Below are 70,219 nucleotides of genomic sequence, written 5' to 3'. Positions count from 1 at the left end.
ATATTTATATTCCAATTTTTGTAAATTATTATAGTTACAATTAAAAACATCTTGAGAGCAGTGAGAGCGAATATTATTACAATAAAAAAGACGTAGTCTTAGCTGAATGTTTGGATTTATAGAATTCTATGATTTAAAAAATCTTATATTTAAATTTAGAAATATTTATCATTAAAATATGATTATCGTTATAATTATCACTATATAAGTAATATGGCTGTATATATTAGCTATTATCATAAGAAACGTTTTAGTCATCATTTATTTTAAATAGTTCATTTATATAAATAAGAAATAAAATGAGCCCTAAAAAAGTTGATAGTGGTACACCACATGTGTAATATTTACCGAACCACTAAGAACATCATTTAATATGACAACCTGTGTTTCATTATTTAAGTAAGATTTGAAAAACTTTAAAGTAGATGATCTCCTAATACCAGAATAATTCAGTTTTTTTTTAATAAAATATCATTATTAACATAATCAAAAGCTTTTTATTTATCTTGAAAGATGCACATCACCTTAATTTTACAATCAAGGTTTTCGTGAACAAATTTATTAAAAATCAATAAATGTTCATACTCCCAGGATTGATTTTCTAGGTAGAAAACCAAATTGGTTATCGTATAATTCTTATATTAACGATTACCTATCACTCTCATTTTGAAGTCTATAGAGTTAATTTGGCAGAAATTGTTCAGCTTATTAGCTAAGTCGTAGAGATTACAATTTAGGATACATTTTTGAATTCTGTTATGAATAAGGTCCTTGTGGGACCCTAGAAGTTTAAGTCACTGTCTCAGACTTGCAATTATACATTTTAGCATATGAAAACCTTATGGTCAAATATGATTTGAACCAGGATTTAAGAGAGAGAATCACCAAAGCCACAACAAAAATATTAGTTATGAATTCTCGACAAAAACAAAAATGATTGATAAATAATATTAATTTTAGTTATTTATTCATGAATAATAGGTATACACTGTACTAGTTATCTTAGAATTAATATAAAATAACTTATAAACTTGTTAATAATAAAATGAAGACATTTTAAACATTATATAATGTTAAAACTCAAATTATATATACTTATGTCAGAAATGATCGAAATCTTCAAAATCAAAGTGTACTTAATTTTCACTTCAACTATCACTATTAGTACTTTCATTATACATTAAGTTTAAAGGAATACCTTTGGTTTTTAATTTAAATCTGTTCATGGCTATAACAAAAAAATTGATAAACCTAAATGTTTCCTTTAATAACACATTTATTTAAATTTTGATTTTTGGGATTTTGAAGTATACTTAAGAACCATATCTCAAATACTTTAGAATTTTTAAAATATTTAAAGAGTATTTTATAGTAATACAAACTGATGTTTTCAAATGAAGATCAACCTTCATTGTCAATTATGAAGCAGATTATTTTTTTTTTTTTGAAATTGTTGACATATCTTATTTAAAATTCAGACGAATAGTATCGGAGTTATTAAAATATAATTGAGAATAATACCCACTAAAAATTATTTAAAAACATGAAATGTTGATAGATTAATATTAATTAGTTATGAGTTAATGACTATAATTTTCTAATGATTAGCTTTGTTATGGCCCAAATACGGATGGGACAGCATAAGAAACACTCGGATTGCCTGAGTACAATAATACCCCTTAAATATTGTAAGTATGCAATTAATGTCGATCGTTGTCCGTCAGCCTGGCACCTCAAAGTCAATCAAAATTTTGATCGCAAACCTATTTAGATAATTAGTAATAATACGTCAACTCGGCACCCCGAAATTCGAAAACGTTGATGTCGGGAGTAATTTTTGAGTTACAAATTGTTACAAAATAGGTACTAATTATCTAAAAAGGTTTGAGTTAAAAAATTTGAATTTGGGGTGCCAGGCTGACGGACCTTGTCAAACGTCTGATTTTTCGGTGGATAGGCAACTATAGTCATGCACGACGACGACACGGTGCACTGGATTCACGGAGTGACAGTAACATCAATGGACTTAAGTAAATGCGAAATCGGAATGAGCAAATCTACTGTAATGTAATAGTATAACTTTATTAGTGAAGTATGTATATGGAAACTTTCTCAAGGTGTTTTAAAAATAGGAGGTGCTGGTTGTATTGTTGAGATCAATGAGAATTTATTTGCCACATTTGCAATGTGTTACTTGTTACCACAATTAGGTAATAAGGGTTGAATACTGAAGCAATGGGTAATATATTATATATTCATATATACATATGAAATAAGAACAATGAGTACTCCGTTGTATATGTACCCAATCGGTTGGAAAATAAGTTATTGCTAATAATTTATGAACGTACACGAGTTGAATCGACTATTTTATTTGATTTCTGTTAAGCTTATAATATTTAACAACCCGACCCTTATAATAACTCAAAATTATACAGTTTTTTTATTGTACGAAATTTATGCAAATATGTATGTATGTATTTAATAATTTGTATGCAATATAAGTATTAATGAATTAACTAAAATTGGCTACATTTGATTTTATAGGTTTTATAATATATTGTACCTCTTATATATCAACATCTATAACAATAATCTTAGGTGATAAAATTTAACGAAGTATAATAACATACAATTTGTACTTATGATGAGTGTGTACTCTATAAATAATAATAGTTATTACTTTTGTTGAAGAAAAGTAACACAAATTTTATTCGTTAGTTAGAAACGTTTTCGAATGAAAATGTCATAATTCCATAAGATATTTCGTTATATAGAGAATTTTGTGAAATAGAGGTTCGACTGTATTAGAATTTTGATCACCTTTAATAGGCATAGGCGTGCGCAGACCTGAATTTCAGGAGTGCCTACAATTTTTTCGGTCCCTTTTCTTAATTCAGGTCCTCTCTTAACAAGACATGTACTTATTTTAATAAATTATAATGCATAAATAAACATTACTTACATTATATCACATAGTATTAATACTATTATAGTACCAAGTTATATAATATTTCATTAGATAGTTGGATCTAAAATCTATTTTAAAAATAATTTCAATATATTTAATTTATTATTTTTACTTTTGTAGTCAATAAAGTCTATCTGTTATAGTCATAATAAATTTTACCGCGCAAATTTAAAATATTTTAAGTTGTATTGTTTTTTTTTTATCCCAAAACATAATTTTTTACAGCATATTTTAGAAAAAATATAATTTTTATTCTAGTAACAATAGTTAAAATACGGACCCATATATATGCTATAGGACTTAAATTTTAGGGCTCCAATTTATATGTCGGGGGGTGCCCAGGCACACCCGGAACCCTCTGTGCGCACGTCTATGATAATAGGTGAACTATTTATGATAGAATACATATTTTTTAAGTATAGGTATAATCTAAAAATATAGTAAGTATGATAAATGCTTTAAATAGTTTTCATGTCATTTTTTTTTATAAATTTTAAAATACTACAGATGTAAGTAACAGACGTCATTTAAACCTGAGTAGTTGAGGAATACTTTCTTGGTGAGGGTCAACTAGACCAGTATCCTTAATTGTTTATATATACAATATGTATAATTATTTAGGCGCATTTTAAATTTTTAAAACCTTTGCATGTTTCTGTAAAATAGGATCCACTTCTCCTTAACCAAAAACTTACATGGCTTCTGCTACTTTTGGCAACTGCAACATGTCATTAATATAATATTGTTACTTAAACATATATAAGTACTTCGGTCTTTGTTTTATAAACAAAACAAAAAATAAAAATTTAGTTTTGGTAAAGCAATTTAAGTGTGATTGGTAAATCGATTTAGAAATGGATGGGATGACATATTGATGTCCATGCATTTTAACTTTTGAAATATTATAAATCATTAATCATTATGATAACTTACATATATTATATATTCGATTTAAGCTATACTTTACTTTAGTATGTACTACTTATGTATTGCTTAATATATATATATATAAATTAAATTTAAAAACAATATAGTTTAAAGGACTCACTTTAAGAACATTACTAAAATTGTGTAGAAAACTAATCTTGTTATTGAAAATATGTGTTTATCAGTGGTAAGATCATAATGTATTAGAATTAAAAAATCAGTATTAACAACATAAAAATCAATAAACATATCGTATGGAATATGGAAATGTTTGAGGATTTTTGTTTATCTTCTGCCTAACTACCTTCTATGTCTTTTAAAAACTATTGAAAAAAAAAAATGATTATAAATATAATTTCAACGAGAAATAACAATTAAGTTAATTTTATAGTTACTAAGTATGGGAATTTTGATAGAAATATAATTTTCACGGTTTCAGAAGTTTTGGTGGAACAATATATTACTATCAAGTAAGAATTTCCTATTTTTCCTATAGGTAGCTACTGTAACTACATATATAATAATTTATTATATTACTATAAATTTAAATATACTTATTATTATATTGGTTAATTACTACCTACAGCTATATATAATGTATTATTACCAATGTATATCAATAATAGTATATGTACTTCTAAATTTCTAATGCTGTTAGATACTATGACTATGTATCGCATTTCTACCATTATACCTAATACGCCATTGTTTAAGTTTTTGTGTTTAACGTGTTAATGCAATTATTAATCTTAATAATTTCATACTATTAGTATTATTTTCCTATTATTATCATATTTTAGATTATGAACGAAGTGATGAATGTATTGATTTTACAAATTTACAATGATGTGTGTTTTTTTAAATTTTTATGTCTGTCATCACGTTTTGGAATGGTAATAGTGCTTTGATTTTTGACTTCAGTCCCTCTCTGAAAAGGAAATTGAATCTAGTTGGTACTTGGGGGGGACGGTCAAAAGTAAAAAATATCCAGTAGTTTCAAAAGCATCAGGAAAACCTTGAAAAAGTAACGGAAAAATTTTGCTGTAACTCAAAAACGAATCACTGTAAATACTTAAAATTTTCAAAAAATGTTTATTTTAGCATTGTCTATTTACGATTAAATTTTCAAAATATTTAGAATTTTCTTAAGCTATTTATAGAAAATTAAAATTTTCGATTTTTCTAAATTTTTTTCTTTTAATGCTGATAAAAAAATTTGATTTTTCAAATATCTTTAAAATTTAATACAAGTTTATTTTAAGTTGCATTTATTGTAGTAAAAAAAAAACAAAAATCGTTAATCACAATTTTTGTTTATAAGCATTTAAAGTTCAAATGTTTACGAGATATGTCAAAATCGCAAAAATTTGTAAGGAGTTTTTAAGTTGAAAGTTCATATAATTTTTGTGATTTACATCTAAGGTTAAAAAATCCAATATAAGATTCTCCATAATTTTTTCTCCAAATAACTGTAAAAAAACTCCAGCGTCAACATAGAAAACAATTTATGAGCGTATGAAATTTAATTATTTACAAAATCGCGTAAAATATAACGATATATCCTAAAACGATTTAAAATATTTGTCGTTATTCAAAAAGTATTAGTCGTAGAAACTTGAAACTTTCACCAATAACTGAGAAAAATAAATTACAATTTAAATGTAGGTACTTAATAATATAATATATATATATCCTAGACTGACAAATCATCTCCGTTCAGTATCACTTTTCGTGTATAATGATACAATGATATAATGATCAGTGCCGGCCCAAGATACTGGCGAACCGGGTGGTTGCCCGGGGGCGCTACTTTTATAGGGGCGCTTTTAATATACGAATATTTTATAAATTTTAATGTAATATTTATTCAAATTAACAATAATATGTCTAAATGACTAAATTATCCATAACAGAATATTCTGTTATTTATTTTTATTTTTTTTTTTTTGTATAGATCTACGTCACTCCAGTTTCTTTTATTATATTACAAAAACTCGAATAATTAAAAAATAATATACAATAATATATAATCAATAACTCGGGAAAACCGAAAAAATATGTGTTACAGCCGATACATTTAAGATATAGGATAGTCGCCATTGGACTGTGTTAGTTGTTATTATAGTTATTAATCGCCAATTAAAGTTAATAAAAACGTACTTGAGATAAACAATGACAGAAGAACGTCTTAACAATTTGGCATTAATTAGTATCGAAAATGATATAGTTTCTAAATTAGATGATAATAGTTTTGGTTGACCTAAATATCACAAAGTATGCCACTGATATTACAAAAAATAATATGTTTTACTGATTTGAGTTAGGTAATTGTTTCTTGCGTATATTATACACTTTAGATACTCTGTACATAAATATATCAATGATCCACAAACAAATAAAAACTCCGCTGATGTTGCATAAAAACTGGGTGAAAAAATGCCCTAATAACCTAAATTAAAGAAGACAAATAATTAATATATTATTAAATTATAATAAAAAGTCAACAAATCAAATAAACTAAATTTAGTATGTGTATACATGTAACATGTATACACATTTTAAAACATACCTGGGTTTTTCAGTCAACTTGATCATAATTAGTGAAAATTCATAACTAAAAAATATTCCAGGGGCACCTGATAGACTTTTATCGAATGCCATGACCATTATACAATTAATAATATATAATCTAAAATAATCAGTTGATCATTTTATTCTCGTAAATCAAAATAACTTTAGTAAAAACCTAAATACATTTTATTTTCTATAATATTCATACAATGGGATAGTAATAATATAATAATAATATTGTATAATATTTATATTATTTATAATATTTTTATAATTTGTTAATATAATAATATATGTTATATTTGTATTTCAAGAACAAATCAAATAGTACATATTATGTTTACTTAAATAAAATTTTTTAAGCAAATTCAATTTTTAAAAATATTAGATTATTTTTTTTTCTTTTAATGCATCAAAAAAAAAAAAAAATGTATTTATACTAAAAAGTAAAAACTACTAGTATACCTTATTAAAAACAATAAAAGTCATAAATTGGATAAATAACTATTTTAAAGCTTAAAAAACAAATGTTAGGTTAGTGGGTACTGCTCTGGCCTCTGATGTACATTAGGTGTCAATTAGGACACTATATAGACGTGTTAAACTTGAATTCAATAATATAACATTGTATACGAATAACGCTACTAGGCAAAGACCTATAGATCTATATCGCCAAGTGATGCGTATTTTTGGTATAGCTATTTAAGTCATTTATTTTACATTTAGTATTATACATAGAAGATTGATATAATTTTTTCCGAAAACATTGAATTTATTACATTATTGGTATTTAATTATAATAGTAATAAATATTTATATCATATTACATCAACTTATATAACTCAAAATGTAATTACATCTTTCTGTAAATACCGTAAAAAAGTAAAAATAGGACCATAGTACTTATTAAAAGATAATATTTTAAAATAAATAAAAATTAATATATTGTTAATTAATATAGTTAATTTATAGTTAAATTCATTAAAATTCTAACGTCAAATGCATATAAAAAAAAATATGACTATTTTTATACGTATACATAAAACAAAAATGGGAATCGGACATTTCGGTACGAGTGTTTCGGCGCGGCGTTTTTTTATTTTTAAATTATCTATTACTATTATGAAAAATAATCGTAACAAAATCTTCAATAGTGCAATTCTACCAAATATAGCTGTTATTGTGTAACGTAAAAACCGATTATATAGGTAAGATAAAGGTGTAGGGTTATTAACCTACATAAATTTTAAAAATACAAAATAAATAATATTATATCATTATTTGAATATTACAATATATTTTAAAAATACAAATATATGTTTTATATGTTTAATAATACATGATTATATGGTTAATATATATATTATGATACCTAATGATTTTATAATTATTTTTAAAAAATGAATTAATAATACTTTAAAAATGTTAATAATATACAATTGAAATTTATTTTAAAGAAATATTATGAGCGATTCCCTTTAAATAGTCCATAAAATGTCTTATATTATATTCACTAACTATTTTATATAATCGACGATTTAGGTCGGTATATTTTTTAAATTTTTTAGGGGGACTCCCTTCAGCAGTTAGTTGCGCCATAAAAACATCGTGGCCTGTTTGAACCCTTCTTAGACCATTTATAAATGTCCAAATTGTTGGGCCACACACTCCCATTTCAATATTCAACCTCTTATTTGCTGCCTCAGCATGATTATTTGTCCTATTTTCGGAATTTAAAACTATCAAATAAATTCCAAATTTCTGGAGGAAAACGCGAATTTCTTCTTCCCCGGCCATTACGGTTAGTTTGACCTATATAATTATCTTCTAAAGATTATCTGAAAATAAAGATTCTGGATTACACTTCTTGCTTTATACTTGAAACACTATATACGTATACATATTCATCACTTAGTAATAGTAATAGTTAATTTAAAAAAAAAAAAACGCCGCGCCGAAATTTCCAGCGCCGATATATTTTTGCGCCGAAACAACCGTACCGAAATGTTCTAGACTCAAAACAAAAATATAATTTCTCAGTTGTTAAACATAATTTTGATATTTGTCAAAAAAATGTTATCCTCTCAACAAAAACTTTCACCTTTCCACTATATCTATTTGATATTATAATTTAATTATATTGCAATAATAAAAAAAATAGGGAATCAACTATGTTAAGCCATACACCTAACTATCCCAATGTATGTCACTGATATTACAAAAAATAATACGTTTTACTTATTAGAATTAGGTAGTTGCGTACATTGTACACCTTAGATACTTAGTACATAAATATGCTAATGATCCAAAAACACCATGTCATCAATATTTATAAAATTAGGTAATATCAACTAAAGTAAACTAAATAATGTTGAATGCAAATAGTTATAAAAAAAATTATATTATTATTTACTATATATAATTAAATTTTACAAAAAAAATTTTTTTGCGTTAGTCTTCACTTTATGGAACAGTGATCTTGCTTCGATTTTCAACTTTGATGGTGGTTTCTGGAAGAAAATTTTATTTTGATATAATTATTGTTGCTTTAAATAAGCAAGAATTTTGTTATGATTCATTATATTCACGAGGACTAAAAATTTTTACATATAACATATTCAATGAAATTTAAAAAAAAAAAGTAGATTGATTTATATGTATAATAGATAAGTACCATTTATAAATTGTATATAACTAATAATTACTTGTTAAACCTATTCTATACGAAATAATTTTAATACATATTCGTTATAAATAATAATAATAAATTGTATCCAAATAAGTTTTGCAATTCTTTACCTATCCATAAATATAAGAATTTTAAACAAAATGTGTAGGTAATTATAAAAAGTATTATATGTATTATAGAGAATTTGTTTAAGAGCACCTTTCAAAAAATTGTCCGGGGCATCAAAATACCTTGGGCCGACCCTAACAATGATACCTATCAGTCATTGCAATATTGCATTCAAATTGAACACATCCATTATAGTGGCATACTCTCCAACTGTACTATACAGCAGAGCGATACCCACTTGCCCACCCTTATTTAAATTAATTGTATCAAAAAGTTATTTCTAACACCTACTTATTAACAACAGTAGCTAGGAAAACAAGTATTAGGTACAACAAATAGTTAGGCGGTATAAAGAACAACAAAATGTTAATACAATAATAATACTAAAAGTACTACTACTAATAATAGAGATAATGATAAACTTATAAGCTTAAAGTTAAAGAGCCTATTTTTTTTTGTTTTAACATAAAGGTAATGGAACTAATGTTAAAATTAACAAATTTCTGCTAGATAATGAAATGTTTGTTGGCCATGCCTTTACAAGTAAAGAATATATGTTTATTAAACCATTAAAATCACCCGAACTTGATATTATATTCATTGTGAATAATCTTTTAGCAAATTCAAGTCAATTGAGAATATCGGATGTTATAGTTATGTAAATATTATTTTTAGTATTCAAATAAAATTATTTAGGATTAGTAATAGCTTTGAATGTTACTAATTTAACAATAAATAAAACCTAATTTTCATAATATTTACACGTTGTACAATTATGTAGCTATGTACCTATAATTTAAATGTTTAGTAATTAACAATTGTACATACTTATTATAACAATATAATATTTATATTAAGATAGATCGCTATCTAGTGTACCTATATAATTTAAATAAGTTCTATATTAATATTATGTAGGTATTATTTGTTTATTTATAATATTTTATTGTGATATCACAGACATTCAGAACGACAGAACCTGAATATTATTAATTAACGTTTGGATTAATATAATACACTTTAATATGTTTATAACATAATCAAACACTAATTTTTTTTTAATTTTATAGAATGTGTATTGTTGTATTGTTTAAAGACGATAGCAAATTAGGTGCGGACCTGCGGTACCAGAATTTTGGTCTATAAATGGCTCCTGTGCCTATAGGGCTAAAGCCCTCTGTATAAAAATGTACTATTTTATACGTCCATGTATGAGAACTGGAAAGTTTTTGAGCCTATTATTTATTTTTATTTTTATATCCAAAGAATATTTTATTTGATAATTCAAATTTTAAATGATTCAGTTATCACATCGACATTATTATTAATAATAATAATAATAATAATAATAATAATAATAATAATAATAATAATATTTTGTTATAATAATATAATCATCAATCGACTATTATGTTATCGCCATCGTCTGTCTATGGTTCTGGAAAAATAACTTATAATGTTTACTGTTAAGGATAAAAATAGTCCAATAATAGTGGCAGCTATACAGCGTTAACGAGACGCGATTAATGAGTATGATTCGTTAGTTCTGCTTGTGAATCGGTCGGCCTTACACCAAACGGTTTTACTACGCTATTCTAATATTATATTATATCTACAATTTTTAACGGATAACGGTGTTTAGTATTTTAAGTATATTGTTAATAATGCAAAGAAAAAGACACATAATTAACTAGCCTGTTAAAAATCCAGTTTTCCAGTGATCTAAACATGTCGATGAAGAGTTTCGAAGACAAACCAAATTGTATTAACATTGACAGCGCAGAGGTAGAATCTAGTCCAGAAAAACTAATCGTATTCACTCATGTTGAGTTTAGTGATGTAAAATCGTTAGAATTAAATCCAGAAATATTAGAATATGGGCCAAACCAACAAATTTTAAGAGTAAATATTATAATATTTATTAATGATTAGATAATACAAGATATTTTACTTTTTAACTGTGTTACATATCTATCTAAAATGTTAAATTAATTTTCTGAAAAATATTTCATTAATTTGTAGGAAATAGTATTTAGTAACACATTTAAAATATTAATTAGTGAATTAATACTAAATTGAATCACATAAATGTGATAACTATTAGGTAAATAAATATAAATTAATTAATAAAACTACTAAGTTTTTACAATTACTTTTTTCTTCATACTCTGTGTGGAATGCAGTAATTTTTGTCTGACGCCTGTATAGTTTGTTATTATTTTGTTACTGCCTATTTTACATTTAACTATTTGTTTTATAAAATATTGGGAGTTTATTACCTATAGTATCAAGTTTAAATTTTTACTTTTTTTGACAAATATATTAAGATCATCTTCACCATTAATAATATTAGCGAAGTCTCACTCAAAATGGAGTAACGATATATTTGAAATACTATCTTTAGTCATAGAATTACTAAACCATGTTTGTATTTGCCAAATTACTGAAAATGATTTTTCACACGAAGTTGAACTTACTAAAATAGTAAGTGCTACTTGTAATAGCTTATATAAATTTGGAAAAACTTTTTTGTTAATTTGTGATAAAATAGATGCTTAACCAAAATTATCTTTACCAATACGATTCTTCACAATAAGCATTTCAGCTTTAAGTTGGGTCTTATCAATCCATAAATCATTCTAAAAACAAAAACTTATATTAACATAAATATAATATAATGAGTGCCGCTTAATGTGATCACATTAGTTCAGATCATTTTGATTTTATTAACCGGTTGATTCCGTAAAATGCCTTTTTTTATTGATGAGTTTATATTTATATGTATGTTTAAAATTAGATTAAAATAAAATAAAGTTATGAAACCATCTATTTTTTATTGTACTTGAGAATTTACTAATTTCATTTTTGTATTAGCCTGAAATTAAAATTCATGTTCAGTTAATATAATAATTACATGATTTAGTTATTTAAAAATAAATAAATAAAAATAATATGTACATATTGTACCTAGAATTTTTGGAATAACTGAAAAGTATCATTTTTGACATATTTTTGAATAGCTCCTTTTAACTTTTTCAAAACAACTCTTGTTTCTTTTTAGTTAAAGTTTAAAATACCATTAAAACGATAAGAATGTTCTTAAAAATGATTCAATTATCTGGTACTTAGTGATTCTAATAAAAGGTTAATTTAACATTAGTAACATAAGAACTGGTTTGGGATTTTTAATTTTGATTCCAATAAATGGTTGATTCTATAAACCAGTGATCACATCAAGCGGAACTCATTGTATATATTTGTATATTTTACTAATCTCGTAATGTTTAACCTAAGGTTAGGTTAACTAAAATATACAATAACAATTTATAATTTTTATAATATACTGTAAAAGTACCAATATATTTAAATTGTTTACAACAAATATATTGTTAACAATTAATACAATGATATTTTTATGTTAATAAAAAAAAATAAAGGTTAATTATTAGGCAGACAAATAATAACAAATTTGTAGAATGAGACGAAAGGTTAGGTCCATAATATATATTTATTTTTAAAAGTTAAGTTTTAAGCTTTTTATTTACTTTACCACTTCCTATTAAAATATTACTATCTTGAGAAGTATTTGTGAAAATTGTAATTTTATTTATATTTAATTCTACTGTTATTGTTATTAATTAATGGTCCATTTTTATGAGTTATCACACACAGGCACAGATCCAGTAAATTTTAATAAGGGGTGTTTGAAAATGATTCATGAGTTATTTTAGGGCACTTGTTTTTAGAATATGGAAAACATACCCTATTTTGAAAATATTCTTCTTCAATTGTACATTGACTACACGATGAAAAGCCTGAGTGTCCTTCAGTTTTCAATTTGGAGTATCACTACAAACAAAACCTTTAATAGTTACTTTTAAAGTATACCTATTCCATTAGTTAATAAATTTTTGGCTTCAAAAATAGAATCTGATAAAAATACTTCACTTATCCATGGGTTTAGAAAAACCATGATACACACCTACTGGTAATTGGTTTAATAGGTACCAACAATATAAGCCTATATAGACCAAAATTAACTAATAATATTTTTTGTTAAAGGCAAACCATCCACACTAATAAAAACTTGTATCTCACTTAATTTAGATGATGCAAATCTTAGTATACCATTAAATAATCCAAAATGATAATACTCTCCTGGGGCAACACATCTAAGTTTTGTACCAATTGATTGCGGAGTAGCTAAAAGTGTATGACAGTCTCTTAGTAAGTAAATATATGTTTATTATTTATAAATTTTAACTTAAAAAATATATTTAATTTGCTATTTACAATAAAAATTCAACATAAAAATCTAAATTTTTATAATAATATATAAATAATAAATAAAAACAAAACCTAATATTTTTTTCAGTCTTTAGTTTTAGGCCTTACTCATAAAGTATAACTAAAAAAATATGTTATACAATAATAAATTATAATTATAAGTAAAAAATCAATGTTTTTCAGTGATGTATATAAAAAAACTTAGTTGGATTAACTAGAAGCAAAAGATAAATTATATCCATTTGAGCTTATACTTAAGTAATAATTCACATAATACAATTGAGTAAATTAATAACTGAAATTGCTTCACCAAATATATTTTTTTTTGCATGAATTTGGTATTATTTGAGATTACCATTCTTCCTCCTCTTGGACATACTCAGATGTTACTGGAACATTTTAGAATACAAAATATACATTAATTTAATTTTCATATAATTTATAAACATTTTTTTAATATAATTTATTTAGTTTTGTTCAATAAAGTATAGCATAAAAATTAATAAAACATGCTATTATGAAATTAAAATTATATTTCATTTCAGATTATTATATAGAATATTGAATTTACTTTGTATTTTGAAACTAGTTATTCACTTCTATAAACGTTTGTGTAACATCTTTACAGGCACCTCCAACCACTCCAACAGCTACTGATATATAATCTGGTTTTAAATAAGACTTTGCTATATGTTGAACGTCCATGGGCAGGGTTGCTGAAAACATAACTGTTGATCTCTCTGCCTAAAATGTAATACATTTTCTTTTTTTAATATATTTAACATATAAATATGAATACATAAATAGTAGTTATACAAACTATAAGCAAGATTATTATTAGGGGGATACTTAAAATAAAATTTAAACTATTTACCGATGACACCATAGTGTTATCATTTAATATACGTTCAATATCAAGTGAAAAACCCATGTCTAACATCCGGTCGGCTTCATCAAGTACAAAGAATCGCAAAGATGAAAAGGTAATTAAACCTCGATTGACAAAATCAATTAAACGCCCTGGAGTAGCTACAATTATATGAACACCACCTCTCTGAAACAACAAATTATATTAATTATATATTATCAATGGATAAATTACTATTCATTTTACCAAAATTCTTTCTTTTTGGTGATAAGTGGCTGTTCCGCCATAAAGAAGTTCACATTTTATTGAAGTGTTTCTGCTCAATCTAGTTGTAACTTCACATATTTGTATAGCAAGTTCTCTAGTGGGTGACAGGATTAAAGCTTGTGGCTCACAATGATTGTAATCAACAATTAATTCAGCTGGTTCACTGATTAAATTGTTTAAAATTGGTAAAACAAAAGCTGCCTGAAAATCAATAATTACAATTTCACATATAATAATAAAATGATTAAAATAACTATTTTTACTAACAGTTTTTCCAGAACCAGTTTGAGCACTAGCTATCATATCTTTTCCATTCATAATGATTGGTATAGCATACTTCTGTATTGGAGTTGGAATAGTATAATGACATTTGGTTAAATTGCTTATTAATACTTGATGCAAACCAGAATCTTGAAATGATGTTATGTTTTTGGGTACTTCCATCCCACTTACTGTTACTTCAATTTTATCGTATTTTTCAAAATTCAATCCTGCTTCTAGTGTTAGGTCATCATTTTCTTCAAATTCTGGAGGAATATAAGTTGATTTTTGTATGATGGGCTTTTCAAATTTACCATTTCTTTTATCATTATTAGATTTTTTGGGAAACCGTGTGCTTTGCTGGTGACTGCGAACATTTTCATGGTAACCGTTTTTTTCATATTTTTGATAGTTATTGGTTTCGATATCATTACTCCAAGAATTCTCAGGATGATAATCATTATAATTGTTTTTCTTGGTACTACCATTTAATTCTGAATTATTTCCAATGTCATTATTATATCGATCACTAGAAATTGGATTTCCCCAAGAATCATTTAAAGAATTTGAATCAGTACATTCAATATTGATTTGTTCATTATTTTCATAATAACTATCAATATCTGCTTGATGTTCAACTACATCAAATGTTGTTGTATCAGCTTGATGTTCAACATCAGATGTTGTCTGATTCGAGTCGTCATGATCCGCATTTGTATCATTAGAAGATTCAATAATTGTAGTTTTATTTTAAAAAAATTCTTCAATTAGTTTGTCATCATCGGTATGACCATTGTTATTTATAGGATCCCAATCTGTATAATTTGTACATGGTATATATCTACGATTGAAATTTTGGGCTAAATTAATCCAATCATTTTCATCTGTTTGACCATCAGTTGCATTTAAGTCTAATTGTCCATATTCTTGATTTATTCCTGGTATATTATCCCAATTTTCTGCCATATTGATGATTTCTAAAACAATGTAATTGATTTTATTGAAGTTTGTAAATATAAAGTGTCAGAGATAGGTAGTAAATGCCAAGAAAATTATATATTTTACTTAATAAGTATTCATATTTATAGTGTGGTTTTCATGTTTTAATAAAATATTATTTTGATTACTTTATCATATTTAATATTAAATAACATAATTATTAATTAGTTTGTTACTTTTGTTTTATACACTTTACAATTTTTATAACAATTATTTAGTAATTGGAAATTATTACTACTTACCTAATAATTAGTTGTTTAGATCTCAGATTAAATATTACTACAAGAGTTCTTTTTTTATTTACTACTATATTGTAATAATATTATTTTATTTATTTATTTATTTATTTTGTTCAATTAGTCAATAGTTTAATACTCAAATAAAATAATAATAATTTTTACTTGACATCACAATTCATAAACATTTTAATAACAAGAATGTGCACATTATCTTGTATGTGTATGTGTATAACCTCAAAAGTAACTGCATACTAACAAAGATACAGTATGTACAACATATACATATATTTCCCTTTCACATTTTAAAAGTACATAAAAAATATACATACAATGCTTTGAAACAAATGTTTTGCACATGAATAAAATAATCAGTACAGTTGATTTATAATAATAAAATAATAAAATACATTTGAATATGTACATTTTAAAAATTAAAAAAAAAAAAGTTATTCTATAATATTATCACATTTCAATATCATTAGGTGTCATGTTATCATGAAAATCTTAATACTTGGTTAGGCCCATATCTGATAGAAATTTGATCACATTTTAAAAATTATTACATAATTATCACATTTCAATATCATCGACTATAGCGGTTATAGTAGCCCCCTTTGCCCTCCTGCCACCATTCCATGGCAAAGCAGAGAAGCCATTTCTAAACCAAGGTTCTGGTACCGCAGTTAATTCTTTTTTATTGAAACAGTTCATTTTATATTCTTATGGATCATTTAAGAACACTAAAAAAATGTATGATCATATTCTTTTAATTGTATGGCCGCATAGATACTTAACTTACCATCCAATACATTACAGCATTCGAGTTTAGAAATTTTTTTATTTTTTTTGTATCCTAGCAAGGAGTACAAACTAAGCACTTCATCAGAGAACATTTTTATCATTAATTGCCAAACACTATCTCCAACATCAATTATACCAACTAACAATGAAAATTTAAGTACTTGACAACAAGGAAATGGACTATAGATATTATGGAATTACTAAATATTTAAAATTTTAATGTTCACAATATTAATATTATACACTATCACATACACATACCAAATTAGTTTTTAAATTATTTTCACCAAGAATTCTACTCTTTACAGTCGCTTTACAGTCTTCCTCGGTTTTAATAAGAAACAAATTGTAATAATCAGAAGTACGAATTGTTTCGTTGTTTAGCTGGTTTTGAACAATGGAATTTCCAGAATCGGTTAAAAAAGAATTTAAAAGAATATATGTAGCATTTGTTTTTGAATTAATGTCAGATATGTCATATTTCATTTTTGTTAGTGAATTTATCACAAATGTTTGAAAAATCTACAACAATTAATAAGAATAAATTAACTTTAATAAAAATAATAATACCTATAAAAAATGTATAAATAAAAATATCACAATTTGTCTGTATTGTTTTTCACAGAAGATAACATATTATTTGGTGTATTGTTTTATTATTTGATTGGGACATTAAATGAAGATTAGAAATGTTCTGGTCATTATTTTCAACAGTTATTTTTCCAATAAGAGAATCAATACAGATTGTCTTTTATTTGTGGAGTGTCTAATAGATCTAATAGAAGACACTACACTTTCTAAAAATATGAATATTTTACATTATTAAATCATTAAATAGAGGTTCACACAATAAAATTATTATAATTTCTGCTTACTACAATAACTAATAACTATAATAATTTGCTGCTTGTTATATCTTGCTATCATCGGTTTAAAATAAGGCTTTTTCTAAAAAAGAAAGCATAAATATATTGTTTTTATTATTTGATTGAGACATTTAATTTAAAGGAGAAAAGTTATGGTCATTGTCTTCCATAACTATTTATATAGTAAATCATAAATCACGATGTCCTTATGTCTATTACTACCTATAGACACCTAAAAATTTATCCTCCATAATAGGTTCATCAATTTTGAATAGAATACATACGAATACCCTAATTACAATAAAGCTTAATACACATTTTTTCTTATTTACTATTTCATCTACTTTTAATTGTAATGTTAATATTGTTTTTATAATATACATTATACAATTACATCATGTATGGCATTAGAGCTAAGTAAATGTAACAATAAAATAATAATACAAAACAGATTTTATTTAGTTTTCAACTTAATACGGAACATTATATATAGTAAAAATTATTGGCTAATTTTAAAGCTGTATTTTCTGTTACTTCTAGCAAATGTATCTAATATTATTTCATTGTCTACTGCAATATCTTTTCCAATATTTAGTATTGCTAAAATAATTAAATTGTTCCTAAGCCATGTTGGCTCTAATATACTATGTGGTAATTTTATTAGATGAAAAAGACCTTTTGCATAACCGTAGGTTTGGTTGAGCTTACACATAAATATGTGATTCCCACTTGCATAATTTTAAAATTGACTTCTTTAAACATGTTTATCATGATATTTATTTTGTATTTTAAATTAGAACAATTTATGTCAATAATATCTTACTTATAAACACAAAATACCTATGTAGTTAGAAAATAGTATTTTTCAAATGAAATTCGAAAATTCGCAATTTATAAATAATACCTATGTAGGTACTTTATAAAAATCGATCAGAAAAGTAAACTGTTTAAAATTTAATTTAAATAATTCATCAACTGTTGTTGTAATTTGTAGATACTTATCTGGAAATCTTGTACACAAAATATAATAGAATCTAATATTGGATAGTAATAACATGATGTATAATTAATACTGTTACTATGCCTATGTATATATTGTTGAAGTTTTCGTGTTTAATGTTTTAATGAAATTATTAAGATAAATAATTTCATACTATTAGTATTATTTTCCTACTATTATAATATTTTTATATTTTACTTTTTTAAATTTTATCAAAATGTTATTTATAGTACCTACTTATTAACAACAGTAGCTAGGAAAACAAGTATTACAACAAGTGGTTAGACGGTATAAAGAACAACAGAATGTTAATATAATACTACAGTTATGAGTTATAAATTATGTCTGGTACCTACTTTATCATAAAAAAAGAAAGTTTTTTTTTGATTAAATATTTTTGCTCAAATTTAAGTTTTTTAAATGCTTATTTGAGTGCTTATAATGATTATTTTAAGCGCTTATTTTAAAAATTTTAAATGCTATAAGTCCTGAGCCCTGATTATAATATACATGTCCCTTATATATCTATCAATATTATGTTAACATGGAATTGTACCAGGAGGTATTATATAAAACATACTTAAGCTATTAATTAGACAGCAAAATAAAGCTAATTATAAATGTGTAATAAAAATAAATAAATTTGGATCTATCAAAGACAAATTAAGATGAACGTAATTTACTACCTGTGAGTCTTTTTTACAGAAAAACTATTATTCAGTAATATTATTATAATATATTTTTATATTATTACAACATTCTTTTATTTAAAATAAGTGTTAAGTAATGATAAATTTAATATATTAATAAGCGTGAAATCATAGCATATTGTATAAAAATAAATTATTTAAAAAAAAAGTACAATTAAAATTGAATTGATAATTTAGGGTTTACATTGTTCAATAATCTTAAATTTAAATGTGAAAAAATACCACTTAAGAATTAATGTTAATAGATATTAAAGTTATTCATTATTAAACCTAATGTTTTACTTTTTTCTTCTTTTTGCTGGTGTTATTTTATAATTTATTATATTCATTTATAAAATATCACCGGTTACAGTTTACTACGGACCGGGGACATTTTCCACATCCCCGAGTTGTCGTAGCCAATGAAATCCTGGGCCTCAAGTGTGAAATCTTCACAGGGCAGCTTGTTCGGTGACGAGTTTGTTGTGCTGGCCTGTGAGTTGAATGACGAGCTCACTGTTGACCGCATTGTCGTCTCAGTCAACGGGTTGTCCATTGTCTCACTTATTATACTTACCGCGTTGTCTTTGAACTGTGTAAAAGAAAAAAAACACACAATCTTTAGAATAAACTTAACTCTTATATACACGTAGATGATAGTGGCGTATTTTCTAACTTAATTTTTTTGAGGGAAAGGGAGCCTTATAAAAAATCTATATAACAAATTTCTATATAACTTAGTAATGTATTGAATGATTATTTAAAAACATGCTAGAAGTCTCTATAGTTCTAAGCATAAGTTATAATAATGATAAATATTGGTATATTGTATTTTTACCTTTAAAGAAACCATTTTATTTTTGAAACCCGATTTTTTGCGCCCGTTCTCAACGTTTAATGTCTCCCTCTTGCGGTTCCATAAAATCATCCAAGCGATAAAAATTAAAATGAACGCAATGACTATCAGTACTGTTAAACACGTCATCCAAAATTTCAGGAATTCCAAATCTTGAAGTGAATCTGAATTTGTCATGAAATCATATTTTATGAGTTAGGTATTAAAAGATCGATAAATCTATTAAATACTGTAGTTTAAATTTATAACTGTAGGCATTTGCTCACCTTGTATTTCGTCAGCTTTAACATAACGTTGAATGTAATCATGAATGTAATCTGGGAAAAAAAATTAAAAACGATAAATTAATGCTAATCAGTTGTTAATCAATTAATTAATAAATTAAATTTGTGGTCTTTTTAACCTGTTACCTAAAAAAAAATACACTAAATTATGTACCTGAAAAAGTATGTGTACGAAAAGTTGGTTTAGAAAAATTAATAATAACCTATAAATGGAATAAAATTCATAATAAATAATAGACTTGGTTAGGCTGGTGAAATGTCTTTTCGCTTTTGGTTTTTTTACCCAAAAATAAAGTCTACGATGCCTTTTTTATTCTTATGGTTTAATATAAATCTATATAAATCTTTATTTAAATTAAGTACTTGTATATTTATATTAGGTAATAATAAAAATGAAACAATTTTTACCACCTTTATTTCGTACATGAACTGTGTTTTGGCTCTTCAAAGTGTTGTATTTGTGTTTAATTAGAAAAAGACAATCCATAGGTATACTATTTGTAATTGTTGTTTTTTGGCCGATAAAAAGGTAAAAAGTATGCAATTGTATTAAACCTGCTTTAAAACGTCATCAAAAGTTACAAAAATTTCAACATATAACGATTTCAATTTTTGATTTTATGTGTTTCTATTATTATAGTAATAGTATTATTTAATAAATTATATTAAACTAAGTGTTTAACTTTATAATTAATCTTATTTGTCGTCATAGGTATTTATAATATTAAAAATGTCATTTTACTTAGTTTCTATATTAAATCATGTTTTTTTTAAAGGTTTAATCATTACCTACTAAATGTAATGTCACAGACATTTTTTTTAACTTAGTTTTTTTTACATATAGTTGTAACGAAGTGTTTTTGATGCGATTTTATTTGTCTGTTAAACGTGAAGACGAATTTTCAAATTGCAATCATTTTTATTTATTAGTATATATATAGTACCTAATAATAGTTATTACAATGGTGATACGGCAAACGCCGTGGGTCCGACGTCATCGTCACGTCGCACGTCGCCGTAGCAATGAGATTAGTAAGATTGATAAGTGGCGGATGGGGGGCATATTAAATATATTTTTTTAATTAGTTTAATTAATTACAAGAATTATTTATTTATATTTAATTTTAAAATAAGTAATGTTAGGTTTTACATGCAGTTTATCTTTAAATATAATTTCATTGCACACATTTATTATATATGAACTAACTTAACAAAAATTCTATTAGAATGCCTGAAATATAAAAATGTTTTAAATGTTGAAATAACGTAACACGTTTTTGTAATCTGAACGCGCGTCTCTTAAATGCATAAGATTATAAGACTTAACAATTATGTACAGCTACGGGTACTATAAATTATTCTTTTTTTTTGTACACACGTACAAGCAACAAATAACAATACTTATGTAGGACATTCCTTTTGGGATTATCCTTCAAATCGTATACTAAGGCAGTAAGAAAAAATAACAAAGTAAGACCACCAACCATTATTACCTCGTTACTATTTATTAAGGGTGGGTGGCCAACCTGCGACCCGTAAGTTGCACGTAGCCTTTGACCCTTGTCATAGTCAGATACTCGGATGCGGCTCACGTAGTATTTATAAAATTAAAATTTACTTATTGTTACTATGAATTTTAATTTATTTAGTAGACATTTATAAAAAATTTTCAAATTATATAAAATGCATATTAGTATAATCTTATGAGGAAAAGATAAAACACTAAAACTTTATACATTTATAACGATGTATAATGTTCTACTATTGTTTGTATAGGTATCTATAGTAATTCGAGGTGCTTATGATTACTAGAGTTTACGGACTAGGAGAGATTTTTTCGGGTAACAAACTTCGTTGTAATCGAAAGGACATGAATACAATATTGTGTAGGGAGTGGGTATTAGCAGATGGTTGCAGAACTGTGAGACGCAGTGTTTCTCAACCTTAGTTTTATGATGACACACTATTAAAATATTTCATTCTTCGCGATACACATTAAACAAATCAGTATAATGAGTAGTATTTAATTTTAATTTAATTTTTAATTGGTTATTTAAAATATGACGATAACAGATAATTTATGTTAATGATTATAGAAATTATATCAAATAACTATTAATTTTCGTAAATCGTATTGGAAAATGTTTAAATATTTTGTGTCATTTAATATAGGTACTTCGTGACACATTTGGATTTATTCAGCGATACACTCGTTGAGAAACACTGTTATAATAAATAATCTTCGAGTCATGTTACAAGTTATGTGGGTATAGTAAAATCGTACATGTAAAATTACGTAGGTAATTAAGATTGGCAAACAGACTGTCTGTATTGTCTGTCATCTACCTTAATATAAAATAAGGTTCTTAGTGCGCGCGCGCTATCGTCGAATCGTCACAATTTAATTAAATACTTTTTTTCACCAAAAACGACGACATGGTTGATCTCGCATAAACGACTGCTGTGTAGACGAGGAAATTATTATTATAATAAGTAAAAGTAATAACACTATATCGCGGCTATGTATAAGGTAGCTCAGTGGCAGTTTTTTGAATTTTTCTGGAGGGGGTCCATTAACATTATCTTATAGTATATACCTAATGACAAAAAAAGTTAAACCCATTAGTAATTGCTGAATAAAATTTAATTATTATTTAATTATTGAACTATACGATTAGATGTAGAGATAAGTATAGTCGTCGGGAGTCTTTTGCTAATCGCTAACTAATATTTATTTATAGATTTTAACACGAAACCAATGAATGTGGTAAAAAATCGTAGAACGTTAATATTTTTTAACATCGCAATCGATACACAATGTTATATTATGCATTAAATACCTACTAGCACGGTTATAGATAGCTGTAAAGTGTAAATATTAGTAAATTTTTGTTCATGAAAAAATAATAAATAACACAATAAAGATGATAATTTAAAATCAGTAAAATACAATTTTAGACTTTTGTAGAGACTTTCATAAACGATTGAAATTAAAATAATTTTTAAATTTTCTTAATATTTGCCTAATCTAACCTGGCTACACCACTTATATAATAGGTACCTATTCAATTTTTATTATAAAATATAAATATTTAAATTTTTACGAATCTGAATTATAAATACTTTTTAATTTGATTTAAATTGAATGGTAATCTTATATTAAAAGAGTATTTGTGAATAAACTCGTAAATAATAACTAATTCGTATAAATAACAAGATTAAAAATTTACAATTTAGACTTTCGACGATGATAAATGATTCGACAGTTTATCGCTGTGGCTGTAACTGTTGTTCAAACGGCCAAACGCTATTATTATCACAAATAATAGATAATATCGTAAACGTTATAATTTCAGGGCAAATATAAATATCTATATAGCTGTAGCAAACAATTAAAATATACGACATAATAATGATGAAATCACTAAAATTATGTATACGCGTTGTAACCGCGTATAAAAGTCTTAATAGCTAGTCAAAACCCGAGCTCCCAGAACCCATAATGTATCACAATCTAAACTCGGGATCTAGGGGGGGTCCAGACCCTCTGGACCCCCCCCCCCCGTAAAACCGCCACAGAGGTATAATTTAATAATATAACGCGTGAACAGATGTGACGATCCTAATTATTATTATTGTTATTGGTATACTTTGCTGATTTATAAGAATTTAAAAATATTGAAATTTATCTACTAGGTTAAAGGATATCAATCAAATAAATGTATAGTAAATTATTATATACTCCATACATCATTTACGTGTAACCAGCAACTGTGTATGGAGCATAATGTATACTCGTGTGATCTAAGATCTACACGGCTATAAGCATCAATTGTAGCCGAGAATTGTTAGAAAAAGAGTAGATAGTTATATACACTATGTTATACGTGTTTAATTTAAAAATCGTAAAAACAAAAACATATAGGTATATGAATATATTTCTGGGCTCTATAGCGGTGGTTATACCTATAATATAAACGTACCTTGGCACCGTTGCTCGCATATATTGGCGTCGAAGTTGTTAGATGTCTCGTTGCAGTAAGATGGACATGGGTAGCACTGGAGATCGTGGAGCTGGCACAAGTGATATTTGGGACATTCAAGTTCACCGCATAGTTTTCTCATCGTCAATCCCGCAGACCGATGCATTATAGTGGAGACTGCAATAATGTTCGTTACGATAAAAAAAAAAAAAAAAAAACAATAGTTTATTAGATATCTGTGCTATATGACAGTATATTTATCACGGTAATATTAATAATATCGTCGTCGCCGTTACTTACCTAGCGAACGAATGTTAATAAAGATATTGGAAGAGGTTACTTGTCCTTGGTGGAAACCCGCTAATGTACTGCTGAATGACTATGTTCAACTAGTGTGTGATACGAGTAGTGGCTGTGGCAATAATGGCGCAGCAGTTGAAAAGGAATGTTTTCGTGAGCGCATATATACCATATACAGTATATTCGGTAGTCACTACCCCCCCACTGGACAACAGGCGAATCACGAATAAAGAAATTCCGATTGCACCAATATGGCCTATAACGTATTGATACGAGCGGAGTCATGGCGCGACGTTGTCATTCTTTCATTGTGTACCCTGCCCCAACCATCCCGTTCACTTCTGTTTCACCACCGTTATCGGCAGATATCTACCCGACGGGATTTTCACGATGAGCAACACACCTGTAAGAACCGATGACCGGTTTCGGATGGGTGGTGTACGGGCCGTTCACGATGTTGCCGAGCGGTTCTGTGTCTTGTTATTTTTTTCGATAAATCGCGGATCAAAGGATCGTAGGTAATATTTTCCAATGGAAAATGAAGTCACCAAACATCCATCATTTATATTATTTTTCCAGTTATAGTTTATAGTCGTTATGACAGAAATGTTTTACATTTGAATTTAAATTTTAAGTATAATCTAAAGCATATTTCATAAATACAGAATTTTATCTTTATATTTCTATAAATAATTATTATTAAAAAGGCATTTTGTTATAAAAAAAAATTACGATTAGTAATCATATTTTACTAGATATTAAAAAAATATATTATCCATTTACATAATTTTACTTCTAAAAATATCAATAATATACTAATTTATTAGTGTAAATAAATATTTAAAAAAGGGGGTATATCTCCTAATTGCGCTCATCCTCCACTTTGAGTACACCTGGATTAAATTTCTCTTTTATCCTCTTCTTTCTAGATTGGTTCTTATTTTTATGATCACTGACGTGAAGGCAACACTGTCTTCTATTGCGGTTGCGGGCTGGGTACAGTTATCCCAAACGTGATAGGAATATCTTTTATTACCAACGTTAAATATTGAAAAAATTCCTAATGGGAATTTAAGTGGGCTGATGGTGAGATACTATATAAAACGTAGTTTAAATCACGAACTACTACATATACCTATTTATAAATAATATTTATAATCATGAAAAAATCTATTTTTTTTTAGTGACATCTGATTATTGCATTATTTTCTTAGGACTTCCATTGTTATTAGTTTATTACCAATTACCATACACTAAACTACTATAGACTCTATAGTATAAAGTAATTACTCTTACTCTATGCTCTATGGTTAGTACTCAAAAGACCAAAATAACCAAATATATATTTTTCAAGTTGCGATAACGATGTATTTAAATGGTTTTAATTTAAACCTTCTAACACATAGGTACACAAGTCACAAATTAATTTAGTCTTTACAGAGTTTACAATAATACAATATAAAATATCAATAACCAATAGTTCATACTTATACTGGTCTCCATAGCTAATAGGTATTCAGTCACGAATATTATGATTTATGTCCATACAAGTACTGTTGGAACTTGGCAGAACGCACGGAGGATATAAACCAGGTATTTTATTTATAAAATAATATAATGTTAATAATTAAATTACGATAAATTAAGTGTTAGAATTAATGTTTTGATTTTAAATAAAATATATCTATAAAATAGTGATAATTAATAATTTAAACTCTTTGTTTTTCATGTCGAGATTTTAAATAAAAACTTATAATAGATAAATATTATGAAATATAAATCACGCTTTTATACACAAATCATTGTAAAATCAAAACATTCATCGTTCTGCTTAGAATCTAAATTTTTAAATCAATAGGTAATACTTATCCAAATAATACATAAATACATAATATAACACCTAATTATTAATTACAAATAAACATATATATATATAAAAGTAGCAATTATTACATCTTGTTATTAAATCTAATGAATACTATATAATATGAAACATTTATTTGTTCAAACCAACTCATTTGAGCAGTTAAATGGTTAATTTAAATTAAAATGTTGTTATCCTGTAAAAATATTAATAGAAAAAATTTGTTATTTAAGTACGAACTTTTTTATACTTTGTCAATTACTATCAAAATTACATTTTATATATTATATAAACTTACAGGGAATGGACCTATCTGTCCTTGAGCGTATCCATCATATTGATGGCCTGCCCTCCTGAGGAACATTAATTTATCCCCGTCAATATTCAATGATTGTATATGTTGACGAAATATTTGAGTTGTGATAAATCTTTCCTATCTCGAAGTAGCATCTCTAATCTGGCAACCTTATTAAATTATAACTGATGTTACATTATCCGTTTATGAAATGCTAAATTTAAAAATACCGTATAATTTTGTCGTGCTTGATGTAACTCAACAAAATACTGATTTTCAATCAGTGTCAATTTGTCTATAGTGATCAAAATGTACAAATGATTAAAAAAAATTATTGGTATTGATTGTATAGAAGAAGAACTTATATACCTACCTTTATAATATAATTACGCAATATTAGAGTTTTAAAAAAATAATATTTATAGGAAAGTCTTATGGATAAAATCCCATATATTTAGATGTTTTGACATTTGTGTCAGCAAAGTGGAGTGAAAGGGCTCTAAATAATTATTGGTCCTATATTCACACCCAAAAACACTAATAATTCTATGTTCAACTTTAGTCAGCCAATATCTATGAATATATCCAACTAGGAAAGCTCTCAATTGTTCTTCAATGTCTGGAAATTGTTGTACGTAATTAATGATAGCCCTGAAACCCTCAGTGATATCGTGTTGAGGACAATCTGGGTGGCTTTTTTCCGCAGGAAAATGTGGTAAAGCTAATACCTAAACAAGGAAACTATTGTTATTCAAAAAGCTCAGTTAATCAATAATACTTATACAACCATTCTCAAAACTCTTGTTGCAACAGGAAAACTTTGAAAAAGATTAAATACACTGTTCAATTTCCGCCTACTGTATCGTATAACTGCCTGTGAAATGAAATGTATATTGTGTAGAAAATTCCATTTAAAGTTTGTATTTTTTTTTTACTTATTTATATTTACCTGACAGTAATGAAACCAACAACCCATCAATTTACTCTTAGGCATCACAGTTTTGACAGAATTCATCTATGACATTTCAAAATCTGTTATTATACATAACTGATCGTAATTTAATGGCAGCAAGTTGCGTATAACACTCAAAAGTGCTTAGTAACTTTCTTGAGTCATTGAAATAAAGAATGTATATATCATTGGAAATGACTGCAAAGTACAACGTATCAATTTATTTGGTAAGTTATAATATTAACAATAAACATTGCCGCATTGGTATTGTTTATAATACAATACAATTAATATTATCATTATTTATAGTTGATTCTACTCACTACACTTTTGTACACTATCTGAAATTTGACAAAAGCACCTTTTTTTTAGTTCTGGTGGACTTGTAGGAATGTTTTTTTAAATATTCCATCAATCCTAACTACCACAACAGTGCCCAATTCTGCTTGATATCTCTGTATTGCTTCAATATTAGTAAATACAATACCTATATGATTTCCATCGACTATTAATGGACATTCTCTTCTGAAAAATCTGAGTTTTATAAAATATATTACGATTGAATTTTTGCTATTACAATTAAATTATTATTATCTTTTTTTTTTTTACCTAGTTTAATATTTGTATTAAATGATTTAGAGAATTTGGAAGAGGAGGTCGCCTGCATCGTTGCTGCCTTTTAACCCAATATTGTGTTTGGAAACACGTATAATTTTCTGCTGCTTCGGAGTGACTAATAATTTCAACTTTTAAGAACTATGAAATGCATTATTGTTTCTTGTTTATATTTACTTGACAATTTCCTGATTATACACTTGTCTAACAGAAGAGGATAAATTTCAAGATGAAAGAACTCTTAGAAACTGCTTCTCTAAAAAATGCTAATGGCTTATTAATGATTTCCAGGCCATGGTTATAGATCCGGTTTAATGACAAGTACCCCTGGTTGTTTAAATTAATACTAGCCGTGGCAGGGCAAAATGGCAAATCATGATTTTTTCTGTGGCAAACTAAATATCTTTGATAACGAAAAATTAAGGTGATTATTTCATTTGTAATTTTAGTATTAGTTATTAATCTTAATTTTCTATAATTTTTATCATGTATGTAGATTTACAAACGGGTACAGTACTTTTTTTTGTAATACTTAAAATTTAAGTTGTCCACATAAACTTGAGACCTGGCTTGAACTCCAGGAATTATGGTGTAAGTCTCAGGATTTTGATCTACTGGAACTGTGACATAATAATTATGTGTTTATTATTTATTATAACTTAAATAAAAAAATTTTAAAAAAAAATAATGAAAAACATTCTTTCGAACTGGTGCAATTAAGTTTGAAATGTAGTCAAAGTTATAACTAAAGAGTGGATTATTATTATTATGTACTCCTGGTATGATTCTATATGTACGATTAAGTTGTAAGTTTTCTAAAATGAAGAAAATTAATAAAAACTAAATGTCAATGGCTATATAACAATTATTTTTATAAAATTAAATACAAATTACCGTTCTCATAATCAATTATAGGTTCATCATTTTCATTGTTTTCTTCAACTACTAAAATATATTATATTTATTTTAAGTATATTGTAGTAAGGAAAATTAAATTTGCTACTTACCTTCGCCCAACTCTGAATCTGAACTATCTTCAACTAAAAAAAATTGAATTTAAGTAAAACTAACCTAACTATTATCATATTAAGCGTTATAAAAGTGTATATTATCTACCTAATACAAATAAATGATTATTTTTAAAAAGTAATACATTTTTATGTTAAAGCAATAAATTCACTCATTCTATACAAACATACTAATAAATAATAATGATTTACAATATTAACTGTAAAAGCACTGATTTTTTATTAATATACTTAAATGTTGTGTAATATAAGCATATTAATTAATCAAATTTATTTTTTAGTATTTGGAAATAAAAATTTAAATTGGTTTACTTGGTATATAATAATTGTGATCAACCAAGTGATTGTCTACTGTTATTTGACCAATATTTACATATGTGTGATCATTCAGCACATCGTCATTGCAACACTCCATTGTTTTTTTTAATACAATATGAAAATATAAATTTGATGTATAAGTATGAACTAGTATACTACTGCACTGTCTATACTGGTATGTGATCAACATTAGAGATACTTTAAAGAATCATATTATCTTGTGTTCTATTTATTATGTAGCCTATCAATTGCAATATAAAATAAAAAAGATTTTTAATCGTTACTATAACAATGAAAACTCACTAGTGATTGGGATAGTGTTATTTTAATGGTGTTATTCACCCTATACATATAATAGGTTCCAGAAATTCCTATCAAGATCAAGTTTTACAATTTTAGGTATCTCATTTTTTCAATACCTATAAAAATAAATACACATGGAAATATCTTTATGGCTAAACAAATATAGGTAAAAAATGTACCACATCGTGTCGGTATCTTGCATAAAAACTAATTCATAATTGTTAATTTAATACATAATTTCTATTATAAATTGATACTTAAACCCTTTAACTGTGAATGAATTAGTGGGGGTCCTCTTTTTAAAATTCTTCTAATTCGTATAATGTGCATAATTTGCTTACCCACTAATGTTAGGGTAATTAGCTTTTATGAAAAAACGCGCTTGAAACTGAGAACTCTCGTCTGCGTAGTGAAGTCGATGCTTTCAAAGAAAAATTATCCTGCCTGGAATCTAACAATAAACTAATGTTATGCGTCCATTAAAAGTAATTTTCGACTCAAAAGATAAGACAAATCGCCTGCTTTCTGAATTCCATAAGGCCAAACGGTTGGGTACTGTTTTCCCTGAAGGATTTAGTATTGTCAGTGACAAGACTCCTCTCCAACGTCAGATGCTACAATCGTGCCATGAAGAACTTGAAAAAACTACAAAACGGTGAAACCGGGTTGAGGATCATTTATGTAAATGGTATTCCCAAAGTTGGTACTGCTGTTCCAAATAACGCAGGCGCTCATCATCAGCATCTAAAACCTCATCATTAACTTCTTCTACCAATAGTGTTACAGTACGTTGGTTTTACCAAGACTTCTGCGGCCTTAGGTCTAAACTACGCAATTTTAATTGTAATGTATCTCAATTTAACTTCACTTATATAATTTTAACTGAAACTTGGCTAACAAAAAATTTTTATGATAACAAACTTGGTCTGATTAATTATAATATTTATAGATATGAGAGTTGTTCTAATTTTAGTCATTGTAATTATGGTGGCGGTGTCCTAATTGGCATTCGTATTTCTTCTCATTTAATTTTAATATCTGAGACCAATGTTGAACAGATTTTTGTTAAATTTGCTATTGATACCACTTGTTATGTAGTCGGTGGTGTTTATATTCCTCCACATTCCAACCCTGATATTTATAAATCTCTCGTAAAAACTATTAAATATATAACCTGCCAGTTCAAAGAACATACTTATATTTTCTGCGGTGACTATAACTTACCTGAAATATTATGGGATAATGATGACTGTGATTTATGTTACTCTTATTCATCGTCTCCCAAAGCGCCGTGTGTAACTGAAGCATTCGCAACCTATACGTTCTTTCAGTTAAATATTCTTTACAATTGTCATGGTTCGATTTTAGATCTCGTTTTTTGTAACTGCAAGCACATGTCTGTCGAAAAATCCTTTGAGCCTGCTGTCCCAATTGATCCTTACCACCCTGCTCTTTATATTTTATTATCTTGTTCTCCACTGGACCTTAATAGAAAATGTGACCAATAATTTTTTAATTTCCCTAAAGCAGATTATCATTCTATTAGTGTATACTTAGAAATATTTGACCGGTCATCTACTTTCAAGCCCCTTGATATTGATTCTACTGTTAATGTATTTTATGATGCCTTACATAAAGTGGTAATTGATATATATTTTCTTCCTATCCTCCATGGTTCACTAAAGGGCTTACACACTTAGTAATATTAAAGAAACAAGCACATGCTAAGTTTAAATCTTCATCTAGTGCTTACGACTATAAACAATTCTCCTTTTTAGGGACAAAATTTAAATATTTATTCAAAAAAAGATTCCGTACCTATTCATCTAATGTTGACTCGTCTTTTATTAGTAATCCTATGAGTTTTTGGAAATTTGTTTAAAAAAATAGATCAAATAGTAATATTTCTAGTTCTATAAATTTCAATGAGCACATCACTTCGTGTGATAGTGATTTTGCTGAATTATTTTCAACGTATTTTTCTTCTGCGTACTCTTCTCAAAAAGTAGTTTTAATGATGTGTTTTATAAATTAGCTAATCTGCGTGGCGTTAGGTCTATTGGGCCTGATGGTCTTTCTGGTGATTTTTTATTTCATCTACGCTCTATTATCAGTTATCAACTCTGGTTATTATTCAGGCATTCTCTTGATGAAGGAATTTTTCTGTCTATACTAAAATTTAGCTCTGTAACACAAATTCTCAAGTCAGGTGATTCATTTTCTGTCTTGAACTATAGGCCTATCTCCATTCAATCTCGCATCTCTAAAATTCTGGAATCCCTAGTATTAAATGATATTAGTCTGTTTATCAACCCTATTAGAATTAAAGAGTAACATGGTTTTCGCTCGGGTCGGTCGACTGTTACATGTAATTTAGTTTTTAATAACTTTATTTATAATTCTTTTTATTTACACAGTCTTCCACAAAGCATTTGATTCCGTTAATTAATCATGTTGTTCTAGTTCAGATCCTTAAAGCATCTGGATTCGGTGAGCCCCTACTGTCGTGGCTTAAATTCTTTTTAGTTGATAGATACCAATGGGTCTCACTTTTCAATTTTAAATCGAACGTATACTTAGCATATTCTGGAATACCACTAGGGGGCACTTGTTACCTTTACTCTTCAATATTTCTATCAACATCATAGGTAGCGCTCTTCATCATTGTCGTTTTTATTTTTTGCTAATGATGTTAAACTCTATTCAAATAAATTCGAATGAAGACTGTTTAAAACTACAAAGTGATATTAATCGATTTGAGGAGCTTTTCAACAAACTTATCTACCTCTAAATATATCCAAATGTAAGGTCATGAGTTTCACCAGATCTCGTACTTCTCTCCTTTTCCCTTACCATACTGTAATTTCACGTTGTAATGATTTTATTATGGATCATGGCTTTAAATTAACTAGAAATCTAAAATATATACAAATATGAAATAATCAATAATAATAATTTATAATATATTAATGTTATTAAGTTTTTCTTTTATTTCTTTTTTCTCTCATCGTCGAGAAATAAGATCATAAAATATTTAATAGTTGATACTTGAATACTTGATAGTTTGATACTGAATAGTAAATAGAAATAAAAAAAAAATAACAAAAAAGATAAAATAAAAAAATGAATACCTATTCTGGATATTCTTGACTAAAATAAAATGTAACATCTGATGAACATAAACATATTAAATTATTAAATATTAAAAAATGACAAATTTTAGTTAGTAATATTTAAAATTGAACAGTTAATAATAATCAAAACAAATTAACTAAAAAGATAAAAATAAAAAAAATGAATACCTATTCTGGGTATTCTTGATTAAAACAAAAACAACATGTAATATTTAATAAACATAAAATATTAAGTTATTAAATATTAAAAATATAACAAGTTTTTATACGGTAAATGGTAACTAATAATTTAAAACTTCAATGTTTCATCATAGAAAATTTTAAAAATAAATCATCATCATCATCATCATCATCTGTTTCAAGAGATATTTCAATGCTATCATTAAGTATACTTGTTGTGTTGATTTAATTTTGACTAGTAAACGAGTTCAACGGTGTATCAGTATCATAGTCTGTCAAAGATAGTATTTTTATAGTTATTTTGTATCATTACAAAATGCTGTCCATCAATGTAATGCCTCCGTTTCTTCTGCAGCTATCCAAAGATATTCTTTAATTTTTGAAAATGGTCCAAATTTGTTTTTAAAGTTGGCAAAATCAGAAATTACCTTTCTTACATTAATCTCTATATTATCCAAGTGCTTGGATAACTGATAAATAAATTTTACTGCTTCGGTGATTATCTGAATTAAAAGATTTATCAAAGTATTTTGGGTCAAGTATATTTGCAGCTTTGTGAATTTTAGATTGATAAAATTCTTTTCTTAGATCAAGAGCTTCCATAATATTATGTTTTCTTCACTATTTAAAATTGTATTATTTTGTAATGTCTCTTCAAAAAATTTTTTCAATTCTATAAAAATTACAGGTACAATACTTAATTGTGATGTATCACTTTCAATTTTTGTGATCCATTTTGTTACTGGATTCATAAGACAATAGAAATGTTCAACTTTTTTCCGAAAATTTAAATTGTTTATAGTTTTCTTTACATTTGGCTTTAGATCTTTTTCAACAATTTCATCAACATTAATTGAACGGATTATTTGTTTATTAACTAATAGTGATTTAAAAGAACCACTACTGATCCCCATTTAGTGACAACTGGTAACTAAAGCGCCATAGAAGTAGAACTATTTGCATTTCTTTTATCCTAAAATGCTGCACTAGTTATGTGCCCCCCTTTTTATATTATTAACTATATCTTTTCCATCATTAATAATATCTTTTAATGAATTCATTTTAATTATATCATTTATCAGTAAATCTAGGCCATGTGCAACGCATCCATATGAAGTGACATGAGGATACTTTTCAGTTATAAGAATCCAAGCCTTTTTCATATTTTTAGCGTTGTCTGGAACAACACCAAAAACTTTACGTGGGCCAACATCTTTAATCACAGAAATAATATGCTCAGTTATATTCTCACCTGTATGGCAATCAACTCCAATTGCTAATGACTTATAAAAAATTGGCTTAGGAGTTGTAATTATAAAATTTATGATACTTTCATTCCAGATGTTAGTCCAGCCAACACACATAAGACCAAGTGCGTTCGAATCAGCAATACAAATTGTGGTATGATCTTTAACTTTTGAGTATTCATCGTCTAGAAGTTTATTTGAAATTGAATGACTAATAGGTGGTTTATATGCTGGGCGAAGTGTTTTAAATAATTCTAACCAGTAAGAGTTATCCACTAAACTCATTGGAGCAGCTCTAGCATAAACTGCACGAGCCAAAAGAACATCAATATATTTTTTTTCCTCAAGATTCATTTTATCACAATATTTAAGAATACTATTAGTTTTACTAGAATTACCACAAGATATATTTGTAAGTGTACTAGATACAGAACTTTGGCTTTGGTTAAAACTAAATGATGTAGTTGGTGGCGAACTGCATATAATACCATTATGTTCTTTTGATTCATAGTAGTTGGTGTAGATATAAAAGAGGAATCCATTGTTGATTCTAAGTTTATTTTTAAAGTATCATCAATACCAATATCATTTATATTTTCTTCAATAAAGTAATTACCTAAAATTAAAATATAATTTAATATTATATTTCATATATATATATTATTATTTAACAGATAGATTTAGGTAATTAGTAATTTAATATTTAATAAACAAATATTGAAAAGGTACCTATTATTATTTATTAAAAAGAAAATAATAATAATAAAATTCCACATGTATAAATGAACCATAACCAATAATTAAAAAATATTTAGGTACCTATTTGAAATGAAGCTTTATCTAACTTATAACTACCCAAATAGATAATTTTTATATAAGTAGTACTCATGTATGTACTTTTTTAATTTTAGCTAAAAGTGGAAAATTCTGATTTTAAAGCATGTTATAATGTAAAAGTTCTCACAAAATACCTAGTTAAAATATAAATGCATTCATAAATAAATGATATGGAGGGTTCTTAAATTTTCAGGAATTTTCTTTGTTAAAAAGTGTGAAAAAAATGCATTTAAGTATCTCAAATGGTAATTCTTATTGTAACATTATCTAACTTTAAAAGATTTTTAATCAAATGAAAAAACTGACTATCTAGTTATAAGTTTATTATTGTTATGGCTTTATGAGTGTTATGATTTTATGTCTATAGTCTATGAATTACATAGATTATTAAATTTATAAATTTACTTACTTATAGTAGAATTTTCAACAAATTTGTGATGGTGTCTAAGATATTTTTAACGTCAGACGGACAGCTAGTGCAACTTAAAATATGTTTTTGTTGTCGTGTAGCATTTGGAAAAGTGAACCAAGAACAAAAACTGCATATTTTTCACGAAAAAATATTGGAAAGAATGCTTATTACTATCCAATATTTGATTTTATTATATTTTGAGTACCAGATTTACAGAAAAGTGTCTACAAATTGCAACTACAGTTAATGAGCTTTTTACTTAAATTTTAAACAGTTTTCTTTTCAGATCGATTATTATAAAATACTTACGTATTATTTATAAATTAAAATTTTCGAATTTTATTTGATATTTACTATTTTTGACTACCTATTTTTTGTTTATATATAGGATATTATTGACATTAATTGTTCTAATTTAAAATACAAAATTAATATCATGATAAACATGTTTAAAGAAGTCAATTTTAAAATATTAAAGTACATTTACATAAAGTAGTACTTCCTAATTCATTTAAAATTATGCAGGTGGGAGTCATATATTTATGTGTGAGCTCAGCTATTTGTGAAAGGTATTTTCATCTATTAGGATTAACATATATATTCGAGCCAACATTGCTTAAGAACACTTTACTAATTTAGCAATACTAAATATTGGATAAGATATTGTAGTAGAGAATGAAATAATATTAGATTTATTTGCTAGAAGTAACAGAAAATACAGCTTTAAAATTGATCAATAACATTTTTTATGTACTTATAATGTTCCGTATTTAGTTGAAAACTACCCACACAACATTTGTCAATCCATACAATTGTATAAATATTTAAAGTTCATTAAATTTCAAATTTTTAAAATAAAAGATTTATACGATATTGTATGTAAATTATTATTCTTTATATTGTATTCGAAGTATTTGATAATGATTAATAATAATCTATAATGCAATATTCTTTTTTCAATCAAAATTTGAGATAACATGTACATTGTCACACAGAATTTGTCAATCATAAGGATTATACCAATGTTTAACTTAGATTGGAATTTAAATATTTAAAACTAAAACTTTATCCTACTAAAACTATATTTATTTGAAGTCCGAATATCCGATATTTACCCTATAGCTTGGTGGTTTTACATAACAAACCTAAGGATTGTGTTTTCGATTTTAACGAATGTCCAGATGACTAATTATATTAAAATACTATACATTTTTATTATAACTATAACTTTAAAATTAAGTCCAACGGCTAAAGTCTGACTTTATATGCTTAGCCAAAAAATAATGTGCTTACTAAAAAATGTATTGTTTTAAAATATAAACCAAATGAAAAAGAGTTCAAATTTCTCAGGGCTAGGATTCTTCATAAAAACATAGATAAACTAAAAAAGTGTTAACTATCTATTATTTCATTCAAAATTATGCTAATATAATAAGTATAACTTGTATTTCTGATACTTATTTTTCAGAAATACTAGAAAAAGCTAGAAAAATAGCAGATATAGCAAAGTATAAATCTGATTTTTCATTAACTGAAGATGAAACTATTAAAGCAGTAGATACACCTAGTTCTCCTTCATCATCAACTGATTCTATGTCACTATTTACTGACCCCAATGGCCAGTATAAAAAACATAAATACTATTTCTATTTGTAAATTAATTTAAACATTTAATATTGAAAATGATTAAGAATTATACTTAACAACTTTAAAAAATAATAAAAGGTTTGGTTGTACAAAAATAAATCCTGAATGGTCTTCTTCACAAAAAAAAATTAAAAATAACTAGTTTTTATTAACATGGGTTTAATCTGTAGCAGTTAGTATTTTATGAACAAACAAATGATTAACTGTTGGATAATACTAAATTAAAACAAACAACTTATTGTAATATTTAAATTATTCTTATAATTTATATAAAAATTATTATTGTTAATTACAAAAATATATTTAATTTTAGTATGTCAAATGGAGAAAAATATCAATGAACACAATTCGACACCAACATCAGCATCAAAACAGTTTGAATTAAGCAAAGGTACTTTTACCTATTGGCTATTGCCTGTTGAAATTATTATTAAATCTTTTAAAATATAATATTATAATTTTAAAAGTCTTATCTATTATTATTTATTATAACTAATGACTATATATTGTATGATAATATGTACAATTATACAATTATAATTATTATTTGATAACTGATAATTATAATATAAATATAATTACCTTTTTAGGTGCTGTTAAAAAACAAACAAAATTTAAGAATACTTCATTAAATGAAATCGAAGAAGTCATTTAATACATTTTGGCACAAGCGCCTTTTAATTTAAAAAGATTAGAAGCTAAACAAAATAAAAGCATTTAGCATATTATTATATATTTATACACTAAAATTTAAAACATATAATATATACAAATATAATTTTTAAGAATTTTGAACATGCAATAGTTAGTTTTTTACCTAATTAATTAATTAGATATAAGACATTCAAATAGTGGTTTAATTCATTTTTTTATAAATAGAGTTTTAATCATGGAACATGATTTATTTTTTTACAAGTCAATCTCATACAATTTAAACTTGGATTTATAGTAATAAATAATTTGTATTTAACAAAATACATAATAATAATATTGTATTATATTTTTTTTTATATATATTTAATGCATATTAACTGTTAAATAATAGGTAGGTAGTAAATGTTTAATGTGATCTGTAATGTTTAGCGTCTGAAGATGAATCCAATGACAATTGTATTGATGATATTGTTACTACATTTCTAGTCACTGAGCCACGATTAAATGGTTGGTCACTTCTGAAAAAATTAAAAAGTAAGTTGAATAAAAACAAATTTAATGTACTTAAATTAAATATGAAACATAATATTTTTACAATAACAATTACTTTTCAGGTTCTCAAACTACAAACTCTAGTAAAAATAAATATTTATATTCAAAACCCTCAGTTTCCAGACAACTTTCATATGCTACCACTGACAAGAAAAAAAAGTATGAATTACTTATTATTGTAAAATACTTGGTTAATTTAAAATGAATATTATTTTATACTTTAGAAATTATTTCAAAACCTTTAACAAATAATAAAAGAGATATTGATGATAATAGATAATTTGGAAGTGATGATTCAATAACAGCTCTAACATCTGAATCACAATCATCCAGTCATGTAAATCTAGTCAATTTGTTTTTCTATGATCGTCACTTAAAGTGTGTATAAAAATTAATTGTTTTTATTTACTAGAAGAAATTCAGAAAAATGTAACCAACAAGATAAATATAATATCATCAATAGAAAAACAAAACCTGCCGCAAGCATCACACGTGATTGATACACCAACCACATTAACTACTTCAGGCTAAACAAATTGTCTTAATAATAGGCATATATCAAATAAACTACTAACTAAAATAAGAATGACTTGGGGATAAATAATTAAAATTAGTTTATATTAAGTTGTATTCATTTTTTTCTATTGGTGTCATTCAATCAAATAATCTTATTACAAAATAAAGTCCCTAAATTTACTATTTTAATACCATATCAATAATAACAAACTGGGTTGTTCCGGAGCTCCTTGAATTTGTGTGTTTTATTATGGTGGTTTTAGATTATTTTAAGAAAGACATAATTGTGTTTTGTGAGATGGAAATAATTAAATACACAATATTTGACTTTGAAGAAAAATAAAATATTTCAAGAAAATACCGTATATTTGCACATTTCTTAGCATTTTTGTTGTATATTAGTATGTTTATACTTATAATATTATTGGTCTATGTTTTGTTTAGATAATTTTTTGAGTAATTATTAATATTCTCATAATATTATGATTAACAAAATAAAACTACAAAACTATATCTATTAACTATTGTGTATTAATTGCTTTATAAACATATTTCAAATATCTTTGTAATAAAGTCTAGTTTCTTACTATACAGATTGTGATTTTCAATAAGAGGTGCTGTATAGATTGGCTTATATAAAACATGAACTTAAAAAACTTGTCAATAATCAAATGGACATAGTACAAAGAATTTAATCAATTAAAACACGTCTTGAAGTCAACACCATTTCAAGTACAAGTAGCAACTGTAATAATACATCATCATTAAATGAAATAAATGATTGCATTTTACCATTGGATAACACAACAGACCTTGATACATTTAATGACAAAATATCTAAAGATAGAGCCTTTCAAATTAATTTAGTAAGAAAACAATACCTATTATACTTAGATAGTAGAGTAAAAAGTAGATATTGTTATTTTTTGTTTCATGTAAGACTAATCATTATAGCTATATTTGTGGAAAACATTTCAAATTGATGATCAAAAGAATTATAAACAAGGTATTTTCAGATGAGTTATTCAACACTTTTCATATTCTTGAAAATCTGGAAAGATGTTAAAATTTTCAAATTTAGCTGTTTCTTCTGTAATTTAAAGTAAGATAATTTAAAAAATGTCCTTACATTTAATGACTAGATAAATTAATAATTTCAATATGTATTTCTTTTGTAATAAATAGGTAAAATAATTTAGCAAACATTATGTTTTAGATGCTGTTAAACAACAATCCAAGTATAAAAATCAAGTTTCTGAAAGTGAAATGAAAGAAGTGATTAAAAATATCCTAGCTCAAGCACCTTTTAACATAAAAAGGAAAACAAAAAATATAACCTACTGTTTGTAACAATTGCAAAATTATAATTATTATATTTTATATATGATATTTTTAATATTTTATTATGTAATCAAATATTCATGGGCGAATAGACCCACTGGGAAATCGGGATTTTCCCGGTAGGCCCTCGCCCATGTTTAATGTGGAGGCTCCTCCCTGACTTCAGTCCCATGATATACTACTTTATACAAATTACAAATATAACCTTTACGTACTGTTAAATGTAACTAATATTTTAGTGTGTATCTACTTTTTTACAACTTTGTTCATAAAAAGTTTTATGATAGAAATTTTAACCACGTACAAAGAATATGACAATGATCAATCACATTCTAAATCAGCTTAAAATCAATTGAATGAACTCAATAGTGGAACAATTATCGTAGAAAATAAACACCCTACTATAAACAGTAAGATATAAAACATTTTTACCTACACAAATTAATGTATAATACTTAGACAATTTTTAACTTTCAAAAGCATCTAAAAATCAGGTGCATATATTTAATGATGATTCAATATTTGAATCTCAAATAATTATTGATCAAAGTAGTATACATCATTTAATTAGATTTTTGCTAAATCAAATAACAGTTAACCAATCTTCCTATTTTATTTTCTTAGATATTTTAACCATAGACAAAGAAAATGATATTAAGGTTTACATTTTAAATGATCTGAAAATCAATTGAATAAACTCAATAGTGGTACAATTTTTTATACAAAATAACTTAATGATAATAATTAATACTGTAACAAATGTTATTAAGTTTCTTATTTATTTTAGCATTATCTGAAAACTATTTTAAAAAAACAGCACTGGCAAATTTTTCAAAATTTGGGTCATTCCATCATAATATTCAACTGAAGATTAATGTTCCTTTTGCACCAACAAAAGCTTTTAATCGAAATGATTGCGGGAATCGTAAATGGGTATCTTATAGTTTCAAACATAATGCTTCATTTTGTTGTATTTTTATCTGTTATGGTGATGGAACCGGTCCATTTTCCAAAGGGTTTATCGATTGAAAACATGTTTATACTTGTATAAGCGAGCATGAAAATTCAAAAAAAAACATAAGAATAAAGTGTTATTTGGACTACCTTAAGGCTTAGGTAAAAAATTGTTCATTATAAATTCTGTAATGTAATATTTTAATAGATTTTTTGAAATTTATTTTCCAACAAAAGTAAGAAAGAATTGTTTGCTTAAAAATAATATATTTAAAAAAAATACCTCTATATATATATTTTTTTCATTTTGTATACTATGAGGCCCTTATAAATATTTCCCGGTAGGCCAAAACTTGCTTATCCGCCCATGCAAATATCATATTAAGTTTATTATATATCAACAGGTACAGTGTAAAAATGTTAAATATTACATTTTGTAATAATTATAATAAATATAACAATAACTTTTCAAATCTTATAAATTTCAATATTTGTTATTTATTGTTAGTCAAATTTATAATTTTTAAATCAAAAATAAAAACATATTGGTATTTTAGCTATAATACCTATAATAGGTATAATATAAGTAATAATAAATTTAATATGATTGTCAGTGTATCATAAAGATATTTTATTAAATTAAAGTCTAGATAGATTAGTGCATACACAAGTTTTTTTATAGAGACAAATGAGTTTAATTAAATAAAGCATAAATAAATCAACAGTATACAAATATGATTTATAATACCACACTTGTTGTTTGAAAAAAATTATTAACAGTTGTCTTAACTAGTCTGATACAATTTTATTAGGTTAGTTCAGCCAGAACATTAATGCTCTTCAGAACTTATAAAAAATATCTAAAGCCTAAATTATAGAGTATAATATAACCTAAAGTATTATATCTTTATAACTGTAAATAATTTTAGTATTTAAAAAATTTTTAATATTCAAATCTTAATAAGTGCAATACAGGACAATAAATATAATAACGGCAGGGATGAGCTTTAATTCATGTTTATCAAATTGAATATTTGAGTACAAATGTTATAAAAGATTTAACTTAAAAAAACCTAAAAAAATCTTACTTTCCAATATTTATTAAAAACCAGTGAAAATTATTATTAAATGTTTAATAAATAAACATTGGTGGTTATAAAACAATTCAGTGTTAGAAAATATAAATACAACATTTGTTTACCAATATTTAATAAATACATTTAACCAATATTTATGTAATCTTGAATGTTTATCTCAAAATGCAAAAGGGTTCAAAAAATGATTAATAATTATGTTAATTTTTTTTCATGTATTTAATACATTTTAAATAATTATTTTCTTGCCATATAGGTAAATAAATTTGTTTTATATTATAATTTTATTGTTATATTTACTTAACTCTAATACCATACATGATCTATTTGTATAATGTATATTATAAATACAATTTTGACATTACAATTAAAAGTAGATAAAATAGTAAATAAGAAAAAATGTGTAGTAAGCTTTATTGTAATTAGGGTATTAGTATGTATTCTATTAGAAATTGAGGAACCTAATCGGGAGGAAAATTATTTAGGTGTTTTGTTTTTACTTTTATAGTTACTTCATTGAGTAATAACTAGGGCTTTAGCTCCCCCAACCACCACCACCACCACCACCAAATCTCAAACCTTATTTTGTGCTTATGGGTATGTAATGTTTTAAAAATGTTTTGGTATAAATATTTGATGATCAAACACTTTTAAAACGCTGAATGGAACACTAATTTATAATATTTAATTTGTAGTACTTTCAAAATGATTTGATTTTATTTGGGTATAAATATTTATACAATATTTTAAAACAAATATAAGTAGTAAAACCTTTTCAAATATTAAGAAAATGTATATATTTTCAAATTGCCATGTGGGAATAATATATAAACTACAAAACAACTAAAAAGATATAACCGAATCACAGATAATCTGTAACATGGAAAACAATAATTAATGATATGAGTATTTTTTTTTTTTTTAATTTAGGTAAAATTTTGTTATTATTATTATTTTTATATATATATTAAGTTTACAATAATATGATCAAATATTAACACATAAAATAATAAAATTCAATAACAATAATAGTCATTATTATTTGTGTTATAAAAATACAATTATTTAACACAAAAGACAAAATAGTGGTTCTTTGATCTAATTGTAATGTAAAGTTACCAATGCCAATATAATTGAAATTGAAATGACTATAACATATGTTATTTAATTTATGAATATAATCTAAAGTAAATACACGGTTAAAAGAAAATAGTAGGTACAATGTATTGCAAAAAAAAATCACATTTATAGTTGTACATAGAAATATTATAACAACTGAATCTAATAATTATATCCAAATAAAAATCAATAAATCATATAAGTAAATTTATAAATGTATAATATATGGCACTATTTCATTATAACTTACAATCAAAACAAAATAATTAACAATGATTTTATTTTAAGTTTAGTAATTTAACTTTTACTAAAAAATTATACATTTCTATTAGTATTTGACCTTAAATATGTGTCTAATAAGTAAGGCCTAAATTCTTAGCAGTAAAATTAATTATTAAAATATAAAAAATACCATATTTTTAATTTTTATAGTATACTGTAAAAGTACCAATATATTTAAAGTTAACAATTAAAACGACGATATAGTCTTAAGTTGGTAAAAACAATAAAGGTTAACTATTAGGTGGAAATTAATAAATTATAATAAATAATATAATTTTCCACAGATCACTGGTCAATAAATTATAGTTGAATGGAATAATTTTAAAGAGATTATTATTTAGATACCACTTTGCTGTGGTACTCACTACTCATTCCGATTACGATATACAAATTATAATTATTAATTATATATGTTAACAAACTTGCAGGTTGAGATTAAAGTTGTATAAAATATACTTATTTCCAAAAGTTAAGTTTCAGACTTTTTATTTATAAATTTTAAACTAAAAAATATTTTAAATATGATATATACAATAATAATTAAATATAAAAATTCAATTTGTACAATAATATATAAATAATAAATAAAAACAAAACCTATTATTTTTTTAAGTCTTTAGTTTTAGGTTTACTCATAAAGTATAACTAAAAAAATATATGTTATACAATAATAAATTATAACTATAGGTAAAAATTCAATTTTTTTCAGTGATGTTTAAAAAAATAATTGAAAAAAAAACATAGTTGGATTATAAGGTAGCAAAAGTTAAATTGGATCAATTTGAGCTTATAAAGAGTTATAATTCACAATTAAGAGAATTAATAACTGAGATTGCTTCATTTTTTTTTTTTTTTTTTGGCTTGAATTGTTGTAGGAATCTATGATTACCATTCTTCCTCTTCTTGGACATACTCAGATGTTACTGGAACATTCTAGAATACAAAATATACATTAATTTAATTTTCATATAATTTTATAAACATTTTTTTAATATAATTTATTTAGTTTTGTTCAATAAAGTATAGCATAAAAATTAATAAAACATGCTATTATGAAATAAAAATTATATTTCATTTCAGATTATTATATAGAATATTGAATTTACACCATTATGTTAACCAAATACTTAAAAACTAAAACATTGACATTTTTATATGGAAATAATAATTATTATACTTGTTGCAGTACAAGTATAATAATAATTATTATACTTGTTGCAGTACAAGTATAATTGTATTTCATACAGTATATGAAAAAAACAGTAAAAGTAATCTACAATATTTGATTAACAATTGAATTCACTCCAACTATAAACTGTTTTGAACTACACTGTGTTATATTTTTAATGCCTAATGAAATAAATCATAAATCTAGACTTCTATACATCTATTTTTAGCTGAGATAATTATTGCTTAAACATAGGTGGTTTAATGATATATGTATTTTGTAATGTTTACTTCTCTATTCTCTCATGAAGGGCAAGCTAAATATTATAATTAAAATTTATTTCATTTTAATTAGTAATTGAAATTAAATTTAAATATGAAACAAATCATTATGAAAACATTGAATTAATAATATTATGGACAATGTATTAAAGTTATATTTAAAATAAAAAAATTATGTACCGATCGTATATCATTGAACTGATTTAAAGGTTTCTGAACTTTGCCACTATACTGAGATAAAAATTCTGGAACTTTTTGATCGGCCTGCAACAAAAATATTATTATTGTAAGTTTCAAAATACAAATAAAAACAAAACGTTTAAAAAAATGTAATTTACTAGTTTAAGAGTATTGACTAAATATGGAGCCATGGCATGATCGTTTGCTGGATCAAAAAATGAAACAGCACGGCCTGAATTTCCCAATCTACCAGTACGTCCAATTCTATGCACATACTCTTCAATCGTTTTTGGTAGATCAAAATTCACTACCGTTGTAACACCCATTATATCTGTAAAAATTAAAATATAATTTTATATTAAACAAAATTGCACATCCATCGTTATTATAGACATATTAGAATTCTGATAATAAAGAATTAGGAATTATAAATATTTAAATCCTAACTTTTTTTTTTAAATTTGTAACCAATAATTATAATTAGAAATTGTACAGAATACACACAATTAAAATATATTTTTTGAAATGTCAAGATATTAAGTATTAATTAGATGATAAATTTAAATTAATTTGTATCTTTTCTTTTTCTGACAGTAATAACATTAATAATATATTTCAACATAATATTGTAAATCAATTATATAAAAATATATACAATAATAAAATATTAGGTAATATTTAAATGCATTACAAAAGATAATATACATCGTAAAAAAAATTATATGTATAATAAAAATATTGAAATAATTTATATTGACATCTGATTCTAATTTGTAGTAAACCTAACAATGTCTTAAAATATTACATAAAAAATATAAATATTTACATTTTCAGTAACTTATTATTATTTATGTATATGATTATAGATTATTTCATAATTTAATATGAGCACGGTTTAATGAGATGTCTTGAAAAGCTAGTTTTTGTTAATAATAATAAATATTCTAGTTGTAAATGTATATATTTTTATGTATAAAAGTAACATAAACATACCAAATTAAAATAAACATTTAGTTATTATGTCAACAATAATGGTGTATACGATAGAATAGAAACAAAATTGTAGATTATTGAAAACCTTTAGTGTGTAGAATAATATAAATTGAATATACCTAGTCCTCTAGCAGCCACAGCAGTGGCTACTAAAACCTTCATTTTTTTAGTTTTAAAATCTCTCAAAGCTTTTTCTCGTTCCGGCTGTTCACGATCTCCGTGTATACTTGTAGTCGGATAATTAAGTTCACTTAGAAAGGCTGCTATGAAATCAGCTTGTCTTTTTTGCTCAACAAATACAATTGTTCCCTGACAATCATCTATATTGAACATTTAAATAATGTATTATATTGACAAATTATTAATCTAAAATTAAATATATAATATAGTATGGCCTGTTTAAAAAAGTGTATTTACTTGTTTCATTTAGCATAGCAACTAATGCATTTTTTTTGCTAAACTTATTCACTTCTATAAATGTTTGTGTAACATCTTTACAGGCACCTCCAACCACTCCAACAGCTACTGATATATAATCTGGTTTTAAATAAGACTTTGCTATATGTTGAACGTCCATGGGCAGGGTTGCTGAAAACATAACTGTTGATCTCTCTGCCTAAAATGTAATACATTTTCTTTTTTTAATATATTTAACATATAAATATGAATACATAAATAGTAGTTATACAAACTATAAGCAAGATTATTATTAGGGGGATACTTAAAATAAAATTTAAACTATTTACCGATGACACCATAGTGTTATCATTTAATATATGTTCAATATCAAGTGAAAAACCCATGTCTAACATCCGGTCGGCTTCATCAAGTACAAAGAATCGCAAAGATGAAAAGGTAATTAAACCTCGATTGACAAAATCAATTAAACGCCCTGGAGTAGCTACAATTATATGAACACCACCTCTCTGAAACAACAAATTATATTAATTATATATTATCAATTGATAAATTACTATTCATTTTACCAAAATTCTTTCTTTTTGGTGATAAGTGGCTGTTCCGCCATAAAGAAGTTCACATTTTATTGAAGTGTTTCTGCTCAATCTAGTTGTAACTTCACATATTTGTATAGCAAGTTCTCTAGTGGGTGACAGGATTAAAGCTTGTGGCTCACAATGATTGTAATCAACAATTAATTCAGCTGGTTCACTGATTAAATTGTTTAAAATTGGTAAAACAAAAGCTGCCTGAAAATCAATAATTACAATTTCACATATAATAATAAAATGATTAAAATAACTATTTTTACTAACAGTTTTTCCAGAACCAGTTTGAGCACTAGCTATCATATCTTTTCCATTCATAATGATTGGTATAGCATACTTCTGTATTGGAGTTGGAATAGTATAATGACATTTGGTTAAATTGCTTATTAATACTTGACGCAAACCAGAATCTTGAAATGATGTTATGTTTTTGGGTACTTCCATCCCACTTACTGTTACTTCAATTTTATCGTATTTTTCAAAATTCAATCCTGCTTCTAGTGTTAGGTCATCATTTTCTTCAAATTCTGGAGGAATATAAGTTGATTTTTGTATGATGGGCTTTTCAAATTTACCATTTCTTTTATCATTATTAGATTTTTTGGGAAACCGTGTGCTTTGCTGGTGGCTGCGAACATTTTCGTGGTAACCGTTTTTTTCATATTTTTGATAGTTATTGGTTTCGATATCATTACTCCAAGAATTCCCAGGATGATAATCATTATAATTGTTTTTCTTGGTACTACCATTTAATTCTGAATTATTTCCAATGTCATTATTATATCGATCACTAGAAATTGGATTTCCCCAAGAATCATTTAAAGAATTTGAATCAGTACATTCAATATTGATTTGTTCATTATTTTCATAATAACTAGCAGTATCAGCTTGATGTTCAACAACATCAGATGTTGTTTGAGATGAGTCGTCACGACCCGCATTTGTATCACCAGAAGATTCAATAGTTGTAGTTTTATTTTCAAAAAATTCTTCAATTAATTTATCATCATCGGTATGACCATTGTTATTTATAGGGTCCCAATCTGTATAATTTGTACATGCTTTATATTTACGTTTGAAATTTTGGGCTAAATTATTCCAATCATTTTCATCTGTTTGACTATCAGTTGCATTTTGGTCTAATTGTCCATATTCTTGATTTATTCCTGGTATATTATCCCAATTTTCTGCCATATTGACGATTTCTAAAACAAAGTAATTGATTTTATTGAAGGTTGTAAATATAAAGTGTCAGAGATAGGAAGTAAATGCCAAGAAAATTATATATTTTACTTAATAAGTATTCATATTTATAGTGCGGTGTTCATGTATTAATAAAATATTATTTTGATTGCTTAATCATATTATTTTTAAATAACATAATTATTAATCAGTTTGGTTTTATAAACTTAACAATTAAGGTTATTTGTATAACAATTATTTAGTAATTGTAAATTATTACTTCTTACCTAATAATTAGTTTTTTAGGTCTCCAATTAAATATAACTACAAACAATAAAACTATAGGTGTACTTACATAATATATGTTTATGAATTTTATTTGCCAACTATTTAGTTTGCCAATTATGATGTATGGTTTTATATTATCTAAGTTATATAAATAATTTTATACATAAAAAGTACCCATTTTTTTCATATTAGGAATTTATTTATTTCATGGTTAGTTGCTTTATTTTTCTTGTACATTGCTTCACTTTGTGCTTAATAGAATTATTTAGAATTCAAAAATAATAAATATTTCTTGGTAAAGTATTGAAATATTGTAGAAAAAATTTAAAATAAAAAAAGGAAACAGTTCCATTTTATATGATTGATATTCATTATGATTCATTCAATTCATTGTTCTCTCATGCACAGTAGCGTACTATGCCTTTTTTTAAATTTAATATTATGAACTTTCTATTTTTGATTGTGCAAAAGATGAGTATTTTGTTTAGTAATTAATAATTTGGAAGCTAAATGTTTTATAAAACTTAAAATTTATATGTATTCGTTTATATCTTAAAATCATTAAATATATGTAGTAAGAAATAAACTTTAAGTCCGGTAAAATAATTTTTCGGGCCAATTTTTGTTCATAGGCTGCCACTGTTAACACAGATTATAATTAATTTACTGCGCACACTACCGAACAGCTAGTACACAAGTACACTTTATATTGCCTATATCGAACTCCTTAAAACGGGCATATTCAATCTCACGTGAAATCAAATTTAAAATGAAAATACATTATTAGTATACAGTATACGTAACTATCCAGCGTCAAAGCAAGCGTAGTAAGACAAGTGACCACTAGTTGGTTCGTATACCGTTTTATTATAAATACATCAAAATATATATATATATAAAAATATTTATATTCAGATACAGTACAACAAAAAATGGTTATAGTGAGATTAGGTGTACTTGTAAGCTATAGGATAAAAAAGTATTATGATCATAATTATCAATGGTACTAGTATCGACGGCGCCGCGTAAAAACATGGTCAGAGATGGTAAGTGCTGGCGATACAAAAAAAAAAGAAAAAGCGTTACAATATAATACAATAATGATTAAAAATTAAATTAAAATAGCCGAAAATGAGTATTATTTTTTTGTATAATTATGTAGGCAGTGGGTACCGACCACGGGTGTAGAATGAAAAATCGAAAAAAAAACTACGCAAAATAATAATCACGACGTGAGGTTAGTATTTATACAGACGCACAACGTTATTGTTGCTAAATAGTCGCTTACCTAAATCGTGTAATGGTCTTCTGCGACGATGATGATAAAGTTTACTACCGTTTTTTCGTTGTCGTCAATAACAACAACAATTTATTATTTTATTATGATTGTTATGGCTGTGTGCCGCCGACGTAGAATAAGATTGCTGCAACACGCTCTCCGGGCCGAAATCGATACGGAACTGGCGGAACGGCAGCGTCTCGTCTGACCGGGAAATCGTGAAACACTAAACGCCTCCAACGCCGGTCGTCGTCGTGGTTAGGACGCGCTTACGATACGCATACACCGGTTGGTGTGTGTAACTAGAGAGAGAGAGAGAGAGAGAGAGAGTGATTGAGTGAGAGAGAGAATGAGTGTACACGGTGAGCGAGCGAGACGATAAACGACGAGGGAGAACGAACGTGAGAGAAAGAGAGTGAGTGAGAGAGAGAGAGAGAGCGAGTGAGACCGATCGTTCTAGACAGGAGAGAGGGAGTGGGACGTGACGGCGCTAGAGAGGGACGACGACGGTACTCTACCGGTGGTATATACGACTGCAGCAGCGGCGGCGCGCGACGCGAACATATCGAAGCAATAACGTGGTGCAATCGCCGCGTGGTGGTTGTTTGAGGAGGGGGGGTGTGATGGTCGGGGGGGAGAGAGAGAAGAGATTTTCGGGAAGACGAAATCCACGGGATATCGTGCAAGAATAATACACCGTGTAGTAGTAGTTGTCGTCGAGGGTGGTGTAAAATAAAACGGTTTTCACGGTGTGATGTCCACTCGGCGCCGCGAAGGGTGAAGAGACGGGGGAGGAAAGGTTCTCGGCTTCTCGCCGCACGTTAACAACAGCCGTAAAAACGGACGGAGAGAAAACGACAATAATATACTAAAGAATAATACCTACGATAAAACACGTGTGCTATACACGCACAAACACGCACGCACACACACACACACACACACACACGATAACCGGTTGAAAAAAACCTGGGACGGTGCAATAAAAATGTCGTGTAGCATTTCGTGTGTAATATTATTTACTCGAATTCAGCTGCTACGGATTCTTTATTTTTATTTTTTCGGCAGTACGCAGTCTCTCGCGCTGTAGAAATAGTAATAATATAGAGCACTACGCACGCACACGGCGTACATAACATGATAATGATAATAATATAATATGTATTCTCGACACACACGTGTCGCGGTGCGTGTATGACACAATATTATGTTGTGTTCGCCTCTCCGCCCGTCGCCAACTCACTAACTTGACCGACGACATTCGGCCGCCAGAATTTCGGAAAATTATGAATATTACGAAGACAATAATATTATTGTTAGGTATTCGGTAATACTATTATTTACAAGTTCACAACGTTGTATTAATCGTCGTGAACAGAATACCTGTACCGTGTTTGTTGCCGTCGCCCTACCGCGGTCCGTTCGGTGGTAATAACAACAACAATAATATTATTATCGAGTTAATTAAAATATCGTCGGTTCGTTATTTTTATCGTCGCGCTTATTGCTGGTCAGTAGTTATCGATCGTTATTACTCATCATCATTACGACTTTTTGCTAATCAGTAGCTCGCGAGATTGCCCATCGCTCGCTCGTCGTTATTATGTAATAATAATTGATAAATAAGAAATAAGCGATTAAGTCGTCACTCGTCGAGGCGTCGCGCGTCGAGACTGTTATTACAAAAAGACGAACAACAGTAATTATTGTAATGAACAGATGGTGAACATAATATACGCGCAACCGCTCAGCTATAGGATTTAGGGGGCTATAGTCGTAGAAAATCAAAGTTCGAAACAAGCCACAGAGTCAAAAAGTCCCTCTTCGATATTAAACCTTTTAATTTAAAAAAATTAAAATCGATTAACGAATAAGACGTAGCGTTAATCCTGCACTATACCGTGTGCTGTGTGCGTGTGCACCGTGTCGTATATCGTACAAACACGTCCTTGCATCGGGTTACGGTACTAAGCGGTTTTAATTCATAAACGAAATGATTGAAAACGTAGATTTATATAGTTTAAAATTAAAAAAAAAAAATAACGATTTGAATATTATAACAGTGCGAGTATATAACAGATAATAATAATAATAATAATAGTACATTATACGCTAAGCATAGACTTGTACTACAATAAACTAGTTAAAGTACGTTGATTATTATGTTACGAGCTCGATTGATCAACAATAGATCGTAATTCGTAAAATTATGAACATTGAGAGGAAGTGAGGTTTAAGTAATAGTAAACTATAAAATACAAGACTTCTATTGAATAGTTAAAAATAACACATAGTATAACGTACCTACCTATAAGTTTTTGAGTAAAATTGTAATGTATTAATTAGTATGGTATGCAAGTGATCAGACTCGGTGAATTTATAGTGATCATGGTATATTGATACATATTTTGAACTCGATGATCCGATGAATCACTGAAAAATATTTTGGAAATGATCTGCAATTTGCACACGCTTATCGTAAATTTGTAAGGAGTATTACTTACTAGATACTTTTTATTCTTGCCGTGTCATTGCAATCTGTCTATATTCTTTTAGTGACAGAATCAAACTGTAGAACTTAACGACGAATCAACTACTAATGAAAAACTATTGCTTTAGTTTTGTCAACAGTATCGCAATGGGAAAATTAATATAAACAAATTGTTTTTGAAGGAATATATTGTTTAAAAAAGATCCATATTAAAAATATTTGTATTTATTTGAATTTTTAATTATTAAAAGAAATACATAATTATTAAAAAAAAAAGTTTTAATAACTATTAGATTTTGTACTGAGCGATAAATGTTTTAATATTACGACAGTATGTATATGTTATTTTTTTGTATTTCATATTTTTTGTTGTGTTTCACATAAACTTTTTAAAGGTATTTAGTCGATTAAATATTTTCGCTATAAACATAATTAATGTGTAATAATAATTGAAATGTATTTGCTTGCAATGTAATTACTTCATACCTCAAATTACTATATAATTTGTATTGATTAGGTAGATGAAAATTAAATGTTAATATTTGCTATTCTGTCATACCTACCTAATAGTATTTCTGATTATGTTGGCTCCAATTACCACGTATTGAAATATTGTACACAAATACAATTAATGAGGCGCATCATTTTGAGTTATGAAAATTGAAAAACAAGTAAAAACAGATAAATATAAATAATATAATTATAATTAAGTCTACATGACTGCTGTAATTTAGAATACAAAAACAATTTTGTAATGTTATACATTAGTTTTTAATTTTTGTAGATACTGTATAAATGACATATTTCCAGAAGAGTCTATTGTGATGATAATTTCTGAAAGTACACAATACATTTATAATTTAAAAATGTTGACATTGAGATGTCATGTTCTACAATTTAAGGTTAAACTTAAAAGTTATACATTATTAAATCTTTAAATAAAGCAATGATAATAATATGTTTAATTATTTACGTAGCTACTGCCTAAGATATTTTGATTTCTAGTGTTATCGCAATATTTTGGACGTTGAAGTATACCCTTGCGATTGAGAATTTATTATATATATATATAATATTATATAAACATTGAATAGTCTTGAATAAATAAAATAAAATTGTGAGGTTAGTAGCTATATAATTTGTCATTTATATAATATTATTAATTATAGCAGAATTTCAACTAAAAATAAATGAGTACGAATAGTACGATATAATACGTGTTTTGTACAATGAATAATAAACATAATAAATTACAAAATAATACGTTGAATAATCGTTAAACATCCGTCTTTTGAACCAACATTATTCTAGAGATTATAGTTATAGGTACATTATATTATTCACAATAAAGCTAATAATTAACGAAATATAACGTATATTATACATTATTCATAATTATACATTGTGATAGGTATATCATATACTGAGTGATTTACGTAGTCTACATGAGTGTATTTACTTATTGTTTACTAGGCACCATAGGTAGATTTGAAGCAGTAAAAAATGCTTCGATTTATAATGATTTTCATGTAAAATGATTTATTTTTTAGTCATATACACTCATTAATGGTTTTTTTTCCTTGAATCGTCGTTTAATCGTTAGGTACTATTGTAACAATAAGTGACAGCTATTCTTAAAAATATAAGTATAGCGAAATATAAGAAGTATAACCACCGACCCTCAATAATATTCATCCATATAACACCCCATATACTGAATAGTTTATTCAACATGTTAAAAAAATAGTTACTACTATACTATTAAAATATTCCAAAGTATTATTCTGTATTATTCGCATACAAAAATTACATAGACAACCCACCCCTACAGTACCCCACCTACCTCTAATTGAAGGTGTAGTTATCGCTACACCTCTACTATAGAATATCCGCCAGTAGTAACAATCGACATATTCACATGTATGCTAGATTAAAAGTGTTAAGACTGCTAAAAACTCTTTACATACCTATTATTATTTTTTGATTCAATGATCATATTATATATAACAAATACATAAATAATATAATATATATTGTTGTTTTATTTTTCCCTACTGTTTTGGTACAAATTCTTACCAAAAAGTGTGTTAACAAACAAGATAATTATAATTTGATACAAACAATATACAATTTTCTAGTATAAGAATTAATTAATAATTTTAATTTTGGTAACGAAATAAATCAATTAATTATCTACTTACTGATTCTAGATTCTAAGCAGAGCGATGAAACGATGAAAGTAATAATCAATCAAGTGTATTTTTTATTTATTTATTTTTATCCGTCATCAACTTTTTAAGTAGCAAAAATGCTTTTATAAATTTGAGGTTGTTTTATGCCGTTTATAGTATCAAATCAGATCTATATAGTTCAATAGTTCGTATTGCGGAGCGTCAAAAATATACTATAGAGACAAGAGACTTGACATAATAAATTTGCCTACTTTAAGCTTATTGTCGTAATTTATTATCAATTTAACTACCTACGAGTTTCGTTTATTATTTTTTCAAAAATAAATTATTTATTCTTGATATTTATTTATTATCTTTTTGACGGACATAAAACCCAATATACTTAAGACAGTAAAGTATTATAATAAATTTAGACTGCAGATTTATATTCATTAAAAACCAACCAAATATGCGCTAAAAAATCCTAAATATGCATAAATATATGCACTAAAATGTTAAAATATACATGAAAAATAAAATAATACCTATTAATTTTTTTTGATATTAATCGAAACTATAAAAATATAATACTTTTTTCTTATATTATAATAGGTAATAGTATATATATTTCAAAAATATCTAAAAAATAAAAAAAACATCGAAATATGCACTAAAAGATGAAATATGAAATACAAATTGTAAAATAAATCCTTAAAATAAAAAAATGTCAAAATATGCAAAAATATATGCACTAAAAAAGTTTTATTTTTTAAATCGTTATGTCATGAAACAAATGTTATGCTCATTTAGCATATCATACGATTAACCAGAATAAATATGCAAATACATAAAAATCTGCTCTCCAATTATTATAATACTTTACTGGCTTAAATATATTTTGGTTTTTTGTCCATCAAATAAATAATTAATAAATATCAAGAACAGGGCTTAAAATTGATATTGGATACCGTTTTTGAATTAAAACCGTTAAAAACTGCAATCGTTATCAAAACCGAAATCAAAATCGAAAAAAATCAATGGTAATCAAAACCGAAACCGAAATTTGAAAAAAATGAATACTGATATTCGAAATTAAAAACGAAATTGAAAAACATTAATACCGATATCCGAAACTGAAATCAAAATCGGAAAAAATAAATACCAAAATCCTAAATCGATATCAAAAAAATATAAAATTAAATACATTTTTACCTAACATTTAAATTTTAATAGCTGAGCTATTATAAATAAAACAATTTCAATTATTTCAAAATCTCTTATCAAATAATGGTCAACTGTAAATGTTTGGTCGTCCGACTTTTCAGAAGTCCGATGGAAAATATACGGTATAATACTATAATGTAAAAATATAGGAGATATGAGTAATTCGATTGAAACATTATTCTATACTTCATAACGACTAATAAGTAATAAGTTTGTTATTATTACTAACTAATAAGTAATAACTAGTAAAATCTAATAGGAAACTAATAAAACGTAACGGACAATGGTAGATATATAAAATATAAATGTATATAATATTATGCGCGTATATAAATTGAATTAGGGTATAACATTGATGTACTTTGGTAATTCATTTTAAATAATTAAAATGTATATAAACTGTAAATATTATACGCCGTATGTGGTGAAATGTATAACATTGTTGTAGGCATATCAAATATATAAATTAATAATAATTTGTAATTTTTGGCGAATATTAGTCCTTTTACGTTTTGTAATAAATCCTAGAAATTCTTATAAATTAGGTATTACGTAGAAAAAACACGTTACGCTGCGCAGAAATACTTATAATAAGTAATTTCCTTACAGTAATAATAATAACTATCATATAATTAACAATATAGTTATTGGGATTAAAATATAATAATTAGCTGGCGATCGTATCATTTGAGTTATTACTTCGTAGTCCGTTTGCATTGAGATCTCCGTAGTTTGTTTTTAAAATTTAAACATTCTGTATTAATAAACTATAAAATATTATATAATTTAATGTGTTTAATAGGTAACACAATAACATATAATATAATATCTAACATTTAGTATGGTTAGTTACATGGAGTAGAAACTATGTATACCTATACTTATTTTAATTAAAAGTAAAAATGATTTTCTGAATTAATACTTCAGCTTTATCTAAGATAAAATAGGTTATCTCCCTTTTAATTATTTAACATCACAATTTAAAATTGTTTGTAAGAAATTATTATTATTATTTTTAATTTTCTTTTTATGTATACTATACAGATATAAATCTTAGACTTATAAAAGTATAAACAGTTTAAATTTTAATCTAGATTAGTGCGATAGTTTAGGATAGTAGATACTAGATAATTTACAGCATCACACTATAATGTCTAATATATTATATATCTACTAAGTATTATTATATGCTGATAATATAGTGAAGATTGGGAAAATTATTTTATTATCCATGGATAATATTGTGTTGTTGGGTTTTGATTTTTTTACACGTTCAACATAAAATATGTTATTGAAATATTTAAATTTTAAAACACTGCTTCTAGATTTATTCACTGTAATCTTAGAATAATACCAAATTTAAATGTATTAACTATTAATATAATTTAGTATTGAAGTTTTAGTGGCCCATTTATAAAATTAAGAAGTCTTTTTGAGTATGCGAAAGTGCGATGCACTCCCAGTACTGCCACTTAACCGTACGGTAAAATAGTTGGATATTTTCAACCAGTGGCGATCAATACTGGGAATCGAAAGTGAACCTGAAATTGAAGAAATAAATACCAATACCCGAAACAAAATCAAAATAGAAAAAAATATTTTTGTTTCAAGCCCTGAATAAATGATTTATTTTTGAAAAATTATTATCAAAATTTACATTTGAGGCTGATAAAATTCAACTATAATCTGACAATTTGGAACATCGCATCATCGATGTTTTTTACAAATTTAAAAATAGTCATCCATTTTTTATAAAGATATTTATGATTTTATTTAGATATATACATATATAAATAAAAAAAGAAAAAGGTATAAGAGATATTGATAGCTACTCCATAATGTAATTTATAAGTTATTACAAGCACTATGACTTTATTGTAAATTAATATAAGCTTTTAAAGATTCCTTTATTGGTGGCTAGTATACGTCAATTTCAGACATTGATTGCCATGTTGATGTAATTTAACTTTTAAGTTATTAAGCAATTGATACTATGTACGAATAGTAAATTAATATAAGTTTTAAAAATTTCTATATTCGTGACTACCATGGGTCATTTCTAAACAATTGATTGACATTTGCTATCTGAACTTTGTTCTATATGTGCCGATAACGTTGATTTATTTAATAATATTATCATGATTTATCGCAATACGAAGATAAGATATAGATTATGTCGATTTATTTACACATCCATAAAATCCGTTTTATCAGAATACGAGTATAATTTAAGTTATTAAACATTTAATACTTATTAAATATTCAATAATTAAAATAAGTTCTAAATTAATATTATTATTCTAACGGTCTTAAGTAATTGCTTATAATCTAAAAAACTAATATTATATGTAATAATTATATTTATTGCTTATGACTTAAATAACAATATTATAACTATACTATATAATAAAATAATTAATAAACACGATACCTAGGTCCTAGATTATATTACGACGTTGATAATTATTATAATATATGTTATTTTAAGTTTTAAATATAAACATGATGTAGGAGGATAGTATTAAGTTCGGCAGAAAGAAATATTTATAACTAGGGCTCGGATTTATATGTAAATACATATTTTTAATAATAAAAATTTTTACTGATAAATTAATTTAAGTGAGTGATAAATTCGTTTCAAGGGATTTCCAATGAAATTAGCTATATTTTATTTTACATATTTTTACATATTTTTCAATAATTCCATTTCTTCCTACATATTTTGACAATTTGTTCATTTACGATTTTTGTAATAATTATTAATTATGTACGAGTACGTTGTATTTTTTAATAGAAACAACTTCCCAAATTTCCAAAAGTACGACATAGTAACAAAGTAATACCAATTATTGAACTTAATCTACGGTAGATATAACTTACTCCTTCAGACATAGTCAAAAATGCAATACAGTCCAATAACATCAGTGGAAGCCGAACGATCATTTAGTCAGTATAAGGAAATTTTACGACCGAATCGAAAATCTTTTGAATTTCAAAATTTCAAAATGCTGTTATCATAAATTGTAATCAAGATAATTAAAATTTTTATTTTTTTTTAGCTTTTTTTATTTCTATTTTATAATTTGTAACAGCTTTTAGAATCTGAACGAAGTGATGAATGTATTGATTTTACAATGATGTGTGTTTTTATTTTTATTTTTGTATCTATCATCACGTTTTTTTAAATAATTTTACTATTTAAAATATGATTTATTTCATTAGAAACTCTTATGGATATATTAAATAATTAAATATTAATAAATAAATCATATTAGTAAAATACATTTTTTGATTTTTTAGCACATATTTATGTACATGTTTTGCTAACGTAAATACATATTTTGGTTTCATAAATACATATAAATCCGAGCCCTATTTATAACAAATACATTTATTGGTTACATAAATAATCACACGATCATACCCAGATACCCGTATAACGCAATATGTATACATATATAATATAAATTATAATATACAAGTGTAACGTCGCGCAAGTACATTTGTATGGATAATGTATATCAAAGTGCAAACTGCAGGCGTTGATCATGTGTCATAAGTTTTTTATTAGGATACTGGGTGCTGTATAGATTTTATTTGATCCTTATACATTAGATAATTTTAGTGCATCTCTCCTACAATTAATGAGTATTATTAGTGATAGGATCATGATGGTGCGCTTGTAAGTTTATTTATTATACAGAATTTCGGGTTACGGTCAGAGCGTGTGATTGCATCCCTTAGCTTTAAAATTTTTAAATAGTTCCAGTTGGCCAGATTTAATTTTTTTATGAACATATTCATGACAGACATGATTTTTATTTTGAAGAAACCGATAAAAGAAAGAAAATTTTAAATAAGTATAAATTTACATCGAATACTAATCAAACATCTTGTCCATCTTGGTGATCTTATATCGCGTAAAATTCGTTGTTCACCTTTTTATAACATGGTTTAAAGTAGGCTAACCGGGAAAATCAATTTATCCCTCTAAATGAAACAATAAACATTTTAAAATGTAAGATGGAAATACGCATAATACATATTATTATATAGCTGACTATGATAATGTTTACGGTGCGTCTATTAGAAGAACGAATCGTCGAGACATTGCCGTTACTGCGATTCTACTGTAATGCGCAATATATCCGGCTGCGTGCACCGATGACAAAACGCCTAAAACACCCCTTTGAATAGGTATACAAACACAAACCTGTATAACATGATACTTATAAATTACCATTGTTCACTGCATCGCCCGCAGTAGCATTACATCGTAACGAGTATTTTAGCTTATATTATTATAATATATGTTGTATATATTATTATGTGTTGTACCTATACGTACCTACCTACCTACGGCTCGTCGTGGTCCACGTGTGTGCGTGTTTGTTTTAGTGTTTGTATATTCATATTATGCATATTTTATGTGCATAATATATATATATATTATGTATACCTATATAATAAACGTGTGCGTATGGGCATATGCCGCGACATGTCGTACTTGCCGTGTAATTGTGTATGTAGGTAAACGACGACGTGCACGTATCTATTATACACGTATGTGATATTATATATACTTACCTATCTACATATACGGCACGTATAGCACGGGTCACAAGTTCCTAAGTTCCCCGTGTGTACTGTTTTTATATAATACAGTCTACAATGTTCGGAGTTTTGTCAGTTACTTTTGGGTTTTTTTTTTTAATTTATAATACCGCAAATCGTATTGATTGGTATGAGTAGCGAGGGGCCTTGATAACTATGCACGTCGTATCTTTAGTATATTTTATAACACATATATGTGGCTATATAGTTATGTCTAACAAAAAAAAGTATTTTTATATTTTTAGTACGAGTAATATATGTAGATTATTAAAAGAAAAATAGTAAATATGTTTCATATTTTATTCGACAATACTTTATGTGATAAATAATACGTAACATATAAGTTACTTATTTGTAAATTGAACTTGGAATTTTTTTACGGCGATACCCAACTGACCATGGTCCATATTGTTACTCGATGCGGCTCAAAGTAAACTTTTCACCTATTCAGATTGCGGCCCGTGCATAGTAAGTAAAAAATACTATTTAAGTGATTAACAAAACTAAACAAATATCCCGATTGCGTTCGATACGTATTTTGGCATAAATATAACTATCGATTACACATTTATACACGATCCACACGAGAACCAATATTCGGCGTGGTAATTCGGTGCTGTCATAGATTTAGCTTCTCTATACAACCTCGACGGCTAAAATAGAAATATTTTGTGATTATTTAGTAGACACTTATATTAATAATGATTTTGATTTTCCACCTGAATTATGGGCTACTTGTAGTACCAGTATGAATATGTATTTGACGGCGAGTGCGTGTGAAAGTTTCCATTCGAAATTTAATATACTATTTTATATTTCACATTCTAGTATATTTCAATTTTTGGAAATTTTAAAACAAAGCTAAGCAGATAGTAAAATAAAAATTCAATCTATAGTTTGTACTCCTCGGGCTCGGGAAACAACCAAACAAATTAATAAAAATAAATGTATACAACCCCACATTACAAAACAACTTGGAAATATCTAATTTTAATTTTGTAAAAATAATAAGTTTTAAAAATCTACCTCTAACACTATAACTATTTTACTATTTATTGGTATATTAATTATATTTCATCTTTTTTTATTGTAAACAATTTATTATTCGACTATTTATTTATTGATACATTAATTGTATTTCATGTATATTTTCAATACAAATACGTCCAATACAGTATTTAAAATATTTACTTTATTTTATTAATTATAAGCTATTTTGTGAACCAATTATGTGTGTTTGAACAGAATCGAGAAACTTAGATCTGGGATAAAATACGACTACATGAATTAGGGCCGTAATCGAGCAACTCCAGGGTCCATTTCTTATAAAAATCCGATTGAACATAGCAAACATTTTCTCATTTCATACAACGTTGTCAATTTTTTTGCTGTCTGTTCAAGACCAGGTAAGTATTATGAAATACTCCCGGAATATAATCCCCGGTATTATTTGTTAATTGTTATCTGCACATATATTTACTATTCTCGTGATTTTTAAGTAAATAATAGTAGTACGTTCATTGTCCAATGTCGAATGGAATTTATTTTTTTATTTTTTTTATGCCTTAAAAGTAATTTAGTTGTGTTTACTAGCAGTCGTTGCACCTTACTAATTATACATATTCAACCATTCTGGTACCGTTATAAAATATACCAAGATACATTTTTTCATGAATATTCTTTTATAATATAAAATTTATCTAGTTTGGCGATTGAAACCAACCTTTTTTAATTGTTCTGTTTTATAACCACACCAACAATCAGAATATATGGTTGTGCCTATCTTAATATTATTTTTGATTACATCTAATAGTGTAGATGCAGTCTTATTGTTGACTTCGACTTAAAAACATTCTTTTGTTTCTCTATATAGGCCTTCAAAAGTCCATTGTTGAGGCGAAATTCGCCCAGCATTGTTTTTACGCTTTGTAAAGACTTTTCGTAAATTTCAACAATTTTTTCCGGATCACCAATCTTTTCATTTTCTATTTTTTAAGCTCAACACACACAATTCACGCATATTATTATTACAGTCTACTATAGTATTGCCAAATATATTAAGTTATTGTTGACATCCTTTAACAGAAATCAGTTCCTCTGCTCAACAATACATAAGCGCAATGCACACACAAAGGAAATACAACTACCAACAAATCAACTCATAACACGAATGTTAACCTTTTTTTGACAGGATTTAATGTAACATTTTCAAAAAATTTGATTTCTAAAATACAATTTTGCTTCGTGACCGGACCTACATAATCGTTTTTTTGGTAAGACACTCTTTTCTTAAAAGAACGTCTGAACATCCCGTCATCTTTCTCGTTTATTGACAAATTCCAGATTCGTATTTTTATAATAAAATATATTAAAATACAACGATCAATACAAATAAAATAACAGTGTAAATTCAATATTATTTTTGGCATTCACTAGTACTGTCCACACTTACAGATTTGGCAGTCAAGTGAATTGTGATAATGGTATATTCTGTCGAATATGTTTTTATTACGTGGTCTTTCTGTAGAAATGAAATTTCCATTTTTGTTACATTCCATTTCTACGAAAAGACCTATATAATAACGTAGTCATATATATGTATAGTCGCGATACCCGAAAATCGTCGGTAGTCGCGATAACCAAAAAGCACCAAAATTAATAGTATAGTCAAGCCTTATACATCTTAAAGCGTAATTTAAAATTATATAAGTAAGGCTGAACATATAATAATTATGTTACATCATTATTATAGTTATATTTACAAATCAATTAATATTATATAAAACATTTTATAATAAAAACAAAACATTTTTTGTCTATTATTTAAGGTAAAAATTCGTAAGATCTTAACCAAATAATAATAATAATAAAAAAAAAAACAATTTTTGAATATCAGTGAAGGTTGTTTTACCACGGCGTCCTCTGGGTATTGCTGTAAATGGAATAATATTACTTAAAAAAAAACGTCAACCACACTTTACTTGGTAGAAATTCATACATTATATTACGTTTTGGGCGCAATTTACAATTTTCCCGCTTCGTTGGACGTAATTTACATTCACATTATAATATTATATAAAAGGATGCAACGTGTGATGTGTATTAAATGTATGTTGTGTAGGTGTTTACGGTTCACTTGTTATTTAGTATTCGCGAATCGACGCAATTTCAAGACAGCGGGTATATCACGTGTACTTACTACCCCTGCAGCGTAGAAACATAATATAACTCTATGGTATATAGTATTGAGTAACAACTTACTATAATGTGAGATTTACAAAATCCAAATTCTACGAATCGGTCGTATACTTATATAAATTAATACCTATACTATCGTCTGTATTTTACACGCCTTTGCACACATGTTACAATGATTACTCGATAACATATTACATGCCTACCTATTTGTTTTGATGTACTCGGGTGCGTGTAAAAGGCAATCCAAATAATTGATAAGCACGGATGACTGACGATTAATATAAAAGAACTTCACTTCGAGCGTAATGAATCTTTGCAGCTGGTTTTGTATTTATCTGCCTATGTGATTAAAGAAAATAGAGTTTTACAAAATAAAATTAATAACCAGCTAATACCTATACTTGAAAATTCAAATAACATTTTTTTCCTAAAAAAATTGAATGCTTTTTAATCAACATCAACGGTGAAATTTTTAGGTACGTTGATTACCTAATCGAATATAGTGTGTGTATTGAATATGAAAATCAGCAGTTCAGTCATATCGGAAACAGTGGCAAATTATTTAACGAATGGACAGATAAGTACCGGTTTATCTGTGTTTTGAATTTAGAAACCTATACCTCACACAAGGTATAATATAAAGCAAAATATGTTTTTATATTATATAATATTGTGTATTAATATGAACTGCTTTTGTGACCTGTCCATTATCTACCGACTCTACGTATCATGAACCCATAGGTCGTAGTCGGTAGGTATCGGTAAACTGGGCTTATTGTGCTCTTGCTTTAACAACGAGTCACCGGTGTTCACCACTAAAAAAATATTGTAATTAAAAAAAAAAACTTGTAGGTTACTGTTTATTTTTATTTGTTGTACATTAAATTTGGAGTGCACGTCATACGAATACTACGAACGCACAGATAATTTCTTATCGTTTATCGCAATTTCGTGTACTTATAAACAGTACAAACTGTGATTTTTGTTATGTTACTTTATGTTTAATTTGTTAAATTGCTTCATAATAATCTTCTTTATATTTAGCTATTCCATTTTTGTAAGGTATTGTATAAAGTCTTGTATTCTTGTTACTTGTTAGCAATAATATTCGAATTAAAATGAAATTTCATGTTTACAACAAGTATTAATATACTTAAATTAATAAGGTAATATTATATTAATCTATGATTTACAATAATGTTAATACATTCTTGTGTTAATTTTATATCATATAGTTATTAACATTAATATTGTACACGGCCATAAGAAAAAAATTGATGTGTAGCACAAAGTTAATGAACAAAGATGTAATGTAATAGGTGATGATACGCACGTGTCATATTTCAAAAACTAGAAAAAAACATTCAAGTGCTCTTTCTCTTGAAAAAAAATTCAGGCTACGGCTTTGACACAATTTTTTCACATTTATTTACGAGAATTTTTCTCTCGTTTCTGTGTATACACTATTATGCAGTTGACAGAAAATTAATTGCGAGGTAGAATTAGTCGGGGACATGTCAATACATACATTTGTATGTATAGTGACTTATAGTCGTATTACGCAGATGCCTGCAATAAGTCACCGTATTTATTTTTAATCTGTCAGGATTACAAGAGCCTGTGTGCTGATGTTGATGGTGGTGTGTGTGTGTGTGTCCTGTGTACCTATATGCGCCTGGCGGGAGGTGGTAAATACGAAGATCGTTCGAAAGGTCCTATATATTATTGGCTATATTATTATTATTATTATTATTTTAATCTCTGAATTACCTTTGAGTATTTCTCGTTCTCGGATGATAGAATATAATAGCTTTATCGACATTCACGGGTTGTCGAATATAATGTAAAATGAAATATTCCATATTTCTAAATGTATGGATGAGATATTATATCTGTATATAGTTCGTGTAATGCGATTGCTGATTTTCGTTTTCTGTTTAATCAAAATACGATGGATTATATTATATTGCGGGGTTAAGGGAACATAATACCTGAAATTGGACAATATTGCGATTAGTGATTATCATATTCCAGTGTACATAGGACAGGGGCGGTTATCGTTTGCGCATTGTCTGTTAAACTAGGATAAACGGACGATGCGCAAATGATGCATCATGCATAAGCCAAAAGTTGAACGACGCGCAACTATATTACAAAAAAAAGTCGAAATTTACGCAAACGATATACGGCCTAAGGCGGTGGTATACCTAGGAATACAAAAAGGCATATATAAATATATAATTTGTAGGCAAATTAAAATATTTTTTATACATTTTAGATTTTGGCCAGAGCAATAAATGTAAATAATATTTTTTTTATAAAAAATTGTTTGTGTCAGAAGACACTTCTTCTAGTAAACGATCATAACAAAATAAATAACTTTAATAGTTGGTATAAAGAAACATATCGTGAAAAAATATATTGATACTTCGATTAATATTGACACACCGGCCTTATGTGTGACCTACTTATCGCGTTTTTCAACAGTTAAATACGTATAGTGAATATAGCTTAATAATAATTTTGTTTTCTTATAACTAAGTTCAAAATCCTGAATAGTAAATAGTGAATACTCGTTTTCAATAATGTTTTGCACTCTATAATAAAATAATATTCTTCACGTTCATTATCACTTTCCTGATTCGGTCTATACTATGACTAAATCAAAGTCAACTACGGTTATACTTTTATTTCCCCCGAAATTATGATTCATCGATTTAAATTAACATATTTTTTCTACTTAATGTATTTTAACTATTATAACTAGGAAACGAATTTAAATACTCTAAAAAACAAGAAAAATGTCTTAAAAAATACGATTTGATACACTCATAACAGAATTTTTTTTTAAATTCACTAAAAAAATGATCTTAAAATAATTATTTTTAACATTAAAAAATTTTTTTTGATTATATACATTTTTATTCTTAGGTATTAATTACTCGTATCATTTTTACCATCTTCTAGTTCTTCTATATTCTTTTAACTCAGAAAATTATTTTCAAAAAATGAATATACAATTTAGATAGATACATTCGTTATATTTACCTTGTATTTCATAATAGCACTATATAATCAGGTGCTGCTTAATTTTATTTAATTGTTTCATAAAAATCACTTAAAAACATAAAAAATATCAAAAATTCTTCAAAATCAAAAAAATGCAAATACATGAAGAATAAAAGTTACATTTTTTTAATTCCTTGATGTATAAAATTAAATTTGTGCTTGAAAAGCAATGTTTTCAGAAAAAAATGTAATTTGCATTTAAATCCGTTCTCTAATTATAACATATTTCAATTCGGTTACCTGAAATTGTTACTAAACTGTTAAGTATGTATAATACATTGATACGTATCGTATTAAAACATTTATTTAAAATTCAATTAGTGTCCATCACAGAATGTTTTGGTCTGCAAATCATCAACTGAAAAATGAAAAGTAACTTTTTTGAACAAAGTACGTAAGTAGCCATAAGCCCATAAATATGTGCATAAATAGATAAAAACAAATATTACCTATTAGTGTAACAAGTGTTAAGGCTTACAAATATTACAACAAGAGTTGTATTCAATTTATATTATTATTTATTTTAGTATAGGATCAACATAACATTTTAAAAAATAGCAATAGTAAGTATTTAGTAGTAGAGTATAATATATATAGGTACACATTATAAAGCATTAAAGTCATAAATGAGTCCTGTACAGCCATACAAGTAACTTGACAGGTCGATCTTGTATAATGTATAGAGGAAATGTCAAGATCTAAGCACTTTTAAGGTTTTATGACAATCTATTATTTATCAATTTGAATTTAAAATATTTTCATTAGGATTAACTTTATAAATCATTACATATTATTTGTAAAATATGAATGATAATAATGTTAATAATTGAAAGTTAAATGCTTAATCAACTTTGAAAAAGTAGAAATAAATTCGTATCAATGACATTGCTTTGCTATATCCACATTTCTTATTATTGTGAAAAACAATGAAAAAATAGACATTATAAAAGCACCTATAGAAGTATAGGCTATAAATATATACGACACTAATTAATATTTAATGCCGTCATTTTGTAAAAATTTTATTGAAGTAAATGTTTATATTTTCCTGTTATTAATTATTTAAATGTTGAAATTATAATTTGTAAACAGCGGCGCCTTGAATACAGTAAAATACGTATGCACAGACCATCGATTTAGTAAGAAAGATTAAAAATATAATAGGCGTTTAAAGGTCAAATTTACTATGCACTTAACCTTTATTCAATTTTGTAGCACAATTAATTATTTGAAATTTAAAAAATTTGACTATAATAAGTGTTCTAGTTGGTTATCCACTTATTTATTCGTTATTATTTAATAAAAAATATAATCTAATTCTCAATAATATACTCTATATTTTCTGTATATGTTGTGTAGACATTTGTTTGATACAACTATTATTTAATAATATAAAATATTTCTTTTTGTATTAATCGTGTTGGTACTTACTGATGGTGGCCCTGATGGCCGATACCCATGAAAGTGCTTGGTATGGACTTTATTTTTTATGATTTTTATTAAAAAAAATAATTTAAGTTTTCTTTTAATAGTTTATAAAAATGGCCCATAATTTATTATTTGGTAAAAAAAAATTTATTTTTAATTTTTTGAATACTGTTTTTCACACTTTAGTCATTTGTTTTTCTTCTAAGTCTGGGAAAGAATCATTTTTCGGAGTTCAACGGTTCGCGAGTGAATCGATTCGCTTAGTGTGTACTGGTGTGGCATTTGTAAAATTTTCATGTGTGACCTTTTTAACATTTTACAAACATTTTAAAAAGTACATATTTTGCACGCCTGTTTTTACGTGCTATGTTAAAAATTAAACAATTAATAAGTAATAATTTATTGTAAAAATAACAAAATAACGTCATAATGTAAAAAATAATTATTCATAATATTTGTTATTAATAATTAAATAAATAGCCGGAATGTTATAGGTCTAGCTATTGTAGCATTATGGTATTAATTTAATATTTTTTGAGTCTCCAGTCTCCATTTATTACTTATGACTAGAGTTTGTAGTTTGTACGTTGATTCTTAGAAAATGAGTAAGCATAAAATAATGAATTGATGTCCTAACTAAGAAAGATGTAATGTGTGTAGCTTTTGTTTAAAAAATCGACTGACTTCGGACTTGTTGTTGTAGTCAAATAAAAAATTATCTAGAAATAATTGAGACTACAGGAAAGCATTGTCTATGACATTTCAAAAATATACAAAAAATCATTAACGCCCAGGTCCTATTTTACTACATAAAAACCAAATGTAAAACAAACCTATAATCTATACAGACATATTATTATAAATGACATTTGACATATGTGTAATTAAAAAATATTTACTAACCAAATTGTGTATTATTATAATAAGTAAATAGGTATATTAAATAAATTATTTGATTCAATGAAGTTTTTGTTTTGAAAAAAAAAATAGATTACTTAAAAGTTTTATATGATGACAATACAACTGACAGTTAATTTGAATATCGAATATTTTCTTCCGATTACGAGCCCTGCGTCATCGATGGTTGGATAAACATAATAACAGATGTTCGGATAAACGGTTTGTCAAATAGGCACTCTATGTTACTGGCCACTTTAATTTTGCATATAATATTTTTTGTTTACACCTTAAACATCTATTGTACAGTATTGACTATTAAAATTTTTCATTTAACACATCACTCATAAATTCAAATACAATTTATTAAAAATTTAATAGTTATAAAACCGTAAATAACCATGCGTGAAATTTGTCACTTACAAGCAGGTCAATGCGG

General features: G+C 26.2%; 3 protein-coding genes and 3 pseudogenes across 3 annotated transcripts in view; 2 read left to right on the top strand and 4 right to left on the bottom strand.

Moving 5' to 3' along the window:
- Nucleotides 1-11,821: 11,821 nt before the first annotated feature.
- Nucleotides 11,822-15,915, bottom strand: LOC113560114 (annotated as a pseudogene).
- An 842-nt stretch (nucleotides 15,916-16,757) lies between these two features.
- LOC113560113 (protein grindelwald-like) lies at nucleotides 16,758-24,832 on the bottom strand. The gene is made up of 6 exons (XM_026965883.1): nucleotides 24,667-24,832; nucleotides 20,666-20,716; nucleotides 20,382-20,563; nucleotides 19,915-20,135; nucleotides 16,987-17,168; nucleotides 16,758-16,906 (listed from the first exon to the last, which is right to left on the bottom strand). The coding sequence occupies exons 1-6, from the start codon at nucleotides 24,830-24,832 to the stop codon at nucleotides 16,758-16,760; spliced, it is 951 nt and encodes a 316-aa protein (XP_026821684.1).
- A 2,691-nt stretch (nucleotides 24,833-27,523) lies between these two features.
- LOC113560111 lies at nucleotides 27,524-30,135 on the bottom strand (annotated as a pseudogene).
- Nucleotides 30,136-38,890: 8,755 nt separating this feature from the next.
- On the top strand, nucleotides 38,891-40,870 carry LOC113560110 (annotated as a pseudogene).
- A 4,227-nt stretch (nucleotides 40,871-45,097) lies between these two features.
- LOC113559638 (ATP-dependent RNA helicase vasa-like) lies at nucleotides 45,098-51,053 on the bottom strand. The gene is made up of 9 exons (XM_026965388.1): nucleotides 50,698-51,053; nucleotides 48,207-49,144; nucleotides 47,919-48,140; nucleotides 47,679-47,858; nucleotides 47,350-47,548; nucleotides 47,052-47,252; nucleotides 46,098-46,270; nucleotides 45,940-46,023; nucleotides 45,098-45,243 (listed from the first exon to the last, which is right to left on the bottom strand). The coding sequence occupies exons 2-9, from the start codon at nucleotides 49,131-49,133 to the stop codon at nucleotides 45,196-45,198; spliced, it is 2,034 nt and encodes a 677-aa protein (XP_026821189.1). The 5' UTR covers nucleotides 49,134-49,144; nucleotides 50,698-51,053; the 3' UTR covers nucleotides 45,098-45,195.
- A 19,086-nt stretch (nucleotides 51,054-70,139) lies between these two features.
- Nucleotides 70,140-70,219, top strand: part of LOC113559642 (tubulin beta chain-like) — a 5,487-nt gene continuing 5,407 nt past the window's right edge. The window contains exon 1 of the mRNA XM_026965393.1: nucleotides 70,140-70,219. This exon is cut by the window's right edge and continues 19 nt beyond it. Coding sequence (XP_026821194.1) covers nucleotides 70,182-70,219 — 38 coding nt within the window. The 5' untranslated portion in view covers nucleotides 70,140-70,181.

The sequence above is a fragment of the Rhopalosiphum maidis genome, chromosome 3, assembly GCF_003676215.2.
Source record: "Rhopalosiphum maidis isolate BTI-1 chromosome 3, ASM367621v3, whole genome shotgun sequence".
NCBI lineage: Eukaryota > Metazoa > Arthropoda > Insecta > Hemiptera > Aphididae > Rhopalosiphum > Rhopalosiphum maidis.
This window is presented reverse-complemented; position numbering and strand designations above follow the sequence as displayed.

What these genes read in the sequence shown, in the direction of transcription:
- LOC113560113 (XM_026965883.1), bottom strand. Translation starts at nt 24,832, where the DNA reads ATGCATCGGTCTGCGGGATTGACGATGAGAAAACTATGCGGTGAACTT. An exon ending in ATAAAATGGTTTCTTTAAAG is followed by an intron (nt 20,136 to 20,381) that starts GTAAAAATACAA and finishes TCTTTTACACAG; the next exon opens with TTCAAAGACAACGCGGTAAG. An exon ending in TCCCCGGTCCGTAGTAAACT is followed by an intron (nt 17,169 to 19,914) that starts GTAACCGGTGAT and finishes TAATATCTATAG; the next exon opens with TCCATTTCCTTGTTGTCAAG.
- LOC113559638 (XM_026965388.1), bottom strand. Translation starts at nt 49,133, where the DNA reads ATGGCAGAAAATTGGGATAATATACCAGGAATAAATCAAGAATATGGA. An exon ending in ACCAAAAAGAAAGAATTTTG is followed by an intron (nt 47,859 to 47,918) that starts GTAAAATGAATA and finishes TTGTTGTTTCAG; the next exon opens with AGAGGTGGTGTTCATATAAT. An exon ending in TGTGGCTGCTAGAGGACTAG is followed by an intron (nt 46,271 to 47,051) that starts GTATATTCAATT and finishes TAATTTTTACAG; the next exon opens with ATATAATGGGTGTTACAACG.